Source organism: Microtus oregoni, unplaced genomic scaffold (genome assembly GCF_018167655.1).
Source record: "Microtus oregoni isolate MIOR12 unplaced genomic scaffold, Mior012 000115F_ref0000277, whole genome shotgun sequence".
Lineage (NCBI taxonomy): Eukaryota > Metazoa > Chordata > Mammalia > Rodentia > Cricetidae > Microtus > Microtus oregoni.
The window spans coordinates 2,271,289-2,330,739 of record NW_024544744.1 but is presented as its reverse complement, the minus strand read 5'-3'; the positions used below and the strand labels follow the sequence as shown (position 1 = coordinate 2,330,739).

The 59,451-nt window shown below is 43.5% G+C and overlaps 2 protein-coding genes and 1 non-coding gene across 5 annotated transcripts; 2 read left to right on the top strand and 1 right to left on the bottom strand.

Moving 5' to 3' along the window:
• The first annotated feature begins 19,117 nt into the window (after positions 1 to 19,117).
• LOC121443982 lies at positions 19,118 to 19,222 on the top strand. The gene has a single exon (XR_005973736.1). It is a non-coding gene; the product is annotated as a U6 spliceosomal RNA (small nuclear RNA).
• Positions 19,223 to 28,798: 9,576 nt separating this feature from the next.
• On the top strand, positions 28,799 to 43,079 carry LOC121443950 (zinc finger protein with KRAB and SCAN domains 3). Of its 3 annotated transcripts, none has more exons than XM_041645710.1 (6): positions 28,799 to 28,913; positions 34,752 to 35,229; positions 36,544 to 36,691; positions 37,005 to 37,069; positions 37,330 to 37,453; positions 39,662 to 43,079. In XM_041645710.1, the coding sequence occupies exons 2-6, from the start codon at positions 34,813 to 34,815 to the stop codon at positions 40,564 to 40,566; spliced, it is 1,659 nt and encodes a 552-aa protein (XP_041501644.1). In that variant the 5' UTR covers positions 28,799 to 28,913; positions 34,752 to 34,812; the 3' UTR covers positions 40,567 to 43,079. The 3 variants fall into 3 exon arrangements, with proteins under 3 accessions (XP_041501644.1, XP_041501645.1, XP_041501643.1); XM_041645711.1 differs by having other exon boundaries at positions 28,884 to 28,913; positions 34,755 to 35,229; XM_041645709.1 differs by lacking the exon at positions 28,799 to 28,913 and adding an exon at positions 28,922 to 29,192.
• Positions 43,080 to 48,682: 5,603 nt separating this feature from the next.
• Zscan12 (zinc finger and SCAN domain containing 12) lies at positions 48,683 to 58,680 on the bottom strand. The gene is made up of 4 exons (XM_041645731.1): positions 58,552 to 58,680; positions 56,959 to 57,365; positions 52,493 to 52,637; positions 48,683 to 50,742 (listed from the first exon to the last, which is right to left on the bottom strand). Exons 2-4 carry the CDS (start codon positions 57,358 to 57,360, stop codon positions 49,835 to 49,837), a joined length of 1,455 nt encoding a protein of 484 aa, XP_041501665.1. The 5' UTR covers positions 57,361 to 57,365; positions 58,552 to 58,680; the 3' UTR covers positions 48,683 to 49,834.
• Between the last annotated feature and the right edge of the window lie 771 nt (positions 58,681 to 59,451).

The following is a 59,451-nucleotide window of genomic DNA, read 5'->3' as shown; positions in this document are numbered from 1 at the left end:
CGGCTTTGGGCCTTTTTACTCTTCTGGCTCTCCGCACAAAGGGTAAAGGTAACTCGGCTTTGTCTTTTCAGATGCTAGTTGTCTAGGGAAGAAGCTATTTTTCTCTCGAGGTGCTGGGGACTGAACCCAGTAAGTATGCCAATCAAGAGCTCTCCCTTAGGTACATCCCACGGGTTTTTGGTTGAAATGATTGCTATAAATGTACGCCTGATTGAGCGATTCGCAACCACCAGGAGAGGCTGGTGCCGAGCAGGAACACCTCGACCTGGCTCCACCGGAGCACCAGAGACTGGGGCCTCGCTCCTGAAGTGCACAGCGGCAGCCGGAAGTTGCCTCTGAGCTCCAGCTCCGTCTACTGGAAGTGCTCCATGGTGCGCCGCTCTGTCTGCAGGAAGTGCCCCTGACCCTCATCCCGTTGGACCCCGCCGAACTGCACCATTGCGCGCTCGGGCTAACAGCAGGCACAGCCAGACTGTGGAGCTCTGGCCTTCTGACTCCGGTAGCATCCTTTTAGGAGCTCGGCACATCCTCCTTGCACACGTCCCCTAAAGTTTTAAGCAGCAAATACACACTTAACTGCAGTGCGCAAGCGCTGGCTCAGAGTCTTAGCATAGATTGGGCGCGCTAGAGCCCTGGCTAGTGCACCTCAGGTACATCTGTTACATACGTCAAGAAGTCCATCAATCAGTCTGTGTTGAGTACCAGGTACGTGCTGCGTTTGAAGACACGCAGAGGTCTGCTTGGGGCAGGGATGACTGTGCAGTGGTCTGTAATAACAGCTGGACAGCGCAGTGCACACACGTCCCGGAGTGCTGCCACCTGTGTGGCTGTCTTCTCCATTCGTAGACTATGCACGAAAGACTATGCACATACAGAGTACAGAGTAGGCCGCATGCCCGTGGGAAATTGAAAAGATAGCCCAGTACAAAGTGGGCAGAAAAATGTCAGCCTGCAGTGACTGCGGAGTTGAGAAAACTGATTTTCTTGTAGGTAGGAACTAACTTCTTGTATTCCAAGATTAACTTTACACCTGGAAAATAATTAGGCGTTTAAAATGATGGGTGGTAAACTGGAAGTAAAACGCAGGTAAGATCCCATTCTGGGAGTCTGAAATTAGTTCAAGAAGTGTTTGAAACTCGGCGGTGGTGGTGGTGCTGGTGAAGGTGCTGCTGGTGGTGGTGCTGGTGGTGGCGGTACTGGTGGTGGTAATTTTCAACATCCAGTTTAAAAGCTCCAGCTTATTTCGCCCACGCTTCTGACCCACTGGCTGGAAACTAGGGTTTTTACTACCCCTTCCAGAGCTCACAGAACCCAGGAGACATTCTTACTGGTGTGCTTAAAGTACATTGCAAAGAATACAGATGAAGCAGAAAGTGTGCTTGTGTTTCCCAGGATAAGATTAAGGGGTGTGGTGCTCCCATGCCCTCTGTGAAGGCCTCAACCTCCAACTGCTTGGAAGCTCCACAAAACCTGCCATTTTGGGTTTTGATAGAGACTTTACTATATAGGCCTGATTAATTAAGTAATTGCTTAGTGGCCATCGATTTAAGGTACAGCTTATCCCACCCAAAGAATTTTAGGAGTTGCGTGCAAGCAAACAGTACTCCACACTAACATAGGAGGCATGTTGAATTACGAACAAAATTGCGCTTTAGGAAATATTAGTGATGGGAAGTCAGAAGTAAGAAACAAAATTATTGTAATCGTGCATGGAAATGGTAACTAAAGGAACAGGGGAAAAGGAATAGCTGCAAGAGGCATTTTGTAGAAATAATATCTGAACTCAATGGTTATCTGGGACCTGATGTTAAGCCTAAATGCATGGGAAGTGCTGACCTCAATAAATGGAGAGCTAGATAATGAACGCTCCTGTGAGCAGGCTCTGGTTTCCTTTCAATGTGGGATTAAATAATGATGCAAGACAGGAATGAGGCTGGAGGCATCCTGCTAGCGCTGGAAGGTGGGGGTCTGGAGTCAAAGGCAAGGTGGAGCCAGTAAGGGATCTCCATGTCCTTGAAACAGATATGTTGAATTGAGATCACAAAAGGAGAAAATGAGATGAGAGAAAATAAAGAAATTGCTGTGTGTTTGCTGTTTCAGGTCTGCTGTGGTTCTATTTTTAAAAAATAATAAAACCCTAGTAATGTAAACAGTTTCTTGGGGTTCTATGGGTTGACTTCCCAGCTCCACTGCTTGGAGTTACTCATGTAACTGTATTAGCTAATAAATGATCTAGGCCCTAGGCCTGCCTAAGCTTTAGCTTAGGAGCACTGGTTCCAAGAGACCTCTATGAGACTAGCCCGTGTTTCCTCACAGTATGGTTGTCTTATGGCAGTATCTTAAGAGCTACAGGGCACTTCATTTTACTGTGCCATATCTGTCATACTGTTTATCAAAGCAGGTCGTAGGCACACACAGATCTGAGACAAGAATTATGGGAGGCATATATGACCAGATCTCGCTACAGAAGGCATTTGGTGATTGGGAGCTTTGGAAGAATACTACCATACCTGTACATAAAGTGAAGTATTCAATGCATGTCGATAAATGACCTTTGAACTATACTGTGTTTCTGCCAAGATAGCGTCTCCAAGTGCCAAATTATCCTCTCTAGCTTTAGTATAATATATTCAAGCATTCTTACTGCGTATTCGTTTAGGGGGTTCTGTTTTCAGTTACACTGAGCCAGAGTCTCTATATTTAGCCCAAGTTAACCTTGAGCTTGCTAAGTAGTGCACACTAGCTCCTGCCCCTGCATGCTGGGATTTCAGGCCTGCACCACCATGCCTGGGCTGTCATCCTTATAGTTAGTCTTTCTCTCCTCGTGGTGTATCCCTTCCCTCTAGGCTCCGCTCCCTTAATGTTCAGGATATGATTTTGATGCATAGAACCCTATGTGTATAGCATAGTAGAGACAAAAATAAAAGTATGTTTCATGGGGCTTTGAAACTCTTTTGGCTTTAATTTTCTGTTCAATTCTTCCACTGTAGATGTTTGTTTAGCCATACATTCCTGAAGCATAGACTTCAGCCAAAGGAACCTTACTGCGGCTTTTGAGTTCAACATGTATGAAGCTTTGCCAGGTTCCATCCCTGAGATGAAGACAGCCTTGTGACAGTGAAGGAGGAAAAGACCAGCTGGGAGCAGCCAGGCAACTCACAGGTGGGCAGGAGCCACACTCAGGAGCTTTACCACCTGAGATTTCGGCAGTTCTGCTACCAGGAGGCCCCAGGAAGCTGTAACCCAGCTTCGGGAACTTTGCCATCAGTAGCTGAGGCCAGACTGTTGTTCTCTTGCAACACTACAACTCCCAACATCCCTCTGGACTCCAGCGCAAGCAAGCGCGGGACACATTTCCCAGAAGCCTTTGCATCCTCCGTTAAAAGCAAGGACAAGTCACGAGTTCGCCCCTTCTTCTTGTCCCTTCCTTCCGCTTTTCCTAGTGTGTCTGCACATTTTCCCTTACCTGTTATTACCCTTCCCCCTCCCATTAAAAGTGTACCACGTGGGACCGCCGCGTGTCTGTGTCTTTCCTCGCGTAACCCTCGTCTAACCCGCAGGAATTAAGAACAACATTTTGGTGCTGCCGCATCGACCCGGAGACTTCTCCGTCCGGTGCCCGAGGCTTTTGCCTCTGGGTTTCACCGACAAGGTCTAAAGAACCGACAGCCTTCGCTCACCGCCACCTGTTCTCCACGGCCATTTCCACCGCTTCATCCTGATCCGTGAGTTACCCTGAGTTGGCTTCCTTCCCCCCCGGGGCGTTCAAAGACTGTCCGGCCGGCTTTCTTTGCGCACCCCGGGCTAGGGCTAGGTTGCTAACCTGCCTCCCTCGGTTTGTTGCCCTCGGCCGAAACGCTCAGTCTGCGCACCTGGAGTTCGGTGCTCTGGGCTTTTTCTCTTTTTTTCTTTTCTTCCTTTTTTTTTCTAACTTTTTCCTGTCCCCTTCCGGGCCGCTCCTTGCGGCGCCTTCGGGCCGCTCCTTGCGGCACCTCCGGGTCGTGTGCCCTAAAGAGCTTAAGTGTCTCCTCCCAGCCGGGGCTTTTTCTTCCCCGTACGGTTGCTGGGTTCGGGGCAGTTAAGAGTTAACACGCCCCAAATTCGCTCGGACGCCTGCGTTTTTGGCTTGCCGTGTTCGCGGTACTCTGTTGGTACCTTTTTGCGGCTGGGCTACACTTCGGCCATGGGCTCTAAAAATTCTAAACCGATCCCTCCATCTTCCCCGCTCGGGCAGCTTCTGGAAGCTCTCGAACCTCACGCCCTCATTCCCTCCATAAAACTTTCCAAGTTAACACGGCTTTGTTCCAAGACTTGGCCTAAATACAATTTACAAGGCTCCATCTGCTGGCCTTCCCAAGGATCATTTGACCCTGACACTCTGCGGGAGCTGGCAAATTTTTGTCACCGGTCAGCTAAATGGAAGGAATTAATGTACGTGATGGCCTTCTTTTATATGGCTCTAAAAACTGACCCATCTACCTTGTCACACTGTTCACCGGCTCACATGTTTTTGGCTCTACCCTCCCTCCAGGAACACTCCGCTCCGACCATGGACCCCGCTGACGACCCCCCGCTTCCCCGACCTCGTGGGACCACTCCTTCCCGCCCTGCCCAATCGGGGGCCACCTCCTCTATCCCCTCCCTTCAAAAGTTTCTTTTAGGTACAAAAAGGAGTCACCTACACCTTCTCCCCACGCCTCTAAACGCTTCATTCCTAGGTCTCCAGGAGTTCCGCGTAAACATCCTTCTGGGTCGCCTTCCCGTTCCTCTGAATCCCCCAAAAAATCTCATTCCCCCCGTCTCATATATCCCAGCCTTTCCGATCCAGCTTCACCTAACTTCTCTCGCAGCAGGACTCGACTGCGAAGACAATTAACAATTTCTTCCTGTCACAGGAGGTGCAGGCTGGCCGAATCGACTTCGGATTCTTCCGTCTCACCTCCCCGCCCCACCCCTCTGCCTCGGTCTTCCAAGACCCCCTCAGGCGCTAACCCCACCCGCCGCCTTGTGCCTAATTTCACCCCTCCCCTTACGCGCTCGCAAGCCGCTGCTGCAGCAGCAGACCCTGATCAACCTAAACCAGCTACCGTTCTGCCCTTACGAGAGGTAGCTGGGGTCGAGGGCCCACTTCGGGTCCACGTTCCCTTCGCTTTATCGGAACTTTCACATATTTCTAAGCTACTAGGGTCGTACACAGCTGACCCCACTAATTTTACAAAAGAGTTTCAATATTTAACCCAATCTTACAACCTAACTTACCATGATATTTATATGATTCTCTGTAACAACTTGCTTCCTGAGGAACGCCGACGGGTCTGGGAGCAGGCAAGACTGCATGCTGATGAAGTACACCAGACCCAGCCTTCTCATCCACCCGGTGCAGAGGCAGTGCCCGAACAGGAACCCCACTGGGATTACAACTCCCCCGGGGGCATTCTGGCCAGAGACCGATTCTTAACCTGCCTCCTGGTGGGATTAAGAAAGGCGGCTCTCAAACCAGTCAATTATTCTAAACTTGCAGAAATATTTCAGGATACAAAGGAGAATCCTTCCGCATTCCTTGACCGTCTCACCAAAGCTATGCTACAGTTTACAAACATGGATCCAGAATCCACCGAGGGCAGACAGCTCCTGATGACCCACTTTGTCAACCAGTCCTACTCAGACATCAAGGCGAAGCTCAGACGTTTGGAGAAGGGTCCCTTAACTCCACAGGCACAGATCCTGGAGATGGCCTTCAAGATCTATCACTCAAGAAATGACAAGGACAAAAATCATTGCCACGTGATCACCGCACCCGCCAGGCCAGCCGAGGTGATGGACTCCACTGCCCGCCCTCCGTGCGCGGCTCCCCCGCCTCCCAGCCCATGCTTCAAGTGTGGTGAGACAGGTCACTGGTCAAAGGCGTGCCCCAATCCCCATCGCAACCCAAGGGGCCCCTGCCCAAAGTGTCACAGGGAGGGTCATTGGTCCACAGACTGCCCTCGTGCGTTCGGTGACGTTGGGGCAGCTGCCCCAGAGGACCCCCAGGTTGACCTATTGGGTCTGGCTCTGGAAGACTGAAGGTTCCCGGGCTCCTCCACCGACAACCCGACTGCTACGCCAGAGTTTACTTCTCAGATTTCTCAAAATCTGTCTAAAGCGCTCGGGATCCCCTGGAATTTTCATATACCGTACCATCCTCAGTCGTCAGGTAAGGTAGAACGAACTAACCGCTCTTTAAAGGAAGCCCTCATTAAGATGTCACAAGAGCTCCACCTCAACTGGGTAAGGCTCCTGCCTTTAGCTCTTTTCCGACTCCGAGCCCTTCCAAGGGGCCCCCTCCTCATCTCACCCTTTGAACTCATGTATGGGCGGCCGGTCTTAACCCCCGGCTTCTCATCGGAGACCTCTCCCCTTCCTGACCACCTGCTCACTCCCCTCCTTTCCCACTTACACTCACTACTATGGAACTTCACAGATCACTCACTACCTCGACCATGTGCTAATACATGTCCGCCGCCAGTTAAAATAGGGGATGAGGTATTACTCTCACCCCCAGGCCAGCGCCCTTCACCCCTTTCCCCTAAATGGCAGGGCCCTTTCAAAGTAATTCTTTTAACTCCCACAGCTGCCAAGCTTAAAGGAATTCCTCATTGGATTCACCTGTCACATCTTAAACCGTTTATCTCCACAGCTCAAGATAATCCTTCATACACGGTGACTCAAACCGGACCCTGTACTCTTAAGTTCCAAAGGACGCCGGATTCGGCCCCCCCTACTACAGTCTAAGGACAACAATGGTCCCGATCCGTCGCTGTGTTAACACACCCTCCCTTCTTTAAATTCATAAATAACCGTCTAGCTGTCGTTACAGGTACCCCCATCAAATACGAAGTCAAGTGGTAAGCAGATTCTCCTCTACAAAGCTCTTTTGCGTAACAGGCCAGCCACTGACTGCAGCAGTGGCCCCTGAAATGTTCAGAGGTGTATGGTTAGAATCTATTTCTTTTAAGACAGTTTCCTTAAGCTCTGGGATGCCAGCCCAACGGATCAAACACAAAGGAATAAGTATCACTTAATTTTTTTATCATTCTTAACCCCGGACATCCTAAGACCCTCTCCTCCCCCCCTTCACCCCAGCTGCCCAAAAATCCCCCCCCCCTTCTTTTAATTTTTTTTCTTTTACTAATGCAACTTTTGCCTTCCAGCATCTTAATGATGACCCAGCTACTCAGGAAAAGCCACACAGATTTCTTCAATCAGCCGCCTCAGACGACAGCCAGGACTTCAAACATCAGTGACCAACTACACCAGCCAGCAACCCTGGACATCATTGACCAACTACACCAGCCAGCAACCCTGGACATCATTGACCAACTACACCAGCCAGCAACCCTGGACATCAGTGACCAACTACACCAGCGACCGCAAACGCCAATGGGACATTGCCAAGATAATCGGACATTCCCTGGACCCCTCAACGCCCAAAGCCAGCAGGAAGCAGCCATGAGAGACTGGACTACGCCCCCATTCCCTACCCTTTAAGGTCCCCCAATTTTTTTTAATCAAACCAAAAGGGTGAAATGTTGTTCTCTTGCAACACTACAACTCCCAACATCCCTCTGGACTCCAGCGCACGCAAGCGCGGGACACATTTCCCAGAAGCCTTTGCATCCTCCGTTAAAAGCAAGGACAAGTCACGAGTTCGCCCCTTCTTCTTGTCCCTTCCTTCCGCTTTTCCTAGTGTGTCTGCACATTTTCCCTTACCTGTTATTACCCTTCCCCCTCCCATTAAAAGTGTACCACGTGGGACCGCCGCGTGTCTGTGTCTTTCCTCACGTAACCCTCGTCTAACCCGCAGGAATTAAGAACAACACAGACACCCGCAGCAAGGAGCAGATCCTGGAGCTGCTGGTGCTGGAGCAGTTCCTGACCATCCTGCCCAAAGAGCTCTGAGGCTGGGTACAGATGTATCATCTACAGAGTGGTGACGAGGTGGCGACATTGCTGGAGAATCTAGCCCCGGAACACGGAGACACAGGGCAGCAGGTAGGAAGATGAGGAATGTTCTAGGGTGGGAGAGACAGGGTGAAGAGTGTGTGTTCGCTAGCTTGTCACCTTTTATTCTGAAATAATCCAATCAGAGAAGGACCGCAAAAACCATGTAGAGCACTCGGATCCTTTTCAGACAGATTTAGCTGTTGGTAGCACTAGTTCCGGGATATAGCCCACCTACCCCGTCCATACTCTTGTGCAAGCCAAATTCATTGTCTTTTGCACAGGCATGCACATTTATCCAGACTCTTTTCCCCCTAACCAGCTGATAATTAATTATAAATATGTCTTTTTACCACCAACTACTTCAGCATGTATTTATGAAGATTGGGAAATGCTTTCGCAGTCTGAATAAGGGCGTCAGATTGTTCCCTTTGGCTGCCTATCTACCCCAGGGGCAGCGCATTTGCTTGCCCATCTTCTCACAGGTACATAGGGTGGTTTTGCCTTAGTCGCGGGGTCATGGGAGTGCTTGTCCAGATTTCTTTTCTAGAGAATTATCATTTTTCCCCTTTGTAGGTATTGTGTAATTGGTGGAAGACATCTTGAGAGCATCCAAATCCTAGTCCTGATGCCATGTTTGCTGTAATCCATTGTGTGTTTCTGGGGCACAGGTCCTTTGTCTGTCTTGCCGGCCTTGACTGCTGAGTCCCCAGATATGGAGGAGAGCCTGTCTGAGTGAGTCTGCAGTGCTAATTTGCTGAATGAATGTGTGTCAGTCTTCTTGAACCTTCTTTAGAGGGGTAAATGGAGCTCGTTCTGTGTTCCCTGCAAGACTCTCTCCTTCCCACCAGAATACTTATTCAAGGTGAATCTTTTGTCTCCTGGCGGCTTTCTAGCCTAGTGGCAACAGAGTATCAAGGCACCTCTTTGGAGTATCAGAGCCTTCAGTTCCTCCACACGCCCATGACATGTGACCCTCTACAGCTGCCCCAAGAAGTGAATGGGGAGTGCTAGACGGTGGGTTTGGTGCAGACACCAGAGGAGGCCACCAGTAGATACATGGTTTTCAAGAAGAGAGCTGACTGTCTCTAGCCTCAAGGTCTTCTTTCTTGTTTTTGTATACAAAGTAATTACAGTATCATCTCATAGCACTCGCATGGGCGCATGTGTGTGTGTATTAATAATATTTAGGGGCTGGAGATGTGGCTCGGGTAAATATGCTTGCCCCTCAGCCTGACAACCTAAGTCGGATCCCCAGGACCCACATGGTGGAAGGAGAGACTCTTGTAAGTTGTCTTCTGACCTCAATGTACATGCCGGAACGCTTGTGTATAAACACACACACACACACAAATAAATAAATAAACGGTTTAAAAACAGAAAATATTTGAGACCTACTTATTAAATTTTGAGTATGAAATTAGTCACAGTGATACAGTGACAACTCTGACACATGCCTGTAGTTCCAGTTACTCAGGAGACTGAGGCACGATTGCTCAAGCTCAGATTTCTCGTGTGTGTGTGTGTGTGTGTGTGTGTGTTGTTATTGTTTTGGTTGGGGATGTTTTTGGGTTTTCTTTGTCAGTTTGTTTTGTTTTGATTTGAGTCTGGGTCTCAGTATATATGGCTGACTTGGAACTCACTATGTGTAGGGTTAAGACAGCCCCTTTAGGGGGTGGGGTTTGCCTCGGGCGAATGCCTGCCAATAAATGGCCATGCGGAGAGGTGGCTCGGCCTTTTTTCCTTCCTACCTCCTTTGCCACGCGGGAACTTCGGTTCTGTAAGTTTATCATTAAAGTGTGAATATTCTTTAGTATCTGCATTGCATTTATTTATGCCGATACATTTGGCGCCCTCCCCGTGGGGCTTTGCCTAGACCCGGCCCAAATCGGAGTCTCTTGAGGCCCCACCCCACCCCGGGCCGCTGCGGCGGTCTCTCTGGGCGCACGGAAACAGCTGAGATTCTGAGCGACTCGATTTTCCCTGCTGCTTGCTAGAGAATCAAGCAGGACGGGAGAGCTAGCACTCCCCGGGTTTGAAATCTGCAGCACCTCTGTAACAGCGTGATCACTCTCTGTTCCCCTCCCACCTCCGCCGGCGCTCGGGTCACGTGACAGCAGCCCTGCAAGCCCCGGCACAAAAACGCCGGCATCTCTTTGATTTGTTTACTTTGCTGGCTTTTCTTTATTCCCTTTCTGGCCCAATTGCTACTTATCAGTCTGGTGTCTGTTTCAATTTTGTTTTTGAGTCATTTATTTCAGATTTAGGCCACGTGGACTCAACTGGACTCTTTCGCCACCACTGGCAGGAACCAGTCATTACAGGTAAAAGAATTTTTTTTCTTTTATAAATAATGTCTGAGAACGTGACAATTTCAGATTTCAACAGCCTTTTTGAGTGCACCATTTGGGAGATCTTACAAGAGGTATCTATCACCCCACATCTATGGATATTTCTGAGATTCTTAATTTTCCTTAGCACTATTTGATTTGATAATAGGAAAATGATCAAATCTCGTAAGGCAGAGGTTGAACGTTTAAAATCTATTGAGAATGACAACAATCTTCTCAAGAATCAGTTTGAAGTTCTCCAGGAAGAAAACAGATCTTTGTTTAACATGACTCGGTTAACTGAGCAAAATCTAGAAAAGGTACAGGCTGATGTTAAGGAGAAATTCATTACTATGGAAGAAGGAACAGGTAAATTAGATCGTAAGTTCCAGCAGTCCCTTTCTGTAGGAACTGAAACATTAACTGAGAGAATCAAAACTGCTGAATGTGACAATCGAATTTTGTCTAAAGCTTATGACAGATTGGCAGAAAGATTATCAATACAAGAAGGCATGGTTTATGCCATAAAAATTATGTCCAAAGGTGACAAGTTATCTCTAATGGACAAATTTCATACTTTAGAATCCTCAATGAAGGCTTTGGAACATAATTCTGGGCAGGAGATGTAGCCAATATTGCAATGAATTTATGGGGTCGTGACCTATTACAACAATGGAATACCCAAATTAACATTCCTGCTACTTCTAGAGCCTATATTTCTGAAAATAATATTAAAAGTTATTACAAACGGAGAAAACCGGCCATTAGGGCTGTGCAAGAACAAGCAATTGATGTCCCTTCAGAGATACCAACAGCCTTGCCTCTAAAATGGTTGACTGAGAAACCAATATGGACAAAGCAATGGCCTTTAGCTGAGGAAAAGTTACAGGCTTTAGAACAGCTGGTACAAGAACAATTAGATGCTGGACATATAGAAGAATCTACCAGCCCTTGGAATTCTCCTGTATTTGTAGTTAAGAAAAAATCAGGTAAATGGAAAATGGTGACAGATCTCAGGGCCATCAACAAGGTTATTCAACCTATGGGCCCTCTGCAATCTGGAATTCCTTTGCCCTCTTTATTACCAAAAGGATGGCCTCTCATAGTTATTGATTTAAAGGATTGTTTTTTCACTATACCTTTGCAAAAAGAAGATAGAGAAAAATTTGCCTTCACAGTGCCTACTTATAACAATTCTCAACCTTCGAGGAGGTACCATTGGGCCGTCCTCCCCCAGGGTATGTTAAATAGCCCCTCCCTGTGCCAATATTTTGTGAACCAACCATTGCAAATAATATGCAAGAAATTTCCCAAATCTATAGTATACCATTACATGGATGACATATTGTTATCTGATTCAAACATAGATACCTTGAACAGACTGTTTGAAGAAATACAGATACTGTTACCTAAATGGGGATTGCAAATTGCTCCTGAAAAGATTCAGAAGGGAGATTCTGTTAATTATTTAGGTTATAGAATAGGTTTGCAAAAAATTAAGACACAAAAGGCACAAATTCAGAGAGATCGCCTACGGACTCTTAATGACTTTCAAAGACTGTTAGGAGACATTTCCAGTCTACGACCAGCTATCGGAATAACACCTTATCTAATAATTCATTAGAACAAAACCTTGGATGGTGATAAAGATTTAAACAGTCCTAGAGAATTAACAGCTGAAGCAGAAAAGGAACTGACAATGATTGAGGAGAAATTACAACAGGCACATGTGGACAGAGTGAATCCAGAGCTCGATTGTATTCTCGTCATATTACCGTCAAAAATTTCTCCTACAGGAATTTTAATGCAGAGAGATGATATTATCTTGGAATGGATCTTTTTACCACATAAACCAAGTAAGAAACTGAAAACTTATGTGAAAAAAGTCTCTGAGTTAATTATAAAAGGCAAGCTGAGACTTCGTCAACTACCAGGCATAGACCCAGCAGAAATTATAGTGCCTTTCACTACTGATGAACTAAAGAAATTATGGGAAGATAATGAACCATGGCAAAGAGCTTGTGCTAATTTTTTGGGAGAAATTAATAACAACTATCCAAAAAGCAAGCGGCTTAACTTCATAAAGAGAACTTCTTGGATCCTTCCTCGAATCGTCCGTGATACTCCAATAACTGGAGCCCGTACATTCTATACTGACGCCAATAAATCAGGGAAGGCAGGTTACAAATCAGAAGACTTGGGTAAGGTGGAACAAAGTCTTTATGATTCTGTCCAGAAGGCAGAATTATATGCCATTCTTATGGTACTAAGAGATTTTAAAGAACCTATTAATATAGTTACTGATTCACAATACGCAGAAAGAGTTATTTTACATATTGAAACTGCTGAATTTATACCTGATGATACAGAACTAACTTCATTGTTTATCCAGGTTCAAGATTTGATCAGGAACAGGCTTTGCCCTATGTACATAACACACATCCGATCCCATACGGGTCTGCCAGGTCCTCTAGCACAAGGTAATGCAGAAATTGATCAATTATTGATTGGTAGTGTGCTACAAGCCTCTGAATTTCATAAAAAACATCATGTTAATAGCAAAGGTTTGAAGAAAGAGTTTTCAATTACATGGCAACAAGCTAAGGACATTGTGAAGAAATGCCTTACCTGCTCTTTCTATAACCAAACGCCACTGCCAGCAGGGGCTAATCCAAAGGGCACCCATAGAAATGAAATCTGGCAGATGGATGTGTTCCACTTTGCAGAATTTGGCAAATTGAAGTATGTTCATCACACCATTGACACTTATTCAGGCTTTCAGTGGGCAACTGCTTTAAGTTCAGAAAAAGCTGATTCAGTAATCACTCATTTATTAGAAGTCATGGCTATCATGGGTATACCTACACAAATAAAGACAGATAATGGTCCTGCTTATGTCTCTAGGCAAATGAAACGGTTTTTTGATTATTACAATATCAAGCATGTTACAGGTATACCATACAATCCTACAGGTCAAGCAGTCATAGAAAGATCAAATCGAACTATAAAGGATATGTTGAACAAACAGAAAGGGGTGGAAAACACCCCCCAGAAATAGGTTACATAATGCTTTGTTAACCTTGAATTTTCTCAACGCTAATGAGAAGGGAACGACGGCTGCAGAATGTCTATTGGATAATGGAAAGTCTGCTGAAGTAAATCAACCAGTTTATTTCAAGGATGTGCTGACCTCACAATGGAAGCCAGGAGATGTGCTACGTTGGGGAAGGGGTTTTGCTCTTATATCCACAGGTGAGGAAAAATTATGGATACCGTCAAAATTAATAAAGGTTCGGTTTGAGGAAGAGAAGTCACTTGGAAAAGATAAATAATAATTCATTCACAAGGATTACCGGCATTCAGATGGTAAGGATTACAGATAGGATGGGGGCAGGGTTCTTTTCTTATCTCCACAGGAAAATATTCATCTCCAAAGAATTTAAGGGACCCTGAATATTTAATTACTGATGGATGGAAAATAGTTACGACCCACTAAACATCAACAATAAAATTCTATACATATTGTAAGTATTGATTTTTATATATATTTATATGTTTTATTGAACACTTCTTTATAAATGTGTAGAGCTGGCTTTGGAGTTGGACTATGGCTCAGTCCCTCTTCAATTCCAAGCCTGTTGATAAGAGATATTTCAGAGTTTCTGTCTCAGGTCAGGAGCCATGAAATGGGACAGAATAAGAATAATTTTATATTTGATAAACTTTCTTTACCTTTCCTCATATCTGTGTCTTTCTTTATTTGTCATTATATGTCCTTGTTGTTAATGTTTAAATTTCCCATAACAAGCAACATATTTTCCTACAGTAATCTTTGAAATTTCCAGGATGAAGATGGGGCCCCACAACATCAACTCAATCTGGCTTTTATGACGTCATGAATTTTTCTTTTTTTTTAAGCGCTAATATTAGACCTGTTTTTTGGTACCAACTGCAAGAGACAATTTCAAATGATGCACATTTTTGACAACACTCTGGCCGGACCTTCTCAAAACACTCAGAGACTAGTTATAATTTTCTTAACTCAAAGGTTAATTTGGGAATTTTACCATCATTTGCTTTCACAGGGGCCCCTAAGAAGAACGTCGCCCCCATGTCAGCTAGAAGCAATCTAAGAGGACGACGTCCCCTCTCCCAACAGAGTTTGCCCACAGGGTTAGGGACATCTTTTAGTGGTTGGTTTAGGGTTGAGGGTATGGGGAGATATTGTATGGAATTAGGGGTATATTCAAAAAAAAGAGGGGGATTAACTGGTTTGATGGGATGATTGGTATTTGTGACTTACTGTTTTTAGAAAATTATATTGGTACTGTTTCTTGTATATTGATATATTGAATATTGAATGTGAGTGTTCCTACCTCTATTTTTGTATAAGAGTATGCTTATATTGTATGGATACATCTATCATATCACAATGTACATTTCTACCTCTGGTACTATTTATGTAGTAACATTGTTTACATTTTGATATGTAATGACATTGTTTACAGGTGAAGATCATTGTCTTCATATATTGCACAGTTGTTTATTCTCTTAGTTTTCAAATTAGATAGGTATTGAGAATTATATGTTTGTCATATTATTTTTAGGTTAATCAGGTCTTTTAGATACATAGAGATTATTTTTAGTATAGATAGTATAATCTTCAGCCTCTTTGAAGAGCTGTAGAAAATGGCCTTTAATCTAACCTAGAATTCTGTGCCATCGAGACACAATTACTCCTGGCAACACCACTCTACTCCCAAGAGAACGTTGAGCACCAAAGACACTCCACTGGGAGCTTGTCTTCTTGGCAGAACTGGCCTTTGGGATAAGAAAAACCCATACCTCAACTACTGACTAAGATATGAAACAGGATTTTCTTATCTTGCCAAGACAGGGTAGGATAATTCTAAGAAAGTTCCTTGCATTTGATAATGGTATGTCAGTTACGTTAGGCCTTAGCCAAAATTGGTTGACTCAACATTGCAAACGAGATTTTGGGTGATTGCCCAGGTAGTCAGTTGTCTCTGTCATTTGTTGCACATTTTGGATATCTCTCATTTGTTAAGTAATATTTACTCCCTTCTCAGATCTTTGATGGAGTTGAAGATTATTTAATTGTAGTTACTCTCTAGCAAAACTTTTGTTCTCAATATTGTTTGTTATATTTATCATTTGTTATTATTGTTTATAGTTATATTTGGTTTAGTTCTGTCTTATTTAGACAAAAGGGGGAGATGTAGGGTTAAGACAGCCCCTTTAGGGGGCAGGGTTTGCCTCGGGCAAATGCCTGCCAATAAATGGGCGTGCGGAGAGGCGGCTCGGCCCTTTTTCCTTCCTACCTCCTGTGCCACGCGGGAACTTCGGTTCTGTAAGTTTATCATTAAAGTGTGAATATTCTTTAGTATCTGCATTGTATTTATTTACGCCGATACAACTATGTAGACCAGAATGGACTTGAACTAGACCACCAGCCTCCACCTCCCAAGGGATGGGGTTAAAGTCCTGTACCCCCATATATGTGTGTATTTGTGTGTTCACAGGAGCCATGGCACAAGTCTGAAGATCAAAAGATGACTTGCGGGATTCAGTTTTCTCTTTCCACTCTGTGAATTCTGGGAATCAAATCCAGGTCCACGGGCTTAGCAGCAAGCACCTTTATCCACTCCTTTCTGTCTTTTTTATGCTTTATTGGGACTTGAACCCAGGGCTTTATATGTGCTAAACGAGCACTCTACCAACCAAGCTATATCACCTCCCTTATTGTGTTGTGGGGAAGCAGGGTCTCATGTAGCCCAGGCCAGCCTCAAACTCACTGTACAGTCAAGAATGACCTTGAACTCTTCCTCCTCTGTGTCCACCTCCCAAGCTGGGTTTATGGACATATACCACCAAGACTAACCAGAGCCCAGGACTTCAAGACCAGCCCGGGGAACATAGTGGGACATTGCCTTGATATATTAATCATAATATAAGATACTCAGGCATACAATTTATGATTCATGTTAGCTACCACAGTATTCATTAAATTTCCATTATTTGACACTTTTTATAAATACAAGTTTATAGCTTGTATTTAAAGCTGTGGCTTTTGTTCATTCCCATATCAAAGCAAGTTTTTAAAATGATACAAAATTGCAAACGGTTAGAATTGTACCATATTGTTTATCTTGCCTGTACGGTGTGGGGAGGTGTTTGTGCACATGCTATATAGCAAGTGTGCATAGGGCAAAGGATAAGTTGTGGGGATCAATTCTGTCCTTCTACCATGCGGATCCTGAGGATCAAACTCAGGTCCCAAGGCTTGGTGAATTTAGTCACTTTAACCATTTGGTCACTTTAACCACTGAACCATCTCACCAGTTCCGAATTATAACATCTTTTTATTTAATACCTTCATTTAATAGGAAAACCAAGATTTAGTTTAAATGATTTGCCCAAGACCAACAGATTCAGAGCTACTTCTAAAATGTAAGGCTCCTGACCTTTGGCCCTTGTCTACCACATGTCTGGTTTATAGCAAAAGCACAGGTCTCGTGTGAGGATTCACCTTAGCAAGCTCTGTTATCTGAATGCAGCCTGCACCAGCAGCTTCTTCCTTCTCTTTTCCTCCACAGTGACATACTTCCTCCAACAAGGCCACACCTCCAGATAATGCCACTCCCTGTGGGCTTATGAGGGCCAATAACATTCAGACTACCACACTAGTATAGCGCAAAGTCAGAACAAGGAAACTACACCATTGCTGCAATGCCACTACGCCTTTTGCCTTGTCTATCAGGGCTGGTCAGGTGTGTCAGGCCTGTCATCAGGCCAGGCTGCCACCACCACCCACGTGTTCAGTCTAGTCAGTGGCTGTGCCAATACAGCACAGTGTAACTTTATCCTGGTGTATGCCATTAGGTGGGCTGAGAAGTCTCCTGACTGTATATAAAGTCTTCCTACACTTACAACAGGTGGACCTTTTCCATTGTCTGTTTGTCCGCTGGCCAGTTCTGTCCCATCTGGAGCTCTGATAGGTGTGTGAAGTCTGCATGGAGTTGCTAAAGGGAGTTTGTATCTTCAGATGTCTCTTCCTTGACAGTCAGCTCATTTGGTTGCCCGTAGTCTCCACATTTTCAACCTTGGGAAGCTGGAGGATATAGCTCCATGCTACAGGGTCTGTATGGAATCAAGGTTCAGTCCCCAGTACAAGTGTGGGGGAAACTTTGGATTATTCATCAGAAATTCACAAGAAATTTGTCAACTCTTCCCCATTCCGAGAGAGGGAAAGATGATTCAAATGAAGTTACTGTAAACTCAAGTACCAATAAAGGACTGCAGAGAGGCCCTGAGTAGGAACCAGGAAAATCCAGGAGAGTGGGCTTGGCTAGGTGTTGAAGTCTGATAGATGTTTAGATAGCAAGGACAAACAACGCAGAGAGCTAGAATGAAGACAAGAAGAGCTTTGGGACTTAGTAGTCATTTAAAAAGGGGGCTTACTGAATAGAGCTTAAAAATAAAAGGGGGGTGGAGATATGGCTCGGTATTTAAGAGCACTTGTTCTTGTAGAGGACCCAGATTTGGTTCCCAGAACCAACATGGCAGTTCACAGCCATCTGCAACTCCAGTTCTAGAGGATTCAACACCACCTTCTGACCTCTTTGGGCACTGGACACATACATGCAGATAAAAAAAATGAAAAATAAATAAAATGCCCAAAGAATTTTATAGTATGATATCTGGGTTACAAGCTGATATGAACAGTAGTCTGGTGCCAAACAAAGAGTTGTGGCAGAGACAAAGGATGGATGAAGACCATGAAGACTCCTGGGGGCAAAGAAAGGGGTGAGAAATACAGACTCGAAGGAATAAAGAGATTCTTAAACAGAGGAGACAAGGAGGTGTAGAGGGGGCTAGTGAACTACATGGTCTGTGGGCCTACAAACTAGGTGAGTTCCAAAAGCATTTACCAAATCACCTGAACCAAAGCACCAAAGGAACTGTTCTGAGGCAAAGAGAGAGTGGGCAACTTTGGTTCCTCTGACAAAGGTTGGAATCATCATGGATGTGACTTAGCACTAACCTTGTGTGTTTGTGTGTCTGTGTCTGTGTATCTGTGTAGTGTAGTGTGTTTATGTGTGCCTGTTAATATACATGGAAGCCAGAGGAAAACCTTCAGTGTCCTTCTTTCTCACGCACTACCCACACCTTCCTCTTAGTTTTCTTCAAACAGGCTCTCTCACTGGTCTGGACCTCACCATGAAGTTTAGACTAGGTGCCCCACTCCAATCCCTGTCTTCTGCCACTGGGATAACAAGAATGCTACCATCCCCAGATTAATACACACACACACACACACACACACACACATACACATATATATATATATATATATTCATTCTAATATATATGTTAATAGGTACTAGGAATCAAAGTCCTCATGGTTTCAGGACAAGCCCTTTACCAACTGAGCTCTTCCCAGCCCAGCATCTAGTTTCCTAAGCTATAGCTTGCAAATTCATGTGGGGTCATATAATTGAGTGGAGATTATAAAAAAATGCAACAGTACAAGTTTCTGAATGTGAAGTGACCAAAAATTAAATAAAAATGTGTGACTAGGAGACGTTCCTGGTAACTCCTGCAACTTCACTATAGCCTCGGTTTTGAATGCACAACAAGCATAGCATTCCATCACACCCTGCCGTTCCAATAAGCATTGTCTAAAACGACCTCAGCTCAGATTTGAAAGCGCTGTATGTTATGCACTGAAGTGTTTTTACTGTACATATAAAGCTTTCTGTTGTTACAGAAACACAATGGCTTCTGTTCCCATTGACAGCACAAATATGAAAATAAGAACAATACACAGAAGATTAGCACGGCCCTTAAACAAGGATGACACTCAAATTTGTGAAGCAGTCCATACCTTTTAGCAAGAAATGAAACCACCCTAGATGTTCAGGGTCTATGGATTACCTGCAATCCACTGTAGATGAAAGTTTCTGTCCCACGCAGCCGTCCAGCTGTTCAATCCCAAAGAAATATACAGAGTCTTATATTAATTATAAACTGTTTAGCTTATTAGGTCAGGCTTATTATTAACTAGCTCTTACAACTAAAATTAATCCATAATTCTTGTCTGTTTAGCCACATGGCTTGGTACCTTTTCTCAGTAAGGCATTGTCATCTTGTTTCCTCTGCATCTTGCTGGAGACTCACTTTCTGCCTTTCCACTTCCCAGAATTCTCCTAGTCTGGTCTCCTCACCTATACTTCCTGCCTGGCTACTGGCCAATCAGCGTTTTATTAAATTAATATGACTGACAAATCTTTACAGTGTACAAAAGCATTATCTCACAGCAATCCACAAAGAAACCCTTTTGTATTTTCTAAGTGCCTAATGTGTGTTAGGCAGTGATGTAATTCTTGTTTGATTTGTTCACATTTTCCTCCTTCCGTAACTAAAAATTGAGAGAAAGTATATGAACATTTTTTTCATTGGCTTTGGTATACTTAGCAATAACAGAAAATTTCCCAAAGGATACCCGGTCACAATTACAGGGAAATAGAGGAATACCTTAAGTACCATGAAGATTCAAGCAAATCTGTAAGCAGATGATTTGTAGGAGAGTTAGTGGAATCTCAACAAGATGGTGGAATGGGAAGAAAGGAGAGGAGAGGTGGGATTATAACTAAAAGAAAATTTGAAACTACATACACCAAGTGGCCTACAATTACATTCTAGGTGGTAGAAATCAACAGCAAAAGAAATCTGTGTGACAACTGTGGGGGTAAAGGGAATCTGAGTGTAGTCTAGTATTAGGGAACGCTCCTGCTCATAGCTGTGTCTGCTAATAATACGATGATGTAGGAAAATGTCCTTAAAAATGTATTAAAGCCTGGAGAGATGGCTCAATAGTTCTTGCAGAGGATCCTGTCCTCAGCACCCATGTTACAGCTTACGAAATGTCCATAACTCTTGTATTCTAACTCTAGTACGGTACTCAGGGTACCACACACCTTCTCCTGGCCTCCATGGGCACCGGGCAGCACACACTGCACATGCACACGTTCAGGTGAACCACTCCAAACACATAAACAAAAATTAATAAATCTTAAAAAATATATATATACTGGGGGATGACATGTCGTGATACTTGTAGTTTATTTTACAACAAAGAAAAGTACATGAAACAAATGCTACCTCGTGTTAACATTTATGACGTAAGAGTGACGGTATGGCTAGAGGTCTAGCTGACCGGCAGAACGGTCTCACCGCTAGACTGGCGCTTAGCAGGTCCCTGGCTTCAATAACCAACATCATAAAATACAAATAAGGGCTGGAGTTCGGCGGACGAGTGTTTGCCTATAGTAAGAGGATGCCCTGGGTTCCACTCCCAGCACAATCAATCCATCAACGCCTCTACCCGTCTCAGGGGCCTCAGGACTGGGTTTGAGCCGGGAAGATCCAGATTCCTCCGGATTTCACCCAGTCTCTGAGCTCCGAATCGGGGGCCACATCGCGCAGGCGCAATTGTTCCCTCGCCCCTTCCCAAATAAGGGCCTTAAATCTGCTGGAAGCCTGAGAGTCGGCAAAGCCGTCCGGACTCAACTTCCCAGCGCCGGAGCGGCTGACCGCCACAAAGACGGGAAGTGCGTCATTGGCCCTGAGCCCCGGCGTCAAATTAAGCGTTCCTTCCCTCTTTCTAAAAGCAGTTTTTCTCTGGGAATTACAAGATTATTAACGCCGCGGTGACCTGTAGTTGTCAGGCTTGGGCCACGAACGGCAGCCCCACGGCTGGAGGCTGAGTTTATAGGGGACGCTGTTGCGAGCACGAACACCAAAAAGGAGACCGGAAGGGACTGCTAGTTCCCCACCAGTATTTCTTACCCTTTAGTTCCGGTGACGAATCTGTCCCCAATCTTGACTCTAATTGACAGTGTGAAGAAAGAAGAGAGGCGGCAAACGAAAACATAAACTTGTTCCTCTTTAGTTTTTTTTTTTTCTTTCCCCTAAATCCCCATGCATTTCTCTTCTGGAATCTCAAACCCTAGAAGACGAATGTGTAGGCAAATAACTGAAGCGCTGACTTGGCGTATGAAATGAATTAAATATTTGTGCGTCGATTAGAGGAGTAAATTCTGTACCTGCCTAGCAGGTAACATAGACATTGCCTTGCTAAAAATTAGCCCTCACCTGGACCCACAAGGTCACTAAACCCACGGTAAAAGCCTGTCATCTATGCCTTCTTTTTGTAGTCTTTACGTCAGGTCCTGCTCAACTCTGCATATAGGTATGTTAATCATTTAAGTAGGTTCTGTCTAAAACTTGATGATACTCCTCTCCCATCAAGGTTGAAGCCACACAGGTAAGAGTAATAGAAGTACTTATGGCCAGCTTTTGTCATTTCTTATCCCAGATCCTGCAATGGCACCGGAAAAGTCCTCAATCCTGGATCTAAGCCTCCAGTCACGCGAACAACAGGGAAAACAGAGCCCTACAAACAGATAATCCCGGGAAGATTTGGGAGAGGATATTTCCTGGCTGACAGAAACAGTAAGCCGAACAGCCTGCTTTATAGCCAGAATGATGCACTGGTGTTTTTATGTGGAACCGTTTGCATCAGTCACAGTAGGGTCCTTTTGTTGGATCACCAGGGGCAGCATTTGCCCTCTGGCCTGGGTGAAAATGGCTCCAGAGTTTACCAAAGCAAGGGATGCTTCAAAATGCCCGGCATAAACAGTTACAGCTGGAATAGTGCCTTCCTAACTGGAACTGTGTTTTAGCAGCAAGCAGCTAAAGTCGACGTGTAGTCCTTAAGGTGCCCTTGGAGTACTTAAAGGAGATGGATTTGACATTAGATCAGCCCGGCTGGCTGTGGCTAATTAATAGTTCTTGCTCAGGGCAGCTAGGACCAAAGGGAACGAAAAAAAGAACCAGCTATTAATTAGTGAGTCAAATAGCCCCAACTTTGAATATCTTTGCTTACTTAAAAAATATTAAAATAAGTGGTAATAATAAAGCCCTGTTACTAAATTTTAACAGTGCTTTTGGTAGTGCTTTAACAATACGTTCAAACGAGCAAATACTATTTGGGAAAGTTGAGATACCTGATGTATCCAAACTGATGTATCCAAAGAATTGAGCAGTTCTGCCTGACTAGGAAGTAGAATTTGTGGCTAAGAGCTCCAACTGTATCCTGAACAGAGGAACCTGGGCAATATGATTACCTTTGCAGCTAGAAGTGTTCTTGCAGCAGTTCTGTGGGAGACAGACTCTACGGACATCAGGATGTGAGCAAAGAGGCCCGTAAAGAGACTGCAGTAAAACCCTGACTGGAATACTGTGCGTGGGAGTCAAAGGAGTAACCACAGAAACAGAGAACAGATATGTCAAAAGCTTAAACTGATGCATTTTTGTTTTTGAAACAGAGTCTCTCATAGTTGAGTGTGACCTCAAACTCACAGTTCAGCCTAGGATAGCCTTGAGCTCCTGATCCTCCTGCCTCTGCCTCCCAAATGTGGGAATTACATTTTATGGCATTAATTGACTTGTTAAATTTTAGTAATTATTGAAAGTCTGTTTAATACAATATTATGCTACATAATAATCATGAACACAAGTTCCTCATTCTCATGAATGTTATAATACAAAATAAACAACATACTATTTGCAAGACCATATCTAAGGAAAATAAATCAAAATTATAAATATAGGTACCAAATAGAGATTTAGAATGGAAAAAAATCATGCCAAATGTTAGAGTTTTAAAGTTTGCAGATATCTCAAGCAAAATCAGGAAAACAATAGTTTTATTATGTAAATGTATGACACACCTCTACAATATTTTATTATTTCTTTGACTTTATGCCCGAGGACCTCTTCTTTATATATGCATTTCTTTTTGATATCCTAGACTGGCCTCAAACTCAGTATGTAGCCAATGATGACCTTGAATTCCCGCCTCTATCTCCCAAGTGATGGAATTACTGGCATGTGTCACCATGCTCTGCTTATGTGGGACTGGGGACTGAAGCCAGGGCTCTGAGCATGTTGAGGATGGACTCTTCTTGCTGAAACTACATCTTAAGCCTCTTCATATTAACTTTATTTTTTTTAATTTCCATAAATAGATATTGGAGAAATGGTTCAATAGTTAGCATTTATTGCTCTTGCCAAAGCCCCAGGTTTGATTCTCAGCACCTACATGGCAGCTCCCGGCCACCTGTAACTCCAGCTGTAGTAGCTCCAGACTCTTTTCTGGCTTCCTCCAGTGCTAGGTACTCACATGATGGCAGACATACATTTGGGCAAAATTCTCATACACATAAAAAAAATAGTGAAATTAAAAATAAAAAGTCTCATTTGCACTGGGTTTTACCAATCAGATGCTAATCATTTCTCCCAATAGAAGTGTTTTCAATATTTTTCTCCAGCCCGATGTGTATGTAATCTTAGTACTTAATATCTTTATGTAAGAGAATGAACACAGATTCTTATTTCTGATCCTGTACAAAAACCAACCCTAACTGAATCAAAGCCTTATTGAAAGACCTGAAACTCTGATACTCTTAGAGGGAAAAGTAGGAGAAATCCTTCATAGGCAAGGAATTACAAAGAAATAAATGCCAACAATTCACAAATGGTTTCTAAAGAAATTAAAATGTGTCTTTACAGCAAATGAAGTGAGTAAAAAGACTACAAGATGGGAGAAAATCTTCATTCACTACATCACCAACAAGATTAATACCCACAATCAATAAACAGGCTAGTTAAATCAACAGACGGTTCTCAAAACTTTAAGTACAAATGTCCAATAAACAAATGAAAACTCAACCTTGTTAGACATCAGAAAAATTCACATTAAAGCTAGATTGGGATTCCATTTTCCTCCAGTCAGAATGACATTAAGGAAAAAATGCTGATGAGGATGCTGAAAACACATAGCTCTGAATCACTGCTGGGGGAAATGAGAACTAGTCCACCACTGTGGAAATCAGTATGGATTCTTCAGAAAGTTATACACAGATGTGCCGTGTGACCCAGTTATACTACTGCTGAGTATTATCCAATGACAGGTCAATATAACAGAGATAATTGCATATCGATGTTTATTACATCACTATTCACAATAGCTAAGTTCTGGAACCAACCTGGGCATCTATTCAACAGAGAGCTATGTTTAAAAAAACTGTGTGTGTGTGTATACTATATATACCTATATACTGTATATATTTCATAATTTCTCAGCCATAAAGAATAAAGTTATTATTTACAGGAAAATGGATATAATTGGCGATAATCAACTAAGCAAATTCAGTTTCAAAAAGGTAAATATTGCATGCTTTCATTTGGAGTTCCTAGACTTCGTATAGACACTTAAAATCATGTACATGCTTATGACACAAAAGTAGAAGCAAAATTCTGGAGCAGTGGTTCTCAACCTGTGGGTCTCAACCCCTTTAGGAGTTGGATGACCCTTTCCCAGGTTGCCTAAGATCATCCGAAAACACAGATATTTCCATTATGATTCATAACAGTAGAAAATTCTAGTTAGGAAGTAGCAAATGAAAATAACTTTATGATTGTGGGATCATCACATGAGGAACAATAAGCATTAGGAAGGCTGAAAACCACTGGTCTAGAAGAACAATACTAAAGACAGATACAGGGTGGGGAAAAAGGGACTTGTGGGGGTATATACTCAAAGTACATTATATAGTTGTATGAGACATGTCCTTAAACACGCCAATGTCCTGTACAATGAATATTCACCAAGGGAAAATGTTCATTGGAGATGCAAAGCTGTCCTCATCATCCCCTCCTTTTTCTCAGTTGCCTATCCTCACAAAACCAGACAGATCCTAGGGAATGATAGTTAACTGCAAACTATACACAGTAGTTGCCCCAGTCAAAGCTGTAATGCCAGATGGGGTGTTATCTAAAAACAGACTAGAAGGACCTCAGGAATATAATAACCAGTTGTGGAATTTTCAAATGCATTCTTCTATCTCTTTTGGAAAGGAGAATAAGAAATTCATATTTGCAAAAGATGAACAAAACTTTGATTTCTGTTTCCCAGCGTTCCGGTTGTGATTTGAGTAAGAAAGGCCCCAAAGGCTCATAGATTTGAATGCTTTCATCAGGGAAGGGCACTGCTTGACAGGGGTTAGGAGGTGTGGCCTTGATGGAGTAGGTATGACTTTGTTGGAGGAAGTGCGTCACTGGAGGTGGGCTTTAAGGTTTCAAAGGCCCAAGCCAGTCCTAGTGTCTCTATCTTCCTGCTGCCTGCTGATCTGGATGTAGAAGTCTCAGCTCCTTTTCCCGAAATATGTCTGCCTGCATGCCACCATGCTTCCCACAAATGATGATAATGGACTAAACCTCTGAAACTGTAGGCAAGCCCTAATTAAATTCTTTTTTTTTTTTGTAAGTGTTGCTATGGCAAAGTGTTTCTGTACAGCAATAGAAAAGTGGCTAAGGCAGTTCCTCTCCCATGCATCACATCATAGTCAGAAGGACCTGGAATAATAGGACAATATTTTATTAATAATTAATTTTTCCAGCCCCATCACATTTCCCCCTCCCTCTGTGAATAGCCTGAATGTATTCTTATCCATTTTTCCCATTTGGCTATGATTTTTTTTATTTATTTGGATATATTCATTTCCTATTCAGTGTAATGCTCTTTTCCTGATACTGTGTGTCACAAATAACTTCTCCAAGTCTTTCAACTGTCATTTCTACTAGCTTCTGCCATTTTTATTTCTATATACATAGTTCTAATTTCTAATAAGATAAGATTTTTTCCTTCAATTTGTATTTTGTTCAGTGTCTTAGTTGCTTTTCAATTGCTATGCTAGACACTATTACCAAGGCAACCTATAGAAGAGAAAGTATATTTGGGGCTTACAGTTCTAGAAAGATAACAGTCCATCACCATCATGGGGAGCATGGCAGCAGGTGCCGGAGCCCCAGGTGAATACTCACAGGAAGCAGAGAGAGACAACTCAAAGGGCAGGAGTCTTTTTACCCTCAAAGCCCAGCGCCAGTGACATACTCTCTCCTGGAAGGCCAAACCTAATCCTCCACCAACAGCCACCAAGTATTCAAAGGCAGGAGCTTATGAAGGTCACCTCATTCAAGACACCACATTCAGTTTAAGAGAAATCCTGCCTAGAGTTGATGGATAAGCAATCCTATATATTTTGTAAAAATTAAAAGTTCTTTTTTTACTTTACAGTGGAATTGATCAGTCTGTGACATGTTAAGTAGAAACCCAATCATATTTTGTTCCTTCACTTAGCCACCTAAATGTCACCTATTTGTCAAGTAGCTACTGCTTTCTCCAGTGACTTAGAATGCCGCTTTTGTCATGTGTTGAACATCTATACATACGTGTTTGTTTCCCCATGCTCAGTTCAGTTTCACAGATCTTTAGTGGTGTCTCTATTACACTATTGAAACTCCTTCGCATTTTAAGCCAGTCTTTATTTCAGGCAAAGCCAGTTTTACGTTACTTTCATTTGCTTAAAAATTTACTTACGTATTCATGACTATCATTATTCTGTAACAGTTTAAAGTAGACCAATTAGGTTCCACTGGATACACACTGTTGGGGTTTCTATTTATTCTGGAGTCATTTTTTAAGAGTATGGAATTCTTTGTGAATTTTCATGTCATCCCGTGCAGTGTCATAATAATCTGTGTATATATATAATTATAGGCTATGGTGCTGAAACAAGCACTCTGCATTAAATTTTTGTATTAATTTAGGGAAAAATAACACCCTAATACAGTTGAATTATCAAATACATGATATGGTATATTATCTTTATTATTATTTATTTATATTTGTTATTTGGTAGGGATATCTTTCAATAGGTATGTACTTTTATGATTTAAAATTCTATTATTATTTGACAATTTCATACACTTACATTGAGTTTTGATTATCTTCATCTCTCATCACCCTCCCCTTTCCTCACTGAAATCGTCTCCCACTGAAATCCTTCTTCCATGTCTCCTCTACTTTGATGTCTTTGTGTGTGTGTGACCCACTGAGTTTAATTACGGTTGCTCGTGTGGTCATGAGTGGGGTTGTTTTGTTTTATGACAATGGATCTCACACTGTAATCCAGGACTCACAGTGTAGACCAAACTAGCCTTGAACATGAAGCTGTAATTTAAAGTGAGTCTCTTTCCTCAGCTTCCCATGTGCTGGGATAATAGACATAAACCCATTTATCTGGCTCTCAACTATTGATCCTCCATCAATAAAGCCTTATGTTTCCATTTAGGTCTCTTTTATACTTTCTTGCTACTGTAATGGTTGCCTTTTTAAGGTGATGTTTTCTTATTTGGGTTGGTGATGAAAAATGTAATTATCAACATCAATTTTTTTCAATTTAACATCTTAAACCTAGATTTTTATTTGTAATTTGAAGATTATCTTGGATTTTCTGTAAAAGTCATTCAGAATTTTCATTAAAAATGTGTTGTATTTATATTTTAATCAGAAAATACAACTAGTTGTAAATAAAAAAAAAACCACATTCCCCTCATCTTTAGTTCTCTTTTTCATCCAGTTTCTAAACATTTGCATAATTTTCTGATACATTTCCTTAGGACTTCTTTGCAATGACACAAGAAAATAGAATTTTCTTTTTACCTTTTTTTCTACTCACAGAGATGTCAGCCTATACAAAGACTCATTATTTTGTTATCTTCCCTTAGTAGTCCTTGGAAAAATCACGTTTTGAAAGTCTGTTGGTGCTAGAGCCATCTTTCCTAGATAAATGCAGCTACCACCCCTCATCAAAGAAGCCTCTCTTTACAACCAATAAAGAAGACCATCACAGAAACCCGCAACTGGATACAATGTAGAGATCAACAGATACATTTACGTCTGCATCTAAGGCTCAGAGAACTTGGAGGAACAGGAGGAAAAAGATTATTAAGAGCAAGAATACCAAGAAGCCAGCCGCGAAACAGTTCCACCTAGAAATGGCTGCATACACAAGACTGGAACATGTTAACTTGGGGGGTGGCAAAATTTCACCGGGTGCCACCCCTAACCAGAGAACCACAGGCAACTATTGACTGCTGAGGAATGGAGAATTAGTCTGTCCCAGGGATGAGCCCTCTTACTGGTTGTCAATGCAAAGTGGTCAGCCTTGAAATCATATATACACAACAACAAACCCGGCTTAGCAGGTTGAGTGTGTGTGTGTGTAAATATAAAAATAAATAAATAAATAAATATAATTTGTGCATGCACATACATATGTACATATACGAATTTAACAGTAATAAAAAGAGGCAATCAACTTAAGAGTGGAAGGGTATGGAAGGGTTTCTTGGAAAGACTTGGAGGGAGGAAAGGGAGGAGAGAAAGTGATGTAATTCTACTTCAGTTAAAAATATATACTTTTTTTAAAAAAATTTTTTTCACGAAGCAACCACGAAGAGGAGGGAGAAAGGGGGGGGGGGGAGGTAGGCGAACCATAGAGTGTCGCTGTTGCCTAGAGAGGCCGGAAGTGCCCTGTGCCCCGCCCCCTCGGGGTCGGACTTTCGGACACTTTTGTGACTGCGGGGTGCTGCGCGGTGCTGCGATCGCGGGTGGGTTTGGGTCACGTCTTGCTACAGTCCTCCAGCGGGCCGGGCTGCTTGTGGGTCGGTGAGGGTGGGACAGAACGCCTTCCCCTGCGGCCTGGCGGCGCCGGAAAAAAACCTCGATGGCCATTTGGGCCGAGTGCCCGACAGGGCCTCGGGCGCCTCGCCTCGGGCCGGTTCCGGGTGTCTGGTCAGTCTCAGGGCGTTTGGAGATGGGATTCTTGGGTCTTGTACTTAAGCTTTGAAAATGGGAGACGGCACAGTTTTGCTTTTCCTGGAGACAAGGTCAGTTCCAAGGTCTTTATTCTGGGGTACTGGAAAAGAGCCAGAACTTTGGAGTCGGGTTGCCTGGTGGATTTTGGCCTGTGCTATTTTGTGACTTTCTCCCAGTCCCTTAACTTTTCTATGCTTTGCTATTTTAGGGGATAATGATATCGCCTAACTTACTGGATTGCTGTGAGGAGTAAAAGGCTTCGTTTGTGCAAGGTGCTTAAAATAGTACCAGGCACGGGGTAATCTGCAGTGTAAAGATTGCTTTTATTATTGCTGTCGCCCTTTCTAACTAGGACAGCACCTTCGCCTCGGTGACTAGCCTTGGTACTGGCTGTTGCCTTTTGAATTTTAGTGCTATTTACCAATTCTCTTTGTAATGGGTAATTTCTGTAATGGGTATTTTAGGAAGGAAAATAAAACATTCTGGAGAAGAGCCTATCCCAAAGGAAAGATGAGAAGTGGTTTGTGTAGTGTGTTGTGATGCTCAGACTCACAGAGTTTTACAGTCTTGGGGATGCCATTTTTTTAGGGGGAGGAGGAGCTTGAGAAACAGAAGGAGCAGCAAGAGGTATCTAACAGTGAAGAGACTAAGGACCCTGGTGTAAGCTGACATTCCTGTTTTGCCACCTGCCAGCTTTCTGGCCCTCAGCAAGAATCCTCATCTGCATAAGGATCCCATGGATGGATGATCGATTTGACTGCTAGTTAGGTAGCTTGGTGACAGATTAGAGACAGATAGATTTGAAACTGAGTCATACTAACCCTTCGTTCTTGTTGCAGGTTTTTAAGGCTAATGTTGACCATATATCGTTTACCATTGTCACTGAATCGATGCCTCTTGCCATCTTTTATAATCCTTTTATCTGCCTCCTTTTCTTGGAGAATGTGGGGTTTTTAGCATTCTTGGAACCTACAGGGATCCCTGTGACATTCTTTTCTCTACTTGTAACTTAACAACAACAACAAAAAAAAAAAAAACGAAAAACCTTGTCTTTGGTTTACTTATTTGGCAAACTCTCCCACTTTGTAAACAGTCCTGGTCCTGTACTTTTGAACTCTGCCCAGTTGGGCTGAGACTTCAGACAGGACAGGCGGTGAAACGTGAGTGGCTGAAAATGATTCCTAGGAATATATCAGTGTTCCTTTTTCTCCCTACAGTCTCTCCCTCCCAACACCCTTTCGATCTTGGGTTTACCCTTACCTCCCTTGACCCCAACAAAATGTTTTGGACTGTATTTAGGCAAGAAAGGATAGGATTTTGTTTCATGTTTAGTATTGTATTGAAAAAGGTGTAAATGTCAGTCGGCGAAAATCTTGAGCTTGACCGCAGTCAGCCCATCATCCAGCAGTTTTACTTAATTTCATTCGCGTTTTTCCTGGCTTTCCCGTGTCCTTCTCTTTCCTCCTCTCGCCATCTGTCCTTCCCTGCCTCCTTTTCCTTTTTCTCCTCTTCCTCCCATCTTTCATTCATTTTACAACAGACTGGAGGCCAAGACATCATAGCCATCTGCAAGCATGTCAGTCCTAAGATAGGAACTTTAATTTAGCCACACTGTCAAAATAAACAGAATTGACAGCAATTCCTTAACACTGTGTTCATGTTTTCCTGATCGACCCACAAATATCTTTTTACAGTTTGGGGATGTTATTTAAACTACATAGTTTGTACTGAATTGCTGTCTCTTCTAATCTAAGCTAGTCTGCCGTCCCTTTGCTTCCTCTTTAGCATACTATTTATTTATGGGAAAATGGGTTTTTAATATTCTCATATCAATTGCTTTATTCTACTGATACTTAAAAAAAAAAAATCTCTTCTCTTTAGCTTCTTAGTTCTCACCCTTGGCTGTACTTTGGATCACACAGTAAGTTCTCAAATACTGAGGCCTGTAGCTCACCCCCAGAAGCTGGTTCAGTTGACCTTATCTGCCTCACTATCATAGGCTTTAATGGCTTTCCAGTGAGTCTGTTGTGTAGCAAAGCTTTAATAATTTTAATTTGCTCTTATGTTTTTACCTGTACTTGAGTTCTTGGACCTAAAGTATGATTAAATTAGGTTTACTTGAGAAAAAGTTAGAGTATACCAGATCTCTTGTGACGGCTAATTAGAAGGAAGGTTTTTTTAAATTTTTTTTTTTTTTTTTTGGTTTGGTTTTGTTTGTTTTTTCTAACAGTTGATGTGATGTTCATCCAGATGTAATGGTTCACACCAGTAATCTCAGCTCTTGGGAAGTTGAGTCAGGAAGATTGCCCTGAGTTCAAGGACACCATGAGTTGCATGGTAAACCCAGGGCCATCCTGAACTGGAGTGAGACCCTGTCTTACAAAATCAAAAGAAAAAAGCACAGTTAAGTCAAGGTTCCTTAGCTTCCATCTGTCGTCTATGCTGTCCCTGGAACTGTAGAAAACTGGAGTGAGAGGTAGAAATTGAAATGGGCACATACTTGGAAATATCCTTGCCTTAGCTGCTCCACAGTCTTCCTCGCTCTGGTCTTGCTCCAGTGGATGAAGAGGAGCGCTCTGACAGTACTCACTGAACTTGGCAGGCAGTTCTAGCCTAATCCCTCCCATATCTTCTAGTCAGAGGAATCAGATGTTCTATCCCTTTTAGGAATCCCACGTCTCACAGTTTCTGAAGCTGTGAAACCCTTGAGGCACTGACTGGTTAATATGTGCCATTTCCAAGTCTGATAGTGGGTAGAGGAAGGGCCTCCATAAATGTCTTATTCTAGTGTCCATATTCGAACTCAGGTGGGGTACTCATCCAGTCTTCTTTGACATGGATTATGCCAACTTCGTTTCCCTTGTGAAGCCTATTGGACAGCCACTGAATGCCCATTTAACACAGATTTGAGGTTACACAGTGAAGGAAAAGGAGGGGTACCTCCCTTTACTCAATCTGCATGTGTCACAGATCTCCGACACATTGCCTGTCCATCTGCTATCTGTTGTTCAACCCTGAGAAACAAACATGCCTGCCGGTATGCTACGGAGGCAGCCTGTGTCCTTACCTCCTTAACCTCCTCTGGTTTCTAAGTTTCCTGTAAGCTTAGAACACGGAGATGAATCAGCATGTTTTCTAGTTTTGAAGTCTACAGTGTGTGTGGTATGTTTGTTTAAATGTTTGTGTGCTTGTACATACTGGTACATGCACACACTTGTGCACATGGAAGCCAGAGATCAGTATTGAATGTCTTCCTCTATTGTTCTCCACCTTTATCTATGTTTCTGAGACAGGTCTCTCACTAAACCTATTGCTCACTAAAGCTCACCAGTTGGGCAAGAGTTGGCCATCCAATCTAGGGATACTCTGTTCTGTACATTCCCGCTGCTAGAATTACTTGGCTGCCCTAATCTCAATTTCTCTCTCCAGGGGTATGAGGTGTTCGGACCCATTTACGGAACATCCTTTGGAGAGCTTATTGTAGGGTTCAGGTTTCCTAATTATTCTAGCAAAATACCTAGCAGTATAACTTAAAGAAGGGTTTATTTGAAGATACTGTCTACCATAGCGGGGAATCATAGTCGAAGGTTGGGGTGGCGGGTCACATTCTGTCATCAGGAAGCAGAGACAGAGATGGATCCCAGTGCTCTACTTTCTACTTTTTATTCAGTCTAGGATCTTAGCCCATGACCTTAGCTTACCTATATACACAGTAAGTCTTCTTACCTCAGTTAATGTTCTCTAAAAATGCCCTCAGAGCTTCCTGCGTGATCCTAAACCCTGTCACGTTAACAAGATTAACTTGTCATAATTAAATGCATCACTTAAATATAACATATTAACCCTGGCCCCCACGGTCACATTCTGATAAGGTAAAATGTGTTTTAGTCTGTTTCCAAATATCTATATAGTATTTAACAGTTCCAGCATTATTCAGAATATAAGTGCAGAGTTTTTTCTGAAACTCAGGCAATCTCTTTAACTGTGAGTTCCTATAAAATAATATAAGTAATGTACTTCTTATGTACACGGGCTCAAAGTAAACATTCCTATTCCAAACATGAGGAACAGGAACATAGCAGGGCAAGATTGGACTAAAGCAAGACCTGGAGGAAAACACCAAATCCTGCGTGCCTTGGGCTCATGATGCAGTCATCTGGGCTTAACAACTCTGGGCAGCTCCACCTCTCCAGCTCTGTTGTCTACAGCACATGACCTCTCTCTCGTTCCAACTGTCCTCTGTGCCTTGGCTTTTCTCAGCAGATGTCCCATGATCATAGCATCTCCTATATTTTGGAATTTCCATTGCAATGTAGGCTTTATATTCCCAGCTTCATGCAACGACCTTCTTATGGGGAATCCGACCCCAGCACACAGCCTAGTTGGAGGGTCTTTCTGGAATTGTACAAGCCTCCTTGATTCCTTTACTTCTATATCTTTCATGCTTGCAAAGCCAGTACTACTTGAATGATTCTTTCAAGTATTGCTTGTTTGAAATGTAGCTTGATTCCTTTATACTATTGTTATAGTGGTCTCCGTATGCCTTTGAGACTGACCCAGGGGTACATGTTTCCATAGGCTCCCATTTTGAATCAGTAAACTCTTATGGTGATCTTCGCAGTTTCGGTTCCCCCTTTTAAATGAATTTCACAAGTTAGGATTCTGAATGGATGTGTGGGGTCTTGCCCTCAGAGAGCTTTTCCTATTTCCCAGATGTAGAACAGAGATTTATCTTTCCCAGTGCTCGTGTGACAGCTGCAGAAGCTTCAGCTGCCTGCACCCTCATTGTTGCATTGCACTGGACACTCACCTTTCCTCAACAGACCACGGTTTTCATATATTTTTGGTTTCTCTACTTACTGATCTGAATAAGTGAGCACTAGTCATGCCATAGCCTGCATGCTATCCTAATTGGAATTTCTTCTGCCAAATAAATTAGTCTGCTATTTTTTAAATTCAGTCTTATGGTATGGACTGAATGCAGCCAGATTCTTTGTCAGGATGTAAACATAAAGAGATTCCATTCCTGTTCCTGAAACTCTGAAACTCCGTCAGCTAGGCTTCTACTGCTCACGTTTCTGGCATTCTTGAATTCCACACTCTCACCAGAATGGCCTATTAAACTTTAGTTATGACCATTTAGGGGATAAGAAACACGTGGTCAAGTTTATCACAGCAGTAGCCCCTCTTGTCAGGTCTAGTTAAGTTAGGTACTTCCTTAGTGCTGTGACAAACTGCCCAACAGAAGCAAGCAGAGGAAGGGTTTCCTTTGGTTGACAGTTTGAGGGTACAGTCCAACAAGGAGGCAGCTGCTCACATCTGTCTGTAGTGAGGAAGCTGAGAGATGAACGCTGCTGTTCCACGTGTTAGCTCCTTTTCGTGTGAGGCCGGAGCACGTGGAATGATGCCGCCCACAGTCACGTGGATCTTCAGACTCAAGTCTAATCTCTCCGGAACACCCTCACAGACATGCCTAGTTGATTCTAAGTCCCCCAGAAAGGAAACCTACAGAGGCATTTGAACATGGGGATCTCCCCAGCTGCTCCTTGGCAGGTCCCCCGGGGTCCTGGGCATAGGAGGAGGGGAGCATTTGCAACTCCAAGTGGCTCATAGTCCTCTCCACCTCTCAGTAGTCTCTTGCAGAAATACAGCTCACAGCTGCAGTGAAACGGGAGAACTCCTTGGCTCGGGATGGCTAGAGAATCAAGGGAAAGCACAGCCCTGGACTCACACTCTGCAGAGGACCAGATGGAGTTACTGGTCATAAAGGTGGAACAGGAAGAGGCCTCCCCCTTGGCAGAGGAGGCCAGTTGGCTGGGCAGCCCTGGGCCAGACCGCTCCCGCCAGCGCTTCCGCGCTTTCCGCTACCCAGAGGCTGCTGGACCCCGGCAGGCGCTGAGCCGGCTCCGAGAGCTCTGCAGACAGTGGCTGCGGCCAGATATGCACAGCAAAGAGCAGATTCTGGAGCTGCTGGTGCTGGAGCAGTTCCTGACCATCCTGCCAGGGGAGCTGCAGGCCTGGGTGCGCGAGCAGCACCCCGACAGCGGGGAGGAGGTGGTGGCGCTGTTGGAGTACTTGGAGAGGCAGCTGGACGAGACGCCTCCACAGGTAGAAGGAACGGGTTTAGGGTCTGAGACCTATGCCCTGTGCCTTCCAGAAACCTCGAGCAAGATCCAAGGGAGGCATTGCTTAGAGCCTGCGAAGTCTCAGTCTGAACTGGGAACCTGAGGCAACAGCGAGGTGGCCTGGACCCCTCAGAATAGTTAAAAGCACAAAGGAAAGTACAAGGATTGGGGAGAACTCAGAGCTAGTGCAGCTCGGGTAGACTGTGTCGAGCAGAGTGGTGAGAGGTTAGATGTGAACTCGTAACCGGTGTGCTGAGTAAGACCCGAGGACAGGCTTGAGCACAGTGGCAGTGGGCACAAATGACTTGATACGTGTTTTCTTGGCTTGTCACATGTGACAGCATCTTCAGTGCTGTCGTCCTTAGCCACCTTGCTTTGTTGTTCTCATTGACAGTGGAGGGAAATTCCACAGTTTTCTTAGAATCTAAAAGTTTTTTTCTTGAGCCGGGCGATGGTGGCGCACGCCTTTAATCCCAGCACTCGGGAGACAGAGGCAGGTGGATCTCTGTGAGTTCGAGACCAGCCTGGTCTACAGAGCTAGTTCCAGGACAGGCTCCAAAGCCACAGTGAAACCCTGTCTCGAAAAAAAAAAAAAAAGTTTTTTTCCTGTCCAAATTTATGGACCCCTTGTTTGATCCTCTGGTAGAAAATAACCTGGTTTTAGCTTCCATCTTCTGGACTATTATAGGAGACACTTTCCTCTCTGCGTTCCCTAGTGTTTTTATTCAGGAGACACATGGCTTTCTAAACAGTGACCAAAGTCAAAGGTCTTGGAGTTACTGCCTGAGTTTTCTAACAGTGAAAAGTCACCACAGCTGCTGAGCTTCAGTTGGTGAAAGGTGTGGGGATGCTGAGCTTGGGAGAGAGCTGAACTTGGAAACTGTAACAATGACCGGAAGCAAACCTGCCTCAGTTAGCAGGCGCCACGCCCTACTGGGTGGCTTCATATACTGTCGGCTTTCTGGTTTCACCCATTCTATAGACTAAACTAGAAACAGCATCCTCAGGTTTCTGGTAAGAAATTAGCGTGGATTGGGTTTATATCACCGTTTTCCTAAGCGAGTTCATAAATCTACATATGTAGGAAGCATTGAATGAACTGTGGAAACATTTGCCTGGTCGCCCCTCTTAGCTTTGTCATTTAGAAGAGTGATTTTGAGTAAACTGTGCCCTCATGAAGTCGTTGTCTGTATTAAATGAGTACATATTTGTAGAGTTTGGAGACAGTGTCAAACTGAAATTACTTTGGGAATGTCTAATAAATATATGGAAAATAAAATAAATGAATGACTTCTAGGTTCCAGATGATGACGATGGGCAGGAAATCCTTTGCTCCAAGGCAGTACTGCTGACATCAGCTCCGGGCTCAGAGAGGAGCCAGATGGAGCCCATGGAGCCTCTGCTTAAGCAGGAGTCTTTGGGATCCCTGCCCTCAGAAGTCAGAGGTTAGTGTTACTGGGCTTTATGTCATTTTCCTTCTTGTGGTGGTACATGTGATGAAATCCAGGACTTCACACATGCTAAGTGTGAAGCACACATCAAGTGCTGTCCCAATGACACAAACTCTGGCTCTCCAAGAGCTTTTGTGTATCTTCACCGAATATCTTTGGCTCTGGTAGCAATCAGGTATTTTGGAAAAGAAAATTTTTTATAAACATGTATTTGCAAAAATTTATTGGTTAAGCTTTTAAACCTGGGTTCCACAGTTTGAAGGGACTGTGTACTAGTGGGAGTCTCACCCAGAGCTTTCTGTTGTAGTCACCCAGGGGGGCCACTGTGAAGAAGATGGAGTGGCAGCTCCCAGGCTCACTTCCGAGTTGCAGGTGAGCTAGAGTTGTTCCCCTCTTCAACATCCTTTACTAGTCTGCCCCCTTTCCGCTCCATCCTTCTCCTGGCCCCCATTCTCCACCCAGTCCTTAGTTGGAGTCTGCATTTCCATTTTCATCCCAAGGTCTTCTTACTGTTCAACTTCCCATAGCGTGCTTGAGACTTTGCCATTTGGGGGTGGAATGGTCGAGCCTGTGAACTTGCAACCCAGATATTCCCTGTTCCATTTCTTTGGTGGACTTTTATTTTTTTTTAGGGGTTGCTAAAAATGGAAGATGTAGCTCCAGCCCTTTCTCCCAGATGGACAGAACAGGATTCATCTCAGATGAACCTCTACAAAGATGACATGCAGGAAGACCCTGGTAGCCTGGTTTCCCTAGGTAAGACTGGAAGATGCTAATTTCTTCTCGGGCTTCTTGCTGTCTTTTCTGTAATAGAACCTTCTTTCCCTGTCGGGCTGTTAGGAGCTATTGAGTTCATTATGTTTGAAATTATAAACACACTTTGAAAGCCTATTATTAATTAAGCCTAGCTCCTTAATGCTTATAATCTTGATTCTTTATCCTCTGTCGCAGTTAGGGTTTCTATTGCTGTCACAAAACACTATGAGTAAAAGCAACTTGGGGGAAGAAAGGGTTTATTTCAGCGTACAGTTCCACATTAAAGTTCAACATCAGAGTCATCACAAAACTCAAGCAGAAACCTTGAGGTAGAAACAGGAGCCATGGCAGGGTTCTGCTTACTGGCTTGCTTTCCCCAGCTTATTTAGCCTGTTTCATTATATACTCCAGGACCTTGTGCTCAGAGATGGCACTGCCACATTTACAGTTCATCAAGAAAATGTCCCCACAGACTCACCTACGGGCCAGTCTTATAGAGGGATTATCTCAATTAAGATTTTTTTCCCCCAATATACCCAGATTTGTGTCAAGTTGACGAAGACAGTAGCACACTCCCTGGGTACTCTAGTCAAGATGAGTGGGATAAAGTAGATCCCGTCCCTAGTGCTGTGCTGGCTCAGAGGAGATTCTGGGTAAAGACTGAGTGCTGGGCCTGTGCATCTTCAGAGGTAGATCACTTGCCTACCATGTATGAGACCATGGCTTGAATAAACTGGAAAAAAAAAATCTTCCCTTTCCCTTCCTATTCCCATCCATGACTAGTGAAAAAGCTGAGGAGCCTCTCCACAAGAGATGGGTCATGGAGTCACAGTGTGAGAATGAAGCAGCATTAGATATCAGCTGTAGGTGTGTGTATATACACATAGACATGCACACACACCTAGAGGCAAGGACATAGGGTTGCCAGACTTGTCAGAAGTCACACAACTCATTGGTGGCATGATAGTGGCTCCGATTTTGTCTCAGAGAGCTGATGCTCTTTTCTGGTGTGCCCGCCACTGCCACGGCACAGGTCAGCATAAGTGCCTTTGTCTTTATCCTGAACAAATGTGAACACTGCCCTACTTTCTGTTACTTCCTGTACTCAGTCTTTCTCACATCTGTACTAGTTTGTTTTCTCCTGCAATAATGAATACCACTTGACTCACATACTATGACTCCTTGCAGGGCTCCAGGGTTTATTTCCATGACACCGTTGAGGGAAATTAGAGCAGGAACTCAAGCAGGAATCTGAGGGCAGGGGCTAAAGCAGAGACCATTGACAAAATCTGCAAACTGGCTTACTCTCTTACTTTCTTGTATGATCAGAACTACCTGTCCAGGGATGGCACCCCCACAGTGTGGTGGACCCCTCCCCACGTCAGTGATCAAACAAGAAAATGCCCCGCAGACTTGTCTACAGATTTGTCTGATGGAGGTGGTTACTCAACTGAGATACCCTTTTCAGGGGTGACTCTAGTTTGTGTCAGGTTGACAGAAAGTAACCGGCACAAATTAGTTGACCCTTCTCAAGCTGACATAAAAATACACCACTATTAAAGCAACCTTTCCTTTCTTGTCCCCAAGATTTTATCCCAATATAAAACAGTATAACTTTTTAAAATCTCATAGTCTTTTTAAAAGTATCCAGTCTCTTTAACTGTTGGTTCCTGTAAGATTAAGAACAAGTTAAAGATTCTTTACCCCAAAAGGGAAGAACTGGGGCATAAAAACCATCACACTTAAGCAAAGCCAAAGTCCAGCAGTATAGCTTTACACCTTGTAGTTCAGTATCCACAATCTATGACTCACTAATGATTTTCTGGCCTCCAAAGGCTTGGTCAGCTCCACTCCTCCCCAGCAGAGAAAGTGCAGTACTAACCTTGGGTGTATGTCTGTGCCGCCTTTCTACTATCATAACTTAAAGGTTCCTGCACCACCTCTACTCTGTATCCACAGGAGGCGTTGGTTCTCACTGGTGTCCTCTGCTCCCTCCTCTCAGCTGTACCCGTCTATTAACAGCCCCATTCCTGTCTCTAGGTCTCCCTAGCTTCTCTGTATCCTCCTTTTGTCCCATCCTAATTTCTGCATTTCAATGCTTGACCTTGGTGTATATATATAGACCTTTGTAATTCTTTCTGTCCATGCTAGTCATCATAGTGCTCCAATGCAAAACGTAATTAGCAGTTGTTGGCATTTGTGTTTCAGATCAGGACATGCAGACTAAGATTAGGGACTTGCCTCCCGCTGAGGAGTACACAGAACAAAAGCCTGAGCAGACACTGTGCTTCTTGGGTGAAGACACTGTCCAGATTCCTGCAGGTGCAGAAGCCAGTGAGCAGGAAGGCAAGTCACAGACAACACAGAAAACTGCCACTGGAAATAGGCGGTTCTACTGCCGTGAATGTGGAAAGAGTTTTGCTCAGAGTTCAGGCTTAAGTAAACACAAAAGAATCCACACTGGATTGAAACCCTATGAATGTGAGGAGTGTGGCAAAGCCTTCATTGGAAGCTCAGCTCTTATCATTCATCAGCGGGTTCACACTGGTGAGAAGCCATACGAGTGTGAAGAATGTGGCAAGGCCTTCAGTCACAGCTCAGACCTCATCAAGCACCAGCGAACCCACACCGGGGAAAAGCCCTACGAGTGTGATGACTGTGGGAAGACCTTCACCCAGAGCTGCAGCCTCCTTGAGCATCACAGAATTCACACCGGGGAGAAGCCGTATCAGTGCAATATGTGTCCCAAAGCCTTTAGGCGTAGCTCACATCTCCTGAGACACCAGAGGACCCATACTGGGGATAAAGATTTTTTTGTTCCAGAACCTTACTGGGAAAGTCATAGTAGGGTGGAAAGCCATTGGGAAAATATTGAAACTCCTGTGTCTTATCAGTGCAATGATTGTGCGAGAAGTTTCACTAGGATTACAAGCCTTATTGAGCACCAAAAAGTACACACTGGCGAAAAACCCTTTGAGTGCAAAACATGTGGAAAAGGCTTCACCCGACCTTCATACCTTATTCAACATCAGAGAAGACACACAGGGAAGAAACCTGTCACAGTGACCCCCGCTGTACATTCCGAAGTTGGTGTTCAACTGTCATTGAACTGAAGTCACCCTTGAGCCCTTATGACTGCAGAAGTCATAACCTGGGGCTCTATCTAATAATGTACATTCTTAGATATTAGGGATCTGGCTGAGACCCATTATCTTCTACATGCTAGAAGGTAACTAGAGGAAAACAAAAAACTTATTTCATAGGAGGTTATGAAAGAGTTGTCTGTAAGAGTTCTCACCCATTGGAATCAAATGGGCTTCCTGACTGGCAAACTGCCTTCCCTTGACCTGCATCTCAGGTCTCCTGAGGGACACTTATGCTTTGGGGGTGTTACTCTGACCCTTTGTTAGGCTAATGAGCTCTTCATACGTGGTAAGACTTGGAAATCATATGTCCTGCTTTGTGCCTTGTATACAGGTGCTAACTCATAGAGACTTATTAAATATACTGGCAGTAGGTTTCCTGCATAGCTCTGAAAACCCATTATTATCTGGAAAATTTCACCAAGGCCATTTGTATATCTTAAAAAACAAACAACAGGATGTTTTAGATTGAGTCAATGTAGTACTGCCTTGTTTTTATTTTTGCTTTTGTTTTTTTTGCCAAGTTCCCTGACTTGGCAGGGGAGGGGTGAAGGTGAGGTTACTATGCTAGAATCCTTTAATTCTTTACCTAATTTAGGAATTCTGTGAGAGTGCCTTAAGCAGCTTCTTTAGCATTAAGTCATTGTGAATGTGCCACCCATGGAATTCCAATAATATTTTTTTTTTCTGTTAATTTTGTTACTCTTGGGAGGAAAAAAACCCTTTCCTACTCATGTAGTGTGAAAACCAGTTCCAGAATAAAGTGATCAATGTCTAAGGATTAGCCTCTTGATTCTCACTTTGAGTGGTTGTCATGGGCCTAACCAAGAGCTCCTGCCACCTTTCCTTATGTCCTAACCACAGGCTCAATTGTACTAAAGCGGTGGGTTATGATACCAAGAGATAAAAACAAACAAAACCCCATCAGAGCTGGGGGAGGTCCATAAGTACATGGGGTGCAGCAGGTTATTCACAAGATCCTGTGGGGGGGGGGACAAGAGTTCACGGGAGCCTCACTATTGGATAGACAGCACGTGTTCTCTTCATGTGCTGTTCCACAGTGCTTACTACAGGGAGAGGGATTTCACAGATAACACTAGGTAGGCAGGGACATTGCTAGTTTGCTATGTCCTTGTATGACCAGCTTCATAAGAACTAACATCGAATGTTTTACCTGTCTCCTACAGTAGTGCTGGGGAACTATATGAACACTCTCTAGCTTGACTCTAAGTCTTAAGAGTATTTCAGTAGCCAGGCTTAATCCCAGCACTTGGGGGGTGGGGGTAGAGGCAGGCGGATTTCTGAGTTCAAGGGTAGCCTGATCTACAAAGCAAGTTCTAGGAAAGTCAGGGCTATACAGAGAAACCCTGTCTCAAAAAACAAAATAACAAGAAGAAGTATTTCAGTAGGGCACTTGTTCTTGCAGAGGATCTAGACTCAATACTCAGTACCCACACAATGTACTGAAATTATCCATAACCCAGTTCCAGGAAATGCAACACCCTCTTCTGACCACTGAGGGCACTGAGCACACTTGGTGCACAGACATACATATGAGCAAAACACTCATAAATATATCTAAACACCTTTTTATAGAAAGTTTCAGGAACCTGGTAATTGATGTTCTACTTTTCTCGAAGATTATTCACCTACAACATATGGATAATAAACTGCACAAAACCTACCCCTGCTAAGTCCATACTTGAGCAAGCCAGTGAATTCACACTAACTATTTAAAATAGGGATTGCTTCTTTTGGGGTCCAGAGCACCAGTGTGAGTGTGCAACAGTCTTTGCTCTCTTATGTGTTGACTCCAAATCACCCATACCAATGCTGCTTAACTGCGCAGGCGAGTATGTGAGCTTTATGTTCCCCTCAGCACTCGCCTTGGACACTGCAGAGCAGCATCTGGTTGGTTGGTTGGTTGATTTGTTCATTTGTTTGTTTTTAATCATGGTGAAAACTTCACACTTATCAATTGAAGTCAGCACTGTGAAAGTATTTATTACATTTATTTCCAATGGAGTTGCTTCTACAAAGGTCTTAGAATACCTGCTTTCTTGCAAACTTTTGTTAGTCTATCACAGTGGTTTTCAGCCTTCCTAATGCTGCGACCCTTTAATACAGTTATTCATGTTGTGATCCCAACCATAAAATTTCTGTGTTGCTACTTAATAGCCATAATTTTGCTACTGTTATGAATTGTAAATATCTGATATGCAGGATATCTGATATGCAATCCCCCAAGGGGGTAATGCCCTACAGATTGAGACTCGCTGGTCTGTCACTTAGGAGAAATACTTCCATTACTGTATCTCCTCATATTTCTCCATTGGTTTCTAGCATCAGCAGTCTTCCATACTTATAGGAGTAATGTGGAGATTCTGAAGTTTGGAGATAGCAAACTTTTCTAGTTTGATTTCACAATGATTTTGCTTATGTGTTATATCTCTCTCACTAAATGCATTTTTTTTTTTTTAAAGCTAGGAATCTAACCCCCTCACAGACTTATCTAGGTCTCTGTGTTTATGGGTTTCCACGGTTTGGTACATCAAGGTTTTCAGAAACTACAGACACGTGTTTGACAAACCCTAATGTAAGTGGTTTGCATTTCAATAATAAATAAATAATATTTAAAAATAGTAAATTTTAATGTTTAGTTTTAATTAATAAGTTAACATTTAACAATATTTAAATCTAAAAATAAACAATAAATAATAATAAACCACATTTTTATTGTGTGAGCTTTTAAATGTAAAAATACATGGTGTGGTTTCTAAACTTTCTGAATGTGTATTACGTACGATCATGCAGAAAATCAACACAATGTGAGTGTGTGTTGGAGGGGGGCATATCTTTGAGGAACTGGGTTGTGTGATTATGGACACTGCTTTCTGTAATCTGGAGACCAACGATGTTTCAGTTCAAAAGCGGCATGGTTCCAGACTAAAAGAACAACGTTCAGTTTGCATCCAAGGACTAAGGAAGCCAATGTCCTGCACAAGGTTTTGGCAGGAATGCTATCACTTTTCTAGGGAGAGTCAGCTTTTTGTTCTCTCAGGCCTTTAACTGATTGGATGAGAGCTGGGGCGGGGTAGGGGCGGGCAGTGTACTTACTGAATTACTCATTCAAACGTTAATCTCCAAAACTACCTTCACAAGCACACACAGAATGACGTCTGACCAAAATCTGTGGTCCAGAGGACACAGATTAACCCTCCTGATGCTGCAGTTGAGGATTTGGCATCATGTTGGCTGTCACACTTTCTGTGTGTATTTCCTATCCCAGACTGACTTCAGCTTCTCTTTGTAGCCAAGGATGATCTTAAACTCCAGATCCTCTTGTCTCCACTTCCTAGGTGTGGGGAGCACAGGTGTGTATATCACAGTCACACCTGACTTCTCCCACCTTTCCTCTCTGTCGTTCTTTCCCTTGGTAGTGGAGCAAGGGAGGTAGTTTGTAGCCTCCCTCCTCTGCTTCTCAATCAGAAGAGGAGCACTGTGAGGTTGAGATAAGGTAAATGAATGTTCTACAGCATCCACAATACACAGGTTCTAGAAGAGTGCCTGTTTAATTCACAAAATTGACTGCTTCTACATTTTCTTTTTTTTTAAATATTTATTTATTTATTATGTATACAATATTCTGTCTGTATGTATGTCTGCAGGCCAGAAGAGGGCACCAGACCTCATTCCAGATGGTTGTGAGCCACCATGTGGTTGCTGGGAATTGAACTCAGGACCTTTGGAAGAGCAGGCAATGCTCTTAACCACTGAGCCATCTCTCCAGCCCCCTTCTACATTTTCAATATAAAATGCGCAGGTGCTTACTGCTTAAGACCAAAGTGTTTCTATCCTGTTTTCAGAAATGAAGATTCTCTATTCCCAAATTGTATCTTTAAAACCTCCGTGGCCTGACTATGTTGGAACAGGTTAGAAGGAATCAAAGATGGGCGCGAGTATGAGAAGAACTAAGTCCTCTTCCCTCTTGTCCACCCAACAGGGAACTGACTGCATGTATTATAGCTGCCTGGCAACTAGCATTGCCTGCATGTGCCACACAGATTAAGACTTCACACAGATGACCTAAACCCTGTAACCTACCCTGATCATAAGTGGATATTCTGAGCAACAAAACCACTTCCCACTCAGCTCACTGCCTACCTGGAGGCTTTCATGAGATGGATGCTTTGCTCTATGGAGGACTGGGGCTATCTACATCATTTAAGGTATAATCCCAAATTTATGAAAACTCATCTGCGGCACGACGAGCTTCTTAGCTATAGAGCAGCACGCATTCATACACTCTTTTGGTACCACCCTGCATGTGATGGTTGGTCTTGGATGTTGACTGTACTCAGAGATGCCGCTAACACCAAGGCTGTCTTCATCCTTGTCATCACTGCCACAGCCATCACCGCCTCCTGAGGAATGAGTACATACACACATAAAATAAAAATGAAAATAGGAAGACGCCTGGACCTTTGAAAGGCATCTCTGTGTGTGTATGAGGGTGTTTCCAGATCTGAGTAACTATATTACTTTTGTTGCTGTGATAAAATACCATGACCAAAGGCAACTTAAGGAAGAATTTTTTTTTAATCGAAAAGTTTTTTTTTCATACAATGTATTCTGATTATGTTCCCCTCCCCTTCCAGCTCCTTCTTACCTCCTCTCCCATCCAGACCACACTTAGTCTCCTTAAAAAAAAACAAGCATCTAGCCAGTGGTGGTGGTGTACAAATTTAGTCCCAGCATTCTGGAGGCAGATCTCCATGAGTTCAAGGCCAGTCTGTAGACAGAAGTTTCTGTCCTGCCCAGCCCTGCAGCTGTTCAGTCCCAAAGAAACACACAGAGGCTTGTATTAATTATAAACTGTTTGGCCTATCAGCTCAGACTTATTATTAACTAGTTTTTATAACTTAACTCATAATTCTTATCTATGTTTAGGACATGGCTTGGTACCTTTTCTCAGTAAGGCATTCTCATCTTGCTTCCTCTGAATTTTGGTTGACAACTCTGTCTCTGCCTTTCCTCTTCCCAGAATTCTCCTAGTCTGGTTGTCCCACCAATACTTCATGCCTGGGTATTGGCCAACCAGTGTTTTATTAAACCAATACAAGTGACAAATCTTTACAGTGTACAAGAGCATTATCCCACAGCACCAACCTGGTTTACAGAGCAAGTTCCAGGACAGCCAGGACTATACAGAGAAATCCTGTCTTGAAAAATAAAACAAAAACAAGCATCTAAGAAATAATAATAAAATAAGATAAATAAAAAACAAATTAGAATATAACCAAACAAGATAAAGAGCGAAAGAAAAAGCATAAGAAATACATAGAGATGCAGAAGACACATATGTTCACACACTCAGGAATCCCATAAAAACTCAAAATTGGAAGCACATGATATATATATATATATATATATGTATATATATATATACATACATACATACATACACACCAACAAGGTAAAAAAGACAAACAAAACAAAACCAAAAAATGTCCCTGACCGTTGACTTTGTTCCATGTTGGTCATCTACTGCTGAACACAGGGCCTACCCTTAAGAGTAGTGTGTTTCCCTACTGAAACCCTCTTGGAGAAAACTAACTTTTTATTTGCAAATGGTTTTCAATCGGAGCTAGCTTCTGGGTTAGGGATGGAGATGTGTCCAGTTCTCCTTTCAACTCTAGGAACCCATTTGGTGCATATCTATGCAGCCCCTGTGCAGGCTGCCATAGTCTCTGAGTTCATATGTGCATAGCCCTGTTGTCCACAAGGTCTTGTTTCCTTGGTGTCCTCCATCCCCTCTGGCTCGAACTCTCTGACTGCTCTTCCAGGGAATTCCCTGAACCCCGAGGGGAGGGGGGATAGTGATATTTCATTTGTATTTTAATAAATAAAGCTTGCTTGAAGATCAGAGAGTAAAACAGTCACCCTGGTCAACCTTACAGACCAGGCAGTGGTGACACACACCTTTAATCCCAGCAGCCACACTAGTTTGGCATAAAAACCAGGTAGGTGGTACTGGTGCATGTCTTTAATCCCAGCACTAGAGAGGTATATAAGATGGGAGGAGACAGCTCTTGGTCAGTCTCATTTTGAGAATTCCTGGAGGCAGGATCTCCATTTTGTACTGAGGTAGAGATGAGTTAATGGCTGGCTGTTTTGCTTTTCTGACCTTCAGGCTGAAACCCAGTATCTGTCTCTGGGTTTTTATTAATTGTGCTACAATAAAAATTCACAAATATGAACTGTTTATACAATACATACAGAAACAGTATAAATCTACAAAACTGTACAAGGATGCCTTACCAATCATTCTGAAGTACATTTGGAAGAGATATGGAAAACTAGTAAGATAAGTTTCTGGAGGGGTTGCAGTATGAGAACTTTCAATTAGGGATGGAAGCTGGAAAGAGATTCAAGTAAAAGTCAGCAAGTGGTTATTCCCAGGGTAGAGACACTTGTCACTCTAGGATTTGTGGCCTCTAGAATTGGCAGAGCACCTTCTGACCTCTAAGAGGAAAAACTGGAGCAAATGAAAATGTTCTTTTCAGTGCCAGAAAACAAGTCCACGATTAAACAAGCCGCTCAACAACTGCTGCTTCCCAGGCCCATTTTATGGAATATACTTTCTATCTTCCTGCTGCGAGACAGAACCTGTTGTCCAGACTAGTCCTACACTACTGAGTTCAAAGATCCTCATGCCTCAGCCTCCTGAGTGCTGGGGTGACAGTTCTGCCACCAGCTCCCTTCCCAGCCAGGGCTACAGTATAAGAGTCCTCGTTAACAACAGACGTGCTGAGTCAATGCCATTTGAGCTATCTCTCTAAATAGGATTTGTACTGAGAAGACAGTCAGATATCCCCTGTCTCTTGATAGGAAGGCAGAGTCTGAATTACGATTTTAGGATGAAAGCTGATCCTTAAATAAGGGCTCACTTTTGAGGTAGACGGTCTTCTGCAAATCTTCCCTGTCCTGATTACCACTGGGGCTGACGTTTATGGGACACTGGCCAAATTGCACAAGACTTACTATGGAGAGACAATGATACCAGAATACTGAGGTGTTCGGGCGAGGGTCTGGGCTTTCCTACTTAGGCTAAAAGGAGCTGAAACTGTCTGTAAAAAATTATGCAGGGTCCTGAAGACCACTGCAATGCAAGTTTGTCCAACTAAAATAAGCACCATGTGTAAGAACTTAAAAGTATATGATCTGGAACACAGCTGCTTGTGTTCAAACCTGATCAGACCGTACACTGCGTGACTTTGAGCAAATGGAATCCAAACTCAGCCTGTGTTTACGATTGTGTCTTTGCACGGCTGCAGAGACTCGGCTCCGCCCAAACACTCGTGCATCGTTTCACCAGGAAATGTCTCAAAGTGAATTCATTATAAAACAAGAAGCCAGACAACCTGAGCAGCTGCTTCTCCTTGACTGTTCTTCCACCTTGAACCCACTTTGTTCTTCCATTCCTCCTGGCTTCCTGCTGTGCATTTCCAAATCTACATTAAGATGCAGAGGGAATCAGGTTCACAGCTCAGAGCCATAATCCTAGCACTTAGAAGGCTGAGGTAGGAGGGCTATCAAAAACTGAGACCACCCTGGGCTACATAACTACAAAAAGATGTCCTGGGGCATCACACAGCACTCTTGGCTCACTGTGTCACACTGACCTACGGGCGCACCCCACCACACACTTCCCATCTGTCAGGGCCTCCATTTGACCCTTAGTCTCTGGGTTGCCAATCTGGCTCTATCTAGCCACATTCCACTCTATTTTGAGTCTGATCTCCTTCAAAGCTTTGGGGATTGAACCCAGGGCCTCATTCAGTGCACACAGGCATTTTAAATACATGATGCAGATGTCCAACCACGTCGGAGTTTCACAGGCATAATAGACAGGCTGAGAAGCTAGTCCCAAGAACTAGGTTTCCATGTGTAGGAGTGTTTTGCCCGCATGTATGCAAATGCACCACCTGTGTGCCTTGTGCTCCACAGAGGTCAGAAGAGGGCACCAGCTAACCTGAAACTGGAGTTATGGGTGGTTTTGAGCCACCCTGTGGATGATCCGGATCTTCTGCAAGAGCAACAATTGATCATAACTGCTGAGCTACCTTTCCAGCCCCTAGCATCCTCTTTTCTTCTTGAGGTCTTGTGTAGTTCAGTCTGGCCTTGAATTTCCTAAGAAACCAAAGACAGCACAGAACTCCTAATCCTGTCTCAGCATCACAGTGCTGAGATAGACAAGCATCATTCCTAAAGTGAACCTGTACTTAGAGCTATTTCAGAGATGAAGAGAAGAGTGTTCTGTGTCAAAGCACTGCCAAGTGTTGGCTAGCATTCCTAGCACTGGAACTCTCCTACTCTGTCCCCAAGCTACTTCCAACTAATACCCATCGGTTAAGCTCTTAAAATCAGCTCTCCAATAGGATGGCTAGTCCCATCACCGATGCTTCTGAACCACCCAAATTCTTGCTTCTGCTCACCTCTGTGTTACCCACATGTGTTTCTTCCTTCTGTCTACCAAGTCAATCCATCATACCCTTATTTTCAACAAAATCTTTCAGGAACTCTTCCCTGACCTAGTGTACAATAAGCTGTTCTTCAGAATTTACGATACTTACTTTCTCCTATTTTAATTCTAAAACACACTGAGCATCAATCCACTGTCCTTCTTTTTAACTACCTATGGCAGATTTTCTCATCCCAGGCTGGGCTCTAAGAAATCTGGTGATAAGACTTCTTTCTTTCATGGCCCCATACAATGAGCAGTACACAGTGGATGCCATCAACTATTTATGGTCTCCTTACAGTACCAAGGGCTGAAGTGCGGTCACAAAGCACTACAGTCTTTCTCATCGTCCTGCACGCTGGGAGATGGCTGCCCTGCAGTCACCACACAGAAAGAGTTCCTGCTCCTTTGTGAGCATCTGATGAGCAGGAGCTGAGCTCAGCCTGGACAATTCCCCACATGTGTTACCCTCAGAGGGGCCACTTCTACTATGAATTCTCTGGGCTTACTAAGGTCTGACCTCTGTCTGAAGGTCTGGACACACTCAACACTTGTGGGGCCTCTCCCACTGTGGATTCCCTGATATTGAATGAAGCTGGTGCTTCCCGGGAAGGCAGTCTCACACTCAGCACACTTGTGGAGCCTCCCATGGTGGATTCCCAGATGTTTCGTGAGGACTGCCCTTCGAATAAAGGCCTTCCCACGCTCTGCACATTAATAGGGTCTCTCTCCAGCATGAATTTGCTCACGTTCTGTAAGACTTGATTTCTGAGCAAAGCCTTTCCCACAGACATCGCGTGTGTAGGGCTTCTCCCTGGTGCGGCTTCTCTGCCGCCGAGAAGGACCCCTTTGGGCAAGGGCTTTCTCCTTGTGGTGCGTTTCCTGATGGCTAACAAGAGAGGAGTTATACACAAAAGCTCGGCCACATTCGTTGCACTCATAGGGTTTTGCGCCAGTGTGAACTCCTTGGTGCTGAGTGAGGGTGGACCGGCGATTGAAACTTTTGCTACACTTTAGACACTGGTAAGGTTTGTTCCTTTTGTGGCTCTTGAGATGGTGAAAGAGGCCTGCTTTCTGGCAAAAGGCTTTGCCACACTCATTGCAGTGGTAGTGCTTTTCTCCCGAGTGAAGCCTCTGATGTTGGTTAAGGACTGACCACTGGCCAAAGGCCCGGCCACATTCATTACACTTGTACGGTTTCTCTCCGGTGTGCACCACCTTGTGTCGAATAAGCACAGTCTTCCACCGGAAGGTTTTCCCGCATACTTCACACCTGTAGGGCTTGTCTCCAGTGTGGACGCTTTTGTGTTCGAGGAGGCGTGAGTGCTGACTATACGTTTTCCCACAGTCCTCACATCCATACAATTTCCGTCCTGGAGAGACGTTCTGGTCTTTAACATGGTCTGAGTTCTCAGGCAAGTCTGTCCCATTTTCATTAGGCGGAGGCCGGTTGTCCTCACTAGAAGCGCTAGAAGGTTCCTCTCCAGGGTCACGGGTTTCCTGACACTGAAGTGCATCCTTTGTTAATCTGCTGGAGGTATTCTGTTCGGCTTCCATTCCTTCACAAAGGTCTTGCTTTAGAGTTATATTCCTGGACTCATTTCCAGTCTCAACACCTGAAACTGCAAAAAGGAGCCTGCGTGTTACCCACTCTCCAGGGACAGTAAACAGTAGCTCATGAAGCCAGCAACAGAAAATTATTCAAATGAAAGACATATAAGACCTCAGAGTTTCTACTACAAACTATAAAACTGTGTTAGGATATAAGATGATCCAAGTGAAAAAGCACTCCACAAACAAATAAGGAGATAATAAACAACTCAAGAGAAAACTAGGCAAAGGGAAACTACAGTTTCTAAAACAGGAGACACACAGCCCTTACCACAGCGAGAGAAACTGCTCCAGAATCAGGCAAAGATGAGTTACACAGCACAGATAAACTTTTTTTTTTTTTTTTTTTTTTTTTTTTTTTTTTTTTTTTTTTTTATTGATTTATTATGTATACAATATTCTGTCTGTGTGTATGCGTGAAGGCCAGAAGAGGGCACCAGACCTCATCACAGATGGTTGTGAGCCACCATGTGGTTGCTGGGAATTGAACTCAGGACCTTTGGAAGAGCAGGCAATGCTCTTAACCTCTGAGCCATCTCTCCAGCCCCCACAGATAAACTTTTTAAAAACCTTTTATTATTTTATGTGAGTGTGCACACGCCACGGCACGTGTGTGGAGGTCAAAGGTCAACTTTTGGAAGTTAGTTCTCACCTCCTGGAGTCTGGGGATAAATTCAGGGGTTCAGCTTTGCATAGCAAGGGCTTTGGAGCCACCGCATCAGCCCGAGGTGTAATTTTCAGTCACCGAGTTCATCGAGTTTGGCAGTGCACTATACTCACAGAATGGGCACATACTGCTGCTGTGAGTTCATCCAGAGTGTCAGGAAGAGCAATGTCACATCTGCTTTTAAACCTCTGACACGGAGTACTACAGAGGAGTCTAAGCTATGTTATCTATTACAGAACTATTTGTAATAACAAAACACCAAAGACAAATTCGCACCTGGTTAATCTGCTTCATGGTTTGTCTGCGTTTTAATACTAAGCAGCTGTTAAGAAATAAAAAACACAAGAGACTACCATCGTAATGTAAAGGAGAAGAAAATGTTTAATATAAAAAGTCTCTACAAGGGCACAGAAGAAACCAAAAACAGTGACAATTTACTTCAGCTGGGGGAGGAAACTAGATGAATTAACGGCACAAACATTTTTTCATTGAGTAACTTTTATAAATCTTTCTTTTAAAACCATAAAAACCAGAGGAAACAAGGATGAAGAAAAATCCCCATCGATTCGCCTTCTGGCACGTTCTCCTTACTGCTCCTTCACTCACAGATAAATACCTCTTTTTCTCTCAGACTACTTGATAGCTGCAGACAGCATGGAGCAAAACTCAGTTACTAAAAGGGCTGAGGATACAGTCCAAGTGGAAGACAAAAATGCTGTTTAATAGGTCAAAGTCTACAAATAGCAGAGGTCAGAATAAAGGATTACAACAATCAGAAGAATGAAATTAAGTAAAGCTAAATAAAATAAAGCCAAAATTTAGAAAAGTACCAATTTTAAGAAGAAAGGGGGCTGTGGATATGCCTTTGAGAGCTGCAGTGCCTGTCGGGCATGCATGAGGTCTTGGGTTTAAAGGAAGATGGGGGATGGGAAGGAAAAGTAAAGTGACAAGACATGACATCTGGAAATCTACACATGAGCACCAGATTTCTGGACAGGCCCTCCTGATTTTACTGAGAAGAATGGCGGGAAGTACAAACAAGCCCTCAGGCCCCATCTTAGCTCTGCTTTCCCTTCTGCGCCTTTCTCCTTTACCTTGCTCCTCTGGGGCTTCCCATTCTGCAGGTTCACACTTCAGCCTGGCTTTCACAAGCTGATGGGATGCACTGGGTTCTGGCTCTGCTTCTAAAGTCTTCGTCTCCTGCAAAAACACTTTCTGTTCTTCAGTTTGCACTGAGGCCTGTGAGAGAAGAGAGATGTACTCTAAAAACAGCAAACAAGAGTACAGTGTTCATAGCGTTGGCACCTGGCCTGCTCAAGCCTGAAAGGACTACTTTTCCACAGCCAGCAGCCTGCCTCAATCCCCCTCATTTTTTAAGATCATTTTAAAATGTCACCCTCTCCAGGGAAACTTCCTTTTCCCATTTCAGCTACATTTTGTTAATTTTCTACATTTTGTTAATTGTCTAATGCTCAAGAAATAGAGCCAGGAAAGAGGTGAAAAGAGATAAAAAGGAAGGCAGAAAGGAAGAAAGGATTTAGGTGGAAGCAGCTGGAGAAGAGGCTCGGTAGTTGAGAACATTTGCTGCTCTTCAGAGGATCGGGATTTGGGGGTCCCGGTATCCACGTCACGTGACTTCCAACTGTCTGTCCTTCTAGTTAATCAGTACAACTTCCCAAAATGATTCCCACCTACCATCACTGTAGGGTACACTGAGTGCTTATGTCAGAAAATGATTCCCACTTACCATCACTGTAGGACACACTGAGTGCTTACTTCAGAAAATGATTCCCACCTACCATCACTGTAGGACACACTGAGTGCTTACTTCAGAAAATGATTCCCACCTACCATCACTGTAGGACACAATGAGTGCTTATGTCAGAAAATGATTCCCACCTACCATCACTGTAGGGTACACTGAGTGCTTACTTAAGAAAATGATTCCCACCTACCATCACTGTAGGGTACACTGAGTGCTTACTTCAGAAAATGATTCCCACCTACCATCACTGTAGGGTACACTGAGTGTTTATGTCAGAAAATGATTCCTACCTACCATCACTGTAGGGTACACTGAGTGCTTATTTCAGAAATTTTTGTATTTACAATTCAGAGTGCTTATTTTAAAATTTAGTTTATATTTCTTTTCTGCTCAAGCTAGGAAGTGACTTTCCATCTACCAAAATCTAAATTCTTTATAATGGTCTGCAAGGCTCTACAGGATATAATTTCTTAATTCTTTCATCTTCTCCAATAATTCACCTCCACTCTAGCATACTAGCAACACCTAAGGCCTATGCAACGGGCATTCCTCTGCTGACCGCTCTGTGGCCTATCTATTGAATGGTACAGCCCTCAATTCCTTCATTATTCTTTTCCTCTATTGTTTCCAGTAGATTTATCAACACCTGACACCTCTTCCATCTGTGGACTTTTTCCCTCCATCTCTTCTCAGGAGACTAGAATCTGCATATGAACAGTAACTTGCATATGACATTCACTGCTGCATCCAAGGGTCTTTGATGGCACGTGACAGAAAACTGGTATTTCGTTACTGCAGAATGGCCACCTACAGTCTTCAATTCTGCCAGAAGTGTCTTCATCACAGTTCTCTTACACGCAAGCTTTAAGCCCTGAGTGCAGAGCCTACAACAGATTCCTCAGTAAGGACACCTCCATTGACACAGACCCTCCCATGTCAGAATGTAGCCCAGTCTGCCTTTGATTGCCTTACCTTCCTGCCTCTTCTACCTGACTACTGAGATTAATTTCCCTTCCGTGTGTGTGTGTGTGTGTGTGTGTGTGTGTGTGTGTGTGTGTGTCAGACACCTCAGGTGTTGATCATAAGGTGTTATTCACTTTTTTTTAAAGATAGTGTCTCTCTCACTGACTGACAACTCACCTAGAGGACTACCCTGGCTTGTCAATGAGTGCTCTACTTAGTGTGGAGGCCCGAAAATGTGAGTCTATTTCCACACTAACCAAAGGTCAGAGTAGGAACTTACCACTAGTTCCTTCAAGGTTATTGTGTTTCCACCTCAAACAAAGGGCCCACCTAGAAGTAGCTCAGAGAGTTCTGCTCTCTCAAGGTTGTTGTCAACAGGTGTGGCTAATAGCCAGCTCTTGTACTTCAGGAATAGAGAAGATTTCTACCTCAAACAAAAGTCTAAGGATAGGACCAAGGGTCCAGTTCCCTTGAGATAACTTAGGATTCCACCCAGGGAATGATTTGCCTACAGAATGGTATGGTCTAGGGTGAGTGTGACTTGTTTTGTTCTAACAACAGAATTATGATTGTAGCCCGCAACCTTCAATTGGCCTCTTCATTTCCTTGCGTCGTGTTAATGTAGTTTTTTGTCTTCCTCCTACCTTTTGGGGCCAGGGGTATTTAAAGCACTGGTAATTAAATGCAGGTGAATTTCAGAACTCAGTAGAACTCCCTCCCGATACTATTCCATATGTTTCTTGGTTTATTATTTTCATTCGTGTCTTCATATTCTTTACTGTATTTCTAAATAAATAATGCCTCTACCCTGGCAAGAGGTATTTTTGTCTAGGCTGGTCCCTGACAGGTCTGTCACCGGCCTGAAATGCAAGTAGGATAGGCTGACTGGTCAACGAGCCCTAGGGAAGGAACTGCCTTTCTCTGCCTTCTAGCACTGGACTGAAGATGTGGGCCACCATGCCCAGCAGTTTCTATGTAGATTCTGGGGATCATACGCCTACTTTTGTGCTTACTACGCAAACACTATACTGACTGACCTGGCCTATAGGCATAAGGCACAATGTCTGGCCTCGAGCCTTCTTTATAGATCCTAACTGTAATCATTTCCACTCAATTCTTACCCAAGTTACACTTGCACTTTGTAGCTCTGATTTCATGACCCTGTTTCACACTTTTTGCCACAAGCTCCTTTTCTCTCTTCAATCTCTTTTATATCCGAATGCCAGGTTACATTTCAGTTATTTCACAAGATTATGCTCTTCATACTGAGATTTCTTAAGTTCAGCTTTTCTGACACACTCTCAATACGGTCATTATTGCTGTCTGAGGCTGGTTTGTATGCTTTAAAATGTGTAGAATCATATCTGCCCTCCAAGGTTACAACAGCCAAAATTTTTCTAAAAAATTGCCACATGTCCTCTTTGGCTAGAAATTACCACTGGTTGAAAACCAGTCTTGTCATAGTTGAGACAAAAATAAGAAAGGCAATATGCCTCTTTTACATAATTTTTATAGCTCACTTAGACGATGGAGAAAAGATACGGAGCCTTTGTACTAGAAGAAAATTTAAGCCAAGACGCTGATGGTCAATGTCATGAACTCTGTATCTCAACTTTTCTACACAAATTTCACCTTTCCCATAGAGATGGGCTTTCTATACTGCAAACGTGTCCTGCCCGCGTGGCCCCCACATCTAACTTTTCATTCTCCACAAGCGTGTCCTGCCCACCCTGCCCCCTGCCCCCATCTAACTTTCCACGCTCTTTCCATATGTCATTCATTCAGGATAGCGATTTTGATTTTTTTTCCCATGTTTTAACTGTTTAATGCAGAATCAGGACAGTGGCTATATATGACATTTCCTGGGGGGATGTGAGCCAGCTTCCATTCGCTCCAGATAAAGATAACAGACCAAATAAAGATCCCATCTAAGCCTCACTTGGCCAATCAATGAGTTCTTTGAGCTTGCTTACAGTCCAAGGAAGGGGTTTCTTACCGAGACCAGGGTGACAAGTCCCACCCTAGCCCTGGTGAGGAGTTCATCCCATTGACAGCACTGGAGTCCTGCTTTCCACTAATAGCTTGGTGGGTGCGTGGGGGGCAGGGATTCACAGCTGGTATCCTCCCCAGTGTTTCTGCTAGGGAATATTAACAGCTCCATCACCATGTACACAGCTAGCACAGTCCTGGGGATGAAGCACAGGACCTTGTGCATACTAAGCATGTCCTCTAACACTGAGTTACACACCCAGTCTTCATATTTGTGAGACAGGGTCTTGCTATATAGCCCAAATTGGTCTCGAACTCTCAATCCACCTGCTTTCATCCCCTTCTGGGTGCTAGTTGACAACAGCATGTGCTCCTGCCCAGCTCAAAACCTTATTTCTTAGTTCACTTGTTTTACATTACATAACACCCTTTACAAAAGGCTGCTCTCTAACTTAGTCCCACCATCTCTCTAATGCCCCCTCCTTCTATCACCTTCTGGTAGCTTCTCTCTGTAGTATAAATCTTGTGTTTGAACCAAGAAGCATATTCACCAGATAGGATTTTGTAGCTTAGCAAGAAGTGTCCACTCCCTCTGATGTTAAGGTATAAATAAGCTAAGACCAGACAGGAGTGGGGGTGCACACCTGTGAGGAGGAGAGGTGTGAAGAGCACAAGCTCAAGGCTGGAGCATACAAATTCGACCCCCAATTCCCATGAAGCTACAGTCCCTTTTGGATCCAGCTGAGTGTCCGTGTGCTTTGTGAAATCACGGTATATAATTCACTATGGCCTACAAATCCACAATTAATTTTAGGAAACAGAAACCACATTTTTTGTTCCTACCCGGTATCCTAGTTCATCAAGCTCTCTCTCTAAATCCTCCAGCACAGTCACCACCTCCTCCGCACTCTCGGGGTTCTGCTCCTGCACCCAGGCCTGCAGCTCCTCCGGCAGGATGGTCAGGAACTGCTCCAGCACCAGCAGCTCCAGGATCTGCTCCTTGGTGTGAGTATCAGGTCTCAGCCACTGACGGCAAAGTTCCCGGAGTCGGTCCAAAGCCTCGCGGGGTCCAGATGTTTCCTGGTAGCTAAACTGTCTGAAGAACTTTCGGAAGACTTCTCTGTTATAAGTGTTCTTTTGCAGGCTCCAATCCTGTCTGGCGGTATACTTACACTCTTCCTCCATCTTTATTTCCAAACCTCCATCCTGGTTCTTACAGATCTCGGTATCACCAGTAGAAGCCATTATAGCTATAAAAAAGATTTACCAGGATTTCAATAACTCCCTTGTAAAGGACCTAAGGAACAAGCCATCATTATTAACACAAACTACCATAAACAAATATTGCATATTTTAAGAGTTTTAAATGTGATAGTTGAAAGCCTGCCCTCCAGTTAATTTACTGTATTCAACGGAAGCGGAAGTACATGTACTTTCATAAAAATAAACAAAAGTGAAAAAGATGCCAAGTTGTTTTAGGACTTCGGGAAGTAAGGCTTAATAAGAAACATATCTCTGTAGGACCCAGGGCAGCTTGGTACACACCGACCAAGACTGGCCCTGTCGACCAACAGGAGGGTAGGCTTGAGCCTCAGTTTACCTGGTTCCAAGAAAGACTACAAATTGAGAGACTACCCATGCTCCACCCAGATACAGACAATCCTAAGGAAATACCTAATGTTCCAACAACCATTGAAGATAGGATCACCTGCCAGCACACACCCACCGCTTTTCACCGGTACACCCCCTAGACAAATGTCAGCCCAAACAGGGGTCCTGAATTTTAAAAATCCCTCTGCTATTATATAAAAACTGCACCCTAACTGTACTCAGGGCTCTCCGATTGCGCCAATACGTTGGGCACACGGAGAGTCCGAGTCCGCGAACTTGTGTAAGAATAAAGGGTCTTTGTTTTTGCATACGGGACTCGGTCTCTTTGTTGGTGTCTGGGGGACTCCGCGGATCTGGGTATAACAATCTCCACTTACTACTGAAGTAAAACACAAAGATCTGAAATAGGACTTTTAGAATAAGTAGACAGCGTTGGGGAAGGGCAAGTGCTGCCTACATCAGCGAGGTTCAATACCAGTACCACAAAAATAACTGAACGAGTGGAGAGCAGACAATTAGGGTACCCACGACTCGCTGCTTTTGAAACTGTTCAGTATACCTGATGCCTAGTGGGATAAAATCATATACACAGAATAGTCACAAATTGGCTTTTGCCGGGATATGATCATTCATAAAGGTTAAAGGTTGGAGGATACTCTGCCTTCCTTCTGCCCCTCCAGTTCTGTGATTGTAGATCTAAGTTCCGCTGCGTTCCTGGGTCCCAGACGTACGCATAGGCGGCCACACCGTGCCAGGAAGGCCTTCCCCCACACCTCGTCATCCAACCCGAGCCCTCCCACCAGCCGGGAGCAGCAGCTCGCTCACCTAGGAGCTCCTGAGTAAAGACGGGGAACCCAGACCGCGCTGGAACCGGAAGCCCTCGAAGACTGCCAGGGAGGACAGAACGCCGGAGCAGACGCGATGGCGCGCGCACGCCCAGAGCCACTCTACCGAGTCCTGCTGTTCTACTCTGTGGTTTGTCCCCCCGCGCCTGCGCGGGAAGGCTGGGCTTGTCTACCCAAAAGGGAAGTGGAGAAGTCCGGTTTGTTTCAGTGTCTCTGAGATTAACGGTGCTTCAAAGAGTTGTTTTCCCGACCCGTCCCGATGCAACTATGCTTCCCCGCGTGGATGGGCTCCTCAAATCCAGTTTATGGGGTTTTGATCACCTTTTCAATGATTAATCATTAAAAAAATGATGGTTTTTTTTAGTATACTGGTAATATGATCATAAATTTGAAAAGCCACGATAGTCAATTGGAAAAATATACTAAAAGGATATCTTAGTAAGTTAGGATATAAACAACACTAAAATCAGCTTTCATATATATGATGGTGAATGAAAAGGCCACAGCTACACAAACAGCAATAAAAAAAAATACTTAAGACCAAGAAATGTACCACATTTGCTTGGAAGAAACTTTAAAACACACCTTAAAAGACCAAATATGAACTTAAATAGCAATATGCTTTCCTTAGATAGAAAAACTCAACAAAGTAGTCAACGCCTCTTAAATATGATATCCCAAAAAACAAATATTTTTCTAGAATTAAAGACTATTTTAAAATTAAAATAAAGAATGGAGTACAGACCTAAACAGAAAACTCTCAACAGAGAAATCTAAAATGGCTGAAAGACACTTAAGGAAATGTTCAACATCCTTAGTCATCAGAGAAATGCAAATCAAAACAACTCTGAGATTCCATCTTATACCTGTAAGAATGACC

Coding starts and splice junctions, on each gene's coding strand:
- LOC121443950 (XM_041645710.1), top strand. CDS start 34,813: ATGGCTAGAGAATCAAGGGAAAGCACAGCCCTGGACTCACACTCTGCA. Junction 36,692..37,004: donor CCTGCCCTCAGAAGTCAGAG/GTTAGTGTTACT, acceptor TTTCTGTTGTAG/TCACCCAGGGGGGCCACTGT. Junction 37,454..39,661: donor TGGTAGCCTGGTTTCCCTAG/GTAAGACTGGAA, acceptor TTTGTGTTTCAG/ATCAGGACATGCAGACTAAG.
- Zscan12 (XM_041645731.1), bottom strand. CDS start 57,360: ATGGCTTCTACTGGTGATACCGAGATCTGTAAGAACCAGGATGGAGGT. Junction 52,638..56,958: donor TTGATGAACTAGGATACCGG/GTAGGAACAAAA, acceptor CTTCTCTCACAG/GCCTCAGTGCAAACTGAAGA. Junction 50,743..52,492: donor GGAAGCCCCAGAGGAGCAAG/GTAAAGGAGAAA, acceptor TCCTTTTTGCAG/TTTCAGGTGTTGAGACTGGA.